Genomic DNA, 72089 nt, shown 5'->3' with positions numbered 1-72089 from the left:
CACAAAATCAAGACAAAATGGTGACTCAAAACAGAGGCAAAATACATTCAATGAATACTGAAGTAAAATTTGTGTTATTGTCTTTTAAGTTAGGATTTCAATGTGTCTCTGGTAGCTCCGATATCTGTTACAAGAAGCCTGATTTACATGGACATTATGTAATTTTGTACTCATTTGCCTCTTGAAATATTAGATTTTGAAAACAAATATAATTGTTAGAATTTTTACTGAAGTTTTAAAATAATTCATTATAAATTTAAATTGAAAACAAAGGATTTATAATTTATAGTGCATACCATAATTATCATATGACCATCATAATTAATCTGAAATGCTCAGTTCATCAAATTTGTATTGTCCTGGAACTCACATTTAAATTGTACAATTTTTTTAGAACTGTATCTCTTATCTATGAATATATTACGTTGCCACCTAAAATTGTCTATTAATTGACTTTTATTTCCTGAGGTAATAAAATTCCTTGACATTTACCTATGAATAATCAATATGTAAAATTACACTACTTGTAGACATAACTTATATTGCACATTTTTGTAAAGTATTCAGAGAAACTCTACAATGTTACTCAAATTACATCATTTAATTACATTTATTTAGAAGAATTATATTCTAAATTACTTTAACTAGTACAAGTATCCATAGTTGTTATTTTCATTGTTAAAACAACTGAGCCCTCAAAATTCCTAAATTACAACAAATATGAAAAGAGAAGTGTGTTTTTAATTTTTTTGAATAGCAATGTTAATGTTTTTTAACATTACCTATGGAATGTGTCGAAATCCTCATGAGTGTCATCAATAATTATTTTAATAATTGACTATGATTATATTCTTTTATCTTTGATGAAAATACATCTGAAAATTTTCATATTTTCAAATAGAATTATAGACTATTACTAGAAGAATTCAATTTCTCCATTTCTGAGTTTATTTTAGTATTCTATTGGATGATTTATTAATGAAAAACTGTGTTTAATTTTATTTAGTTGAATCTTTTTTTAACTCATGTTATCATAATTCTGGCTTCAGTTTAAGACTCAGCAGCTCAGATTTGTGTCAGTAGTATGGCAAAAAAAAATCTATTGTTCTTGAATTAGATATACTAAAAAAAATAGGGCTGGAGATATAGGTCAGTTTGTAGAGTGCTTGCCTTGCATGTACAAGGCTCTGGGTTCAATCTCCAAAACCACACACACAAAAATAGATATACTAAAAAAATTATAACTTTTCCACAACTTATCAGGCAGCTAAGGTCACTGAGAAGTCATATAACAAAGCTTTAAGTAACAAGTAACAGATTTCACAGCTGGTAGGGGACAATCCAGAGAGATCTTATTCTAAGAAAAGATACAAAGGAAAAAATCTAAACTTAAATTAGATGAGCCACCAAAATTGTTGGCAACAAAACCCCACCATAAATACAAAGAAAGACAAGAATAATTTGTAGCACATTGACATATGAGAAAAACTGAAGATGCAGAGAGACTAAAGAGGCAAACAAATGCAGGACATCATGGAGTGCAATTTATTAGGGGCTTAGAGAGAGAAGCAACATGTCTTTGGCAGCAGAAAGACAGTAGGATCCCTGTAACTGTGCAGGAGAAAAGGGGTTAATATGCTAAAGTAAACAAGGAGACCTGAGGCCAATTGGAGTATACTTAAGCTCCCACCCAACAAAAAGCTATTAATAAATCAAGTATCAACTAAGAAATAGTCCAATAATCTGCCTCAGTGGCTAACATGAAATACTAGCTATCCTATAGGAATCTATTGGATTACCAAATAGGTAAGATACCACTTATCAAGATGGCTATTGTCATATGAGTGAGGATCCTTACATTCCACTTCTTATAATTTCTCTTAAAATCCTACAGTCCTCCTGTATACAATGTGCCCTGAGCCCCTAAGAGTTTATCATTTTGTTGGTGGTATTCTACAAAACCGTCCATCTATTCTGTTGACAGATTCAAAAGCAGCAGTTGAGGCACATGCAGGAAAAGAAAGAACATTAAGCAAATGAGGGTAACAATCAAAGTTTTTCTACCAAGCCATCCAGGATCAGATCAAGAAATCAGTCCTAAAGAAGATGCAGAGACAGAAATGGTGGTAATTTGGGCCTTTATGTCATATGAAGTTGGCATATTGTTGCTATAAGGGACTTATACACAACATTTTGTTTTGATAATAGCATTCCTTCCCCAAATTCTGTTAGTAAATCAAGGGTAATGTGATTTTGGAGCACTGTTTCTTTATTTAAAAACCAGGATAAACAGCAAATGTATGTAGACATAGGTAAAAAAAAAAAAAAGAAAAAAGAAGAAAAATTAATGTAGACTAGCAATGGCTAATCATCCAGCAACACAATAAATATAGTGGCATCATGATTGATAGAGAAAACTGCACATGTTGATCAATGGGACAGTGTCCATTAACAATTTCTAAAACTAGGAATAAAACAGCATGCTACATTAAGAAGCTGACAGCAGCACCCCAAACTTGTTTAGACCACTCAGGTATAAGCCTTGACCAGGGATCCAGAATCCAACAGATGAACATGGACAATTCAGATGGGCCAGAAACACCTCACACTGAGACAAGTAATATCCAATCCACTGTGGAAGAACAGACTATCTGAGTTCTCACCTAACAGTCTCCTCCCTTGGGCTTAGCATAAAATTATCACTATGTGTCTATCACCTTGGGAAGAATCTGGATGAATAGACTGGACACCTGTGGTATTTGTGGCAGGTACCAATGCCCCCAGATACTCATGGTGGTGGAAGGGGGCATACCTGCCTTATGTATGTTAAAATTTTCTTTTTTGCTTTTTTTTTTTGGAGGAAAGGGGGGTTGGTACTGAGCATTCTTTACTGAGCCACATCCCCAAACTTTTTAAATCAGTATTATTATTATTATTATTATTATTATTATTTTATCTTGATAGAGGGTCTCACTGAGTTGCCTAGGTCCTTGCTAAGTTGCTCAGACTGGTTTCAAATTTGTGATCTTCCTGACTCAGCCTCGTGAGTCACTGGGAATACAGGCATGTGCTACTATGTCTGGATGGGAAGGCAAAATTATCTGAGAACTTCGGACAACCAAGGTGTGTACCTACTAAAGCCCATATATGTAGCTAAGGCATATATTCTCCTCACTAATCTTGTTGTCTGGCAGTTATATTTTAGATATAAGTAATTTAATCATCATTCATTTGAGCCCAATCATGAACAACACATCTTGTAAAATGGGTGCCTCAGTTGTTATCCACAGGATGAGTATACACATTTATCACATTTAAATTCAAGACTTTGTGGCAGTTTGGTTACCTTTCTATCTAGAAAAGGGTTTTATGAGGCCAGTATACACACACACACACACACACACACACACACACACACACACACATACAAGTTATAGTGTACTGATGTCCTTTAATGCGAAACACCAGTGTAATATATCTGGAGTCCTATGCAGGTTGAACAGCTCTGTTTACTTTTTCTTGCATGTGGGTCAAGTGGTGGGGTGGTGGGATGAACACATCTAACATAAGGTCTAAATTGCCACCAAGTCACTATATTTCAGTTGTGGTCCTGCCTTCTCAGCTATGTTCCACTCTACATAAGTCACTCTTTCTTTGTGCCCACAAGGCCAGTTCAGTTACCTGGGTTATACCAGGACCTACACCTAGTGAAAATATTTGGCTCCATATTTCCAAGGGTAGAACACTTAACATGATGGGAACCAGATATGCTGTCAATTATGTCTCCCTGGTTCATGCAGCCATCCCACATATGCTGCTACACCATGACTCTACAGCGATGCTTTCCCAGTATAAATCATTGTTCCATCTGTGATTGTGCCATGTACATTTTAAGGATTGGCACACTGCACAATAGTTCACCCCAAACAATCAAGGTTCGTGGCTCTGAGTTTCTGCCAGTCATACTGCCCATAGGTCTGCCCATTCATTGCTCTGACTTTTCTCTGTCTGAAACTAGAAAAAATCTTGGTTGGGTTCTAATTCTGCTGCAATACAGACTCATAGGATCCACCTGCTACACCCATCTGTATACCAAGCCCTTTTTAGTATGGGAGCTAACCCCTTCAGCACTTGTCACATTATAGGCATGGGTGCAATAGCCTGGGGGATGAGTTGATTGTTATGATTAACCAGACTCAACAAAGTCTGCCACTTGGAGGTTTATAAGTTGTTTAAATGCTTAGCTGTTGTAAACATGTGTCCTGTTGATTCAAGGTAGACGTCAGTGTTACGGAGGACTGAGATGGTTAAAAATAGATCATCTACCTGCCTTTGTAGAAGGGAGGCCAAAGTGTACTGTGGCTACCAGTGTCAGGGTCAGTGTTTTCACCAATACTAGGGCATTGTGCACTGCAAGGACTGTCACTCTAAAGGGGTTTCATTTCAGCTTCCTTTCATAAGTGCAACAAAATGTATACATATAACTTTTGTCCTTGTGGCTCTTGTAAGACATTTGGCTTCAGATCACCTTTTATATTGGCATCTAGTTGCATTGGCATACCTGGTACACGGGTTCCTTAGGTTTATACTTTTGTTTTCAAGATTTTTTTTTTGCCTTTTTAAATTCTGGACAACAATTCAGGCCTATAAAACCCCCTATACTGAACTAACATAGTGTGTACAGTCATTGAGATAAATAGGGAATGAAAGTGTGCCAGTAATACAGAGCCCTAGGGATCCTTAGTTGCATGACTTACAGGAAAAAAATCTGATTTTTTTAACAGTATCCCAGGCATTAAATTAGCTTTATATCCCCAGATTACCCAAATTTAACATTACAATGGTATAACATCCTGAAATTTGGAAGAATAATAGTTCAACCTCTTCCCTTGACCTTGGTACAAATATGGTGTACTCTCTTCAATAAGAGAGAATGATCTCAGAAAAATATCATCAATATAATGAAAGTAGACAAGATCAGTAGAAAACAACAGTGAGGGCAAGACTGTGGATTGAATTGAGGGACACTAACACAAAGCTGCATTCTCAACTCTTTTTATTTTGAGACAGTCTCTCTATGTCACCAAGCCTGGACTTGAACTTGAAATTCTCCTCCTTGAGTCTCCCAAGTACAATTACAAACAGAGACCACTGAACCTGGCATTCAAAGTGAGGTCTTGAGCCAAGATACAATGTTATTCTCCATAGAAACAGAAAAAAAATCATGAATTTATTTGGAAAAACAAGAGGTCTTGAATAGCCAAAGCAATCGTTAGTGAGAAAAGTGAAGCAGGAGGCATCTAAATACCAGATCATAAGTTGTTCTAAAGAACTATAATAACAAAAGCATCATGGTATTGGTATCAAAGCAGACTTAAAGAACAATGGAATGGAATAAAAATCACAGAGACAAACCCAAATAAATATAGTTATCTCATACTAGAAAAGAGCAGCACAAACATACATTGGACAAAAGATAGCCTCTTCAATAAATGGATCTGGGAAAACTGGAAATCCATGTGTAGCAAATGAAATTTAATTTTGTTGTATTCTCTGGACAGTTTGGACTACCTAGTACACACTTCCCAACTAGGGCAAGGCATTGATAGGACCCCACTTTCCTTCTATCTTTAACACAACCTGTATCACTCTGATATAAACCCAAATCTCCCACATATTTTTTTTTTCGATGTCTTTCCAAGCAAGATATCAATCCTAGGGATATTTTCTAGGATTTTCTAGGATTAACATATGAAAACATGATATGGTGACAAGGGTGCTTAATGCAGTGATATTTGCTTCAAAGCCAAGTATAGGGACAAAGCAAAGAAAAACTTCCTGGAGGAACTGATGGGAATCTGATTGTTGACAATTTTAGCACACATGTGCTTTTACATATCAAGCAGTTTTTACTTTTTTTTTTTTAAACATCCCAAATTGTTTGGATTCTCCAATGATATAGACTCACATACCTCAAAACTTCTCTATAGTCAAATCCTTCATTAGAAAACCGTCCACTCCCCAACATCTTTTTGATCTAAGACTTCTTCCTGCACCCTGAATTTACCTATTCCCCTGTGGATTATATTTCATTGTATTTTTATATAATGTCTTAAGGTCATTGGGAATTTTTTTTTCTGTTCTCAGTTAATTAATGTCTGTTACTTCCACTAGAATATGAGAGTCACCTGTAAATAAACTAATGCATTTGCAGTAGAATGCAAAGTGCTTAAGTGTAAAAAAAAAGGCAATTATCAATAGCATTTTCTATATCTTTGTGAAATTGAATGAAAAATTGAATATATGAAATGTTGGAATGTAAAAGGCTCAGAAACATTGTCTACAAACATGGGAAATCATTTAGTCATTCAAGAGAAATAATGAAACATGACACATGGACATCAGATACATGTTCTTATAATAATTCCTTAATACAAATGCACATTTTATTAAATTAAATGATGTAATATAATTTTGTTTCTTGCATATCATGAAATGAAATTTTGGAAAAACAATCACTCTAAATAAATATACATATGTATAAATAGTAACTTTATTTAAAACCACCTTTTGCTTTTAAGTTTTTGCAGGGCCTCTTTCACATCCTTGTTTCGTAAACTATAAATGATAGGGTTCAACATGGGAATGACAAGCATGTAGAGCAGTGAGCTCATTTTATCTTGATCTAAAGAGTAGGAAGAAAGAGCATGGTGCCCTGGAAAACTGCAACTGCAGTTAAGTGGGAGGCGCAGGTGGAGAAAGCTTTGAGCCTCCCTTCAGCAGAGTGAATCTTTAAGACAGATGAGATGATGTAGCCATAAGATACCAGGACTCCAGAAATGGTACTCAGTTCAATGAATCCAAAAATTGTGAATAATACCAGCTATTAACTTGTATATCAGAACAGGAAAGGAGGAAAAGTGGAGGTAAATCACAGAAGAAATTATTAATCTCCTTAGTCCCACAGAAACATAAGCGGAATGTTAATGTCCTGTGTATCAAAGCATCTGCCAGGCCTATGAGGTAAACCCCAGCCATGAACAGTGAACACACCATAGTGGACATGTCTACTGCATAGTGCAAGGGGTTGCTGATGGCTTTGTACCTATCAAAGGCCATCACTGCCAGCAGCAGACACTCAAAATCAGCAAAGATACAGAAGGTCAAGAACTGTAGAGCACATGCAAAGAACAGAATTGATTTGTTCTTGGCAAATATGTCCACCAGCATCTTGGGCCCAACTGCTGTGGAATAGCAGAGGTCACAGAAAGAGAGGTGGCTGAGGAAAAAGTACATTGGTGTATGAAGCTGGGGGTCCACTCTTATTAAGAAGATTATCCCAAGGTTTGCCAGAAGATTAATGAGGTAAACCACAAGAAGCATGATGAAAAGAGCCACTTTGAGGTCAGCATTACTAGTAATTCCCAAGAAAATGAAGTAATTCAAGGATGAACAATTTTTCTTGTCTATTCTTCTCTCTTGTCTAGACATTCAAAACATGATAAATATTTATTCACTTACCAGCACTATATAAATAGGAGAGAACACAATTTGTATCTGTAAATTTTTATCCTAAGGGAAAAAAAAGACCTTTGTTCTACTCTACAAAAAAATATTGCATGCTTTTGACAGTAAGACTTAAATAGATAGCAGAAGAGAAATTTTGTAATTCATTATGTATATGACTTTCTACATCTTTAATATCTTTGAATCTTATTTTTATTTTTTTGTGAAATAAATTTGATACACTCAAATTTCAATAAATCTTTAAAACAATACTTCATAAACATAATCTTAGATTTTCTATGAAGATTAGGCATTGATACAAAGAATCTAAATATTTGCTATCTAGATGTAAAAGAAATTTCGATTTTTACAAGATCAAATCTAGTAATTGGTTTTAAAGACCATTGTGTGAGTTCTAGAAACAATGAGTACTATGCTTGGTCTATGTGCTCTTTAATATTTGATGAGACACAATATAAGTGCTCTTTACTTTTATTTCCTAGGATTGACATAGGCTCACTACCCAATTTTAGATATGATTAAAAGAGAAAGGGGAATTCCTCCTGATCACTGGAAACATAATGCTCAAACAGAAATGATGGAAGCCTCATAATTTAAAACATAAACTTGCATTATATGAGATTATAAAATACAAATTTATGTAAAAATTGAAAACAGGATGAGGGAGGATTAATGGTTTGTATATACATAGAATTCTTAAAAATATATGTGCATTGATGAATATGTAATCTTTGTGCATTTGGGTATGATTCTTAATTGTACTAAGATAAGTGGACAGTGAAGAATGGATATATGTATATTTTGTATTTATATGCTTTCTTTTTACTGTGGGGCTTCTATGATCAATTAATTAAGTGATCAAACAAATTTTTAATAACCTTACACTCCTATATGTTCCTACTCATTGATAAAATAAAGGTTTGCTTATCACCCTATGTATAAATAAAATAAATGTAATATTATTTTGTCAATGCTATCAAGTTCACTTAGAGTTATCTAGTTCTTAGATTATTTTTAATCATTAGACTTGAGAATTCATGAAACTACATAAGTCATAAAGTGATTAATTTACAAAACTCGCATTTTTTTTTTCCAAAGAGGTCAAATTTTTAACCTACGGTTTTAAGTTTAGAAACTCAGGAGCTTACCTCAGATGAGCTGTTCTTTGATAATTGAGTATTGAGCAGATACCATTGTATTATAACAGGCAGCATTTGGGACTTAAAAACTCTGAAGCTATTTCCCTCAGGTTTTGAAAATATGCAACCATGTGATTATGTTTTTGGTTCTGTGTTGTCCCCTGTGAATACATGAACATCTTTAGTAAATGTTGAAATGAAATCTTGAAAATAGTCACAGAATGGTTTATGTCAAATGATAACTGCAAATGAATTTGTCCTTTGGAATGTATAGAATGTGCATATTTTACATTATAAAATATAATCTGCATTATCCTTGTTCAGCTGAAGCAAAATCAGCAAAACTAATATCACTTTGTTTAATAATTTCCAGTTTCTTTCTGTTGTTCATCTTTTCTTTCATTTTTGCAGCACTGTCCTTTACCATCTGAATGCTTTTTATTGAGATATAATTCATATACTATACCATTCACACTTTAAAGCAAGCACATCTGTGAATTTGGCTATATTTGTAAGGCTGTGTACTCTTTACCTTCCACATGCAGAACATTTTTTTGTATCCCCCTGGAAAGGAAATACAATTACTGTTTTCTTTTGAATAACAGCACAAATACCAAAGCTACTACTCAGTATCATTGGACTGTCCTTCCTCGGGGTTTTCAGAACTCTCCCACTTTGTTTAATGAGATTCTGGCAAAAGACTTGAGAGTATTACAGCTGGATCAAGGAACACTTTGACAATATGTGGATGGCCTGCTTATAGTTAATCCAGACTATGAACATTGTCTTTCAAATACTATTACACTACAGAACCTATTAGTCTCATGTGGATATAAGGTGTCCACTAAAAATGCTCAAATTTGAACATTACAATTCACCTATCTGGCATTACCAAGTAGCCAAGAATCTTGAAGTTGATGTCAGATGGAAAATTGACTATAATGAACCTGAGAGAACACCAGAACCAGAGGCAATTACATGGATCCTGGGAATGTCTGGATTCAGCCATATTTGGACCCCTAATTTTGGACTAATAGCAAATTCTTGTGGGAGGATTGAAAGGGGAAGAATAGAACCTTTTCTGGACTGTAGAATGTCAAGCTGATTTTGAAAAGTTAAAACACAGCCTTATAACAACCCCTGCTCTGAGCCTACCTGACTTAAAAAAGGATTTCATATTATGTGCACATGAGAAACAAGGCACCTGAAATTGGATATTCAATGGAAACTGCATGAATCCTGGTGAACCGAATCTACAGGAAAAACAGAAAAAAATAAACCACACCTTTAAAAAAAAGTGGCTAAATTATGCCAACAAACCCATCTGCAGTGGGGTATGGTGTTACCAATTGCTCTCCTCCAAACATGGGTGGTCTCAGTAATGGGCTCAAATTAAACCCCTAAGAAATACTGTATGGGAGATCCTTCCTGGCACCCCAGGGAAAAGGGAGAATACAAGTAACAATAAATGGTGGTGACTATATGGGGAAAAGGGCACACTCATACATTGCTGGTGGGACTGCTAATTGGTGGAACCACTCTGAAAAGCACTGTGGAGATTCTTCAGAAATCTAGAAATGAAATCACCATTTGACCTAGTTATACAATTCCTTGGTATATATCCAAAGCCATTAAAATCAGCATACTACAGAGATGCAGCCACATCAATGTTTACAGGAGCTCAACTCACAATAGCTAAGCTGGGGAGCCAATCAAGGTGCCCTTCAACAGATAAATGGATAAAAATGTGATATATATATATATATGACTATTATTATTCAGCCATTACAGGAATGACTTTATGACAGTTGCCAGTGCATGGATGGATCTGAAGTCTATCATGCTAAGTGAAATAAGCCAATCCCCCAAAAAACAAAGGTTGAATGTTTTTGCTGCTATGTGGTAGATAATCCACAACAAGTGGGGTTAGGGCATATTTAGAAGTTTTGTGGAAAAAAAGAATAAAATCATGAGAGGGTGATAGAATAAAGAAAGACGGTGGAATGATTCTCTGACATAATAATACTATGTACACATGTGTATACATCACAATCAATCCCACCATCATGTACATCCATAAGAATAGGATTCTAATTAGAATAAGATGCATTCCATACTTATATAATTATATCAGAATGGATTCTGCTGTTACATATAACTAAAAGGAGATAATAATAATAATAATAATAATAATAATAATAATAATAATAAATTTACTAATTAATTTTAAAAACAACATAGGTATTACATCTCATTCCAAGTCCTCCAGAAAACCCTGGTCCTTGTTGTTCTCCAACAGGGTGTCTGCCCTGTCAAATATGCCTCATTTGTATATGACTTCTTTACTGCCATGTGACCCAGCCTATAAGGCAAAGAGTTCCCTGCAGGGAACTCAGGAAATGTGTAACCTTCCCTAAGTGCCAAGTGGATTTTTATTAACCCATATTTTTTTCAAGTATTATTTTATGTTCTTGCAAAGAAAATCTCCCTTATCATGGAGACTCATCACTCAGGTGGACTTTCATAGGAGGATGTCACATGTTTTTGCAGGGTCTAACAATTCTGCTGATGATTACTACTAGATGAGTAAGGTTTCCTGCGTAGTGGTTGTTCCAGGCTGAGCAGGCTGCTGTCTGAGTTTTTGTCTTCCTTTGCAATCATTGTTGGGATGAAAAGTTTGGTTCATAAGACAGAATCTTCTCAGTCCACAGTTCTCTGCTGCTACAAATTCCTTTATTTTTTTTTTTTGCATCTCACTCAAGTCAGGAGATAGCCGCTCTCACTTATTATTTTATTGTTTCTCCTCCCAGCCTGACAAATACACAGGTGGTCATCTCCTACCCAGAATTCTGTTCTACTTTTCCTGTCAATTTGGAGGCCAGAAAGAAAATGGAACAATGCACCTCTCTTGTGGCTGAAATACCTCCTTCACCCATTTTATTTTGCCTCTGTAGCCAGTTTTGTATCAGTAGCAAACTGTATAGCCTGCAACAATGGCTGTTCAATAATGACAGCAAATTACAGTCTTTACTTACTCCCAAACATGTCCCCTACAGGCGGTTGAAATGGGATTCCCCTCAGTGAAATGGGGTGAATGCAAAAATAAAACTAAGAAAAGTAGAACGACAAAAAAAAAGACAAAGAAAATATTTTTTAAAGCAGGGGTGGGACAGGCTAGCTGATCATATGGATGGAGCTTCCACACTAAAAAGAGGCAAAATGGAGCTCACACTTGCTTTATTTATATCAGGGAATACCAAAGGCCTTCCATAGAATATTCTTCACCAAAAAAGGTAATAGGTGGGCTGTTCAGTTCCCCAATGGGTTATGCCCATCTCAGGAGCTACTGTGAGGGATATTCCTAGTAAAGTTCAGATAAAGTTCATGTTCACTGGGCAATCTATTGCATGGGGGAGCCACTGATAGTTGACAATGCCAAACCTAAAATATACCTGGCTGCCATATCAAGTGAAGGCCCTCATGTTATTCACAGGTGGATCCCTGCATCTTACTACACTGGTGTCAACAAATTTCTGTCAACAATTGCTCCAAACACAGCACCACTTGGAAAAGCATTTGGTCCTCACCCTCCACATACACATAAATAGATGCTCAGGATTTTCCCTACAGAATGCTTCTTCTCCTTCATCAACTTCCTAAGCTCCTGGCTGTATCATCAAGTATTACAAAAATATGTGGTGTGTGAGAACCAGTCACAAAAGATGGAAGGTGCAGAGAGATTAATGAAAGAGGCAGTTAAACATGGAATCATCTAGTCCAATCCAATTCATTTGTTGATTATGGACAGAGCATATCTTGAGTGGCAGCAAATCACTCTCCATGGCAGGACAAATTGGTTCTTACACTAAAATAGACAAATGTGATCCACTGCCAACCAGAATGTAGCTGGAATTCTTCAAAACAAAATAAATATGTTAGTATGTTAAATGTCTGTTAAGAAAAATCTAACACTTCCACGGTGTTAATGAATGTTCTGCTGACTATCTTAATCATTTTTCTTATCCTATACAGTTTGAAATGTATGCCAGGGTGAGATGGAAGTTCCAAGCAAGATGACTATACCTGTGTCAAGGTGGATACCTACGTCTGAAGCAATCACAGTGTCAACCAAGCTGAAACCCAGCTCAATTCCCACACTTAACACTGAGCAAAAGAAAGGAGTAAATTACCAGGCAGAAATACCAAATACCTTAATATCTGCAAAATAATATCTATTTTTTAAATTATTTTCATCCTTTCTTCTTTTCCTTCTATTTTTGCTTTTAATTTTCTTTTATTTTCTTTCTTTTTTTTACCCTCTTGTTTGACCTACACATTTTTGCTTAAGAGATCATAATTTACCATGCTCTGGGTTGATAAAAGCTTTCCTTATGAAAAAAAATAGGTGTTTTGAGTAGAGGAACAAACTGTCTTCTCAGTTTTGTGTGCAACCTTTGGCAGATCAACTTTAGAAATATAATGTTTAGGAGTTGAAAATACCACAATATATTTACATGAAACAGCTTTTGTACCATGCACACCTTGAAAACCACCCTCCATTCCTGACATGCAGTGATATACAAACACAAGTAGAACAGAAGCCTTACTTGTCTTTCTCAAGTGTGAAGGGCAGCACACCTAGCAGAGTTTACCAAGTGATTCCCTTGGATGCCTTCCAGTATTGGAGATTCCCTAGGTAAAATGCGATCTCTATATTGACTTTGGTCCTGTGCTTCCTTATATATAGCCACGAAGTACAAAATTAGAAGCCAGAATGGTAATACTTGTATCTCATGACTTAGAATAGCTTTAGACATATAAGGGGTACTGCAAAGTGTGATTTTTAATTAAAAATTTCGTAATGGTAGGTAAATTATCTTTATGATATTTCTAACAAGTTTGGGGTGGCTTAAGTCACTCCACCCACTGGAAAGTAAGGGATTTGTATAATATTATGAGAAAGTGGATGTTTATAAGAAATATACTTGTTAGCTCAGAATGAAAGCATATAATGGGATGTACATATTTGATATGAGGTTATAGAATTCCAAAAAGAACCATGAATTCTGAAAGGAGGCATATTTGGTTTTAGAGAGTCATTTCTATACTTAGTATAGTTTGATAAAATACCCAGTCTATGCTGCCGTGATTAATTATATTTTCTAGATTATATCACATGCCTTTTGTGCCATTTGTATTTTGTTAAACCATAGGCATTAATAACAAGTTTACTTAAGGGATCAATTTCCCAGGAGTTCAAAGTATAGTGTAAATCTTTACCATTTTCAGTACCAGGGAGGAAATTCTGGTACCTCAAGCATGCTAGCTAAAACTAGATTCTGGTTATTTGAAGAAGGAAATTAGAATATTTTCTGATTAAGAAAAAAATTAAATATGTCAAACTCATCTCTATTATGTGCATAGAATGTTTATGAGAATGATTTTCCTGTGCAGAAAATTTATAGGATGTGTTTGCCATTTAGTTTTGAGAGGTAGTTGATGGGCAACTGTGTAACTTCAAGCATTGAAAGTATAAAAGATAGAGTAGTGAATGGAAGACTTTGTCTTACCTCTGTCTATGTCTCTCTCTGTGCCTCTCCTTTTAATTTACCTAAACAATTTCTAAGAATAATAATACTCCTAAACAAAAGGATGACTTATCTTTTATTATTTTCTGCGTTAAGACTTCAGATGCATATTGCCTAGTTACTTCCAGATAAGTTTACTAGGAATTCACCTTTATGAGTCATCAGCAATATTGAACCTTAATTAATGAAATAACTGTCAATTTTATAAATAAAGTTCCTATGATTTTCAGGATTTCTTTTAACATTTATTCATTCTACATATTTCTGTACTTAAATGACCTATCTTCCTATAATCCCCCAAATTCTTAATGTTTTTAAATAGTAGCTGTAAAGTTATTTACTTAAGGTAAATTAATGTTATGAAAAATCAAACCAAGAAATAATGTATATTACACAAGATCATGGTATCTGTGACTCTGTTTAGATGCAACTTACCAAGTATTACAGGGAACAGGGTTTAATTTCTATGTAGCTTTAAAATGAAACATGGAATCTATTTCAAAGTCCATGGAGTGACATAACTTAGCAGATAACCTGAACCTACTCTGGTAGAAAAAAGTGGAAATAAATATCAAGGGCTCCTGATGAATAAATTAATTTAGATCAGTAGTATGCACTAAGATATTTAACTTTTAAATTGCTTGATAGTTATGTTTTGTTACCTTCATAAATACTCTGAGATCAATTATATATATTTTTATTGACATTAATTTTTTCTGATGTTAATATAGACTTCTTTTCTCTTTTATTCTCCCTCCAGTAAAAAGTTCAAAAACAGAATATCTTCCCAACATGACTCAGGGAGCAATAATGGGGAAAACTGCAACACCATGACAAAATTTTTCTTTTGTACATGTGTGGTCCCTGAGCTCTTCCTCTTGGCAGTTATGGCTTATGACCACTTCTTGGCCATCTTCAACTCTTTATATGGTTACCATGTCTCAGAAGCTTCGTATGGAGCTGGTTTCCAGTTGCTACCTCTGTGGTATGATGTGTTCTCTGATTCACTTATGTTTAGCTCTTGAAATCCAATTCTACAAATCAAATGTGGTTGATAATTTCTTTTGTGATCTACCACCTATTCTTTCTCTTGCTTGCTCTGATGTGTCTGTGAATAAACTCATGGTATTCATTGTACCCACTGTAAATGAGGTCATTACCATCATGATAATTCTCAATTTTTCAAATTCCTGCAGGAAGGAACAATTCCTGGGACAGGGTACCTCAGAAACAGGTTGGAGCAGAAGCAGATTATCTTGGGAAGGGTGGAGGAAGGAATCTTTAAGGATTTTTTTTTCCTATGAAAAGGGCTGATTTATGTCTTAACATGGACCTACTCTATCTAATGTTTATCATTGATTTCATTGTGAACAGGAGGATAAGAAAAGGAACCTACCACACAATGTGAGAATGGGGAAGTAGAAAAAGAGAGTTAAGGCACATTATAAATGAAGGCCCTAAAGTTTTTCTGCCATTTTACCCCACCCCATCCCATCAGGTCCTGTCTCATTCCTGTCAAGATCTTTCATCTAATCACATCTGCAAATAATCTTCCTTCAAACAAGGTAGTAATTATAGGTTCCAGGATTCTAACCTGGTATCTCCGACAGTTTTCTTCAAGGTTAACATATACTTCTTTGAAAGGCTAAGTCATAATTTAATTTTCCTTGTTTCTACACTAATAATTAAATTGTTTTCTTATTCTATTAAGATTGCATTACTACTTCTTTTTGTCTCTTTTTGATGAGTCACTCATTTAAATGGAACATAGATCTTTGTTACTTTAATGAATTGGGAAGAGCACTTGACATGAGGTTGAACACCTGTGGCTGGGGTTGTAGCTCAGTGGAAGAGTGCTTGCCTAGAATGTGTGAGGCACTGGGTTTGATTCTTAGCACTACATATAAATAAATGAATAAAATAATGATCCATCATCAACAACTAAAGAAAAAAAATATTAAAAACAAAACAAAAAAAACCCTGTATCCATGTTCTGACTCCTGATGAATGACTTAAGCAAGATGCTTAAACTAAACCTAAATTTTCTCACATACGAACTGCAAATAAGCTGCTATCTTTAGACAGCAGTTTTGGACTTAATAATAATAATAATAATAATAATAATAATAAAAACAACAATAATGCCTGCAAAGACTTGGCTCAAAAAGTACACTCTAACTTATAATTATTTATAAGAAATATTTGAGGTTGAGGGTCGTTTGTTAGCTATTTAAAAGTTTTCAGTATCCCTGGAAAAGACAGCTACTCATTTTTTCTTAATAATTTATTAAGGTAAAATTGACAATTAATTATTGTGTATCTTTAAGGTGTATAACTTGACAGTGTGATGTACATACAGAAAGTAAAGTAATGACATACTGGAGATAATTACCTTACATATTTACCTTTTTTCCTTTTTTTTTCTCTTTTCTCTTCTTTCTTTTTCTGTGGTGAAACCACTGTGTGCCCATTAAGCAAATTCCAAGTATATAATGCAATGCTATTTACTATCTGACTGTATTATATGTCTACACACAGACTGAAAGAATGAGTTAGGTAATGAACACAGCCTAATTCCATTTTAAGATTGGGAGCCATCTCATCACAAGGTCATGAAGAGTTCATTCCTATTTTACTATAAAATATTAAGATTTCTATTTGACCTGATGTTTAAACTTGTTTGAAATTCCTCCCCATGCTCTGAACTCACCCATGCCTGGATCTCCTTGACCAGATAGCAACTCTCTCTGAAACCTCAGCTGCGTGTCATAAATTCTAATGCTGGAATATGAATTTATTCCTACCTTGAAATATTAAGCCATGTATATCACTAACTTACTGTCAGCTCTTTGTATTAGGCTTGCCAGAACCCTGTTAGCTATAAGTTCTCAATACACCTGACTTTGTAATTTTCTGTGCTATGAAAACCTCGCTCTGCTTAGACTTAGATGCTATCCTCTGGCCTGGCTTTGGGTGAGGCAGTTGCTGATCAGCTCTCTTGTGTGCACAATATAAGCTTGCTTTGATTTGGTTTAAAATTGGAGTTGGTAGTCTTTTCTTGGTGTGGAAGGTTCAATATAGGCTCCACTTATGATGAAAATTTAGCACTCAATTGATTTTCAAATGTTTAAAATGGGATAATATTTTATATATCTTTTGTGAGACTTTGCATGTGAACATTAATGAAAGAGAAGATTCTTTCACATTTTCTCCTCCAAAGAGAGCAGCATTTTTCTACCCTGATATTACTGACATTTTGCATCAGACCACTCCATGTGGTGGGAATTGGTCCTATGCTTTATGGGATCTTTAGCAGAATCTCTGGCTCCTACTCATCAGATGCCAGGACACAGCAGCACACACATTTATGACAAGCAAGGAATCTCTGCAGACATTGCCACATCTCTTCTGCAGCACAAGTTCCCTGGCCCCAGTGGAGTGCCATTAGTCTAGAAAGCATCTGAGTGAGTCACAGAAAGCTCAGTGCTTGTCCTGGATGCCAATTCATGCCAATTTGATAATGAGGACACAATTCTGAGAAAAAGGGAAAAGAAGTTTTATTGTGTTGCTAGCAAAAGAGAAACACAGGGGTCTGCCGTTCCAGGGAGAAAGAGGGGATTTTAAAGAAACTCTTCAAGGTTTGTTTTCCAGGTGTGCTCTGGTAGGCTGTCCCTGGGCACCCCGATCCTGTGTTAGATATTCACTTCTTAGATCCTGTAGCAGATAGGTCTTTCCTATAGTGGGTATGCTGAAGGAAAATTAATTAAGGGAAGAAAAGATAAAACTGTGTTCCTAATCAATGAGGGAAAAATGTCATTTTAAAAATAAGCCTCAAAGCAATGAGGGCTGTATTCAAAAGGTAAAGTGGACAACAGTATCAATAGGAAGAACTTCACAGACTCTTCAGGGGAAGCTTCAGCATTGAAATTTCCTGTGCTTAAGAAGCCTTGCAGCTACCCAGTCACTCTCATTTTAGCTGTTAGAATTTAGACACAAAAATTTGTAGATTCTCTCTCCTAAATCTACAATGCTAGTATGAGACAGAGATCATGGATTTTAGTGAAACTGGACTTTTGACATGAGACTAGACTCCATGCTTCACCAATTTCCTCTACGTTCTTGTCTCATAAATTTTAAAGGAATATTAATTCATGGATAATCATGGAAGGGAAAAGTAAACAAAGCAGAATTTATTTAATCAAGAAGAGATAAAACTCTGGCCATGCAGAAAGGAACCTGAGCAGTAAAAATCATTATTATGTGTGACAGCTTATGAGTTTATATATGGTTCTAGCTAGAGCATAGAGCAAAATATGTATTGAACAGGCATTAGAAAGTTGAAAAACAATTAAAAATATTCTCTGAAATGCATGGATTTATTACAACAGATATATATTGATTCCTTTTAACCTGCCATTCAAACCATGGCCCTTGAGATTGGATCCCACGGGGTAATATAAAAAAAGTGCTCTGGGATTAATTAATGAACTCACTTTTTAAGAATGTGGGAATAAAGTTTCTAGTGTATTTTGGTGCAAGCAGCTTAAGCAGGTGATGATATGATTTGGGGGGGGGTGGTCTTGGAGAAGCCTCTACTAAGCTCTAAACAAGAAGGAAGGCAGAGTCAGGAGTACTAACTCCTAGGCTGACTGAACAGAGATACATAAGCATGACCTGAGGCTAGAATCTTCAACTGGATTTTGACTAGCTAGGTGAATAGTCCTTTACCTGTAATCCCAGTGACCTGGGAGTCTGAGACAAGAGAATCATAAGTTCAAGACCAACCTATGCAACTTACTTACAGCTTGCATCAGTATTGGCTGGGGATGTCATTCAGAGGTAGAACACCTCTGGTTTTACTCCCTAGTACCACAACAAACAGACAGGAGTTACAGCTTGAAGACTATTTCATGATCTGATGCTATGAACAATATCATTTATCTGTCTTTTATCATCAGGAGGTTAGCCCTTTATGGTTGACCTAGTATGAGCTTTAGCTTTTTTGTCACTATAAGAAAAAAGACCTGGCAACTACAATGTAGAGGAGGAAAAGTGTTTATTTTGTCTTGTGTTTTCAGAGGTCTCAGTCAAGAAAGATTTGACTCCATAGCTCTGGGCCTAAGTTGAGGGAGAGCATTAGGATGGAACATTATGGCAGAAGGCTGGGCAGAAGAAAGCAGCTCAGGACATGGCAAGTAGGAAGCAGAGAAAGCTCTCTTCTCACCAGCAACAACATACACACCCCAAAGCATACCTTCAGTGAACCATCTCCTCCAACCATAACCTACCTGCCTATATTGAATTCCAGTGAATCCTTGACAGTGGATTAATCCACTGTTTGCATTACAACTATCATAATCTAACTATTTCACCTCTGAATATACTTGCCTATCTCACACATTAACTTTAGAAGGAATTCTCATATCAAAACCAAAATGGTATCATTATAGAAACTCTATTGAGCAATATCAGATATATCTCTATATAACTGACAGATTATATATATATATATATATATATATATATATATATATATATATACTAAAGCCCTATTTAAGAGATGAAAAAATGAAGGTCTCATTATTGTCATAAAATTAATAAGTAATCACTGCATACAAACTAAAAACATATCTGTCTTCCTTCAAAATTCAAAGTCTTTCAATAAGGTCACTTTCTTCTTTATTCCTTTCTTAAACGAAAATCAAACCAAAAAAATAAAAAAAAGAAGCAACTATCTGGATTAAGGTTGTATAGAACAAGTACTTAAGAGACACAATAATATTATTCATTTATTTTCAGCTCTGTTAGTCATTAATGCAAGACAAATATCCTGTCAAAATTGCATATTTTTATAAATTACTCTATTACTATGATGTTTTGGGATAGATAATATTCAGTAAATCTTTTTTTCTTTCCATATTTTTATTGGTTCATCATAGTTGTACATAATTATGGGCTTTGTTGTTACACATTAGTATATGTGTTGAGCCCCAACACATAGAAAAGAACACCAACTCCAATTTTAAATCAAATTATAGCAAGCTTGTATTTGTGTACACAAAGAGCTGATCAGCAGTTGTCTTTCTCAAGAGGGGCTAGCGATCAGCATCCTAGCTCTCCAGGAAAGAGGCTTTATAGTGCAAAAAGTTGCAAAATGGGTGTTTTGAGAACTTACAGCTAACAGGATTTTGACAAGCATAATATAAAATCAGATAGTAGGTTAATGATCTACATGGCTCAACATTTCAAGTTGGGGAATAAATTCAGATCCCAACACCAGAATTTATGAGGCACTGCTGGGGTTTCAGTGATGGTTGTTATCTGGTCAGGGAAAGCCAGGCATGAATGAGTTCAAGGCACTAGCAGGCTTTCCAAGCAAGTTTAAAACATCAAACTATGGCCAGGCCAAGTAGTAATCCTAGCATTTTACAGAAAACAGAAATGGGCTTTCTGTAATGTTTGACAAGATGGCTCCCAATCTTAAGAGAGAATTAGGCTGGCTTTATCTCATGGACCCAATATAATCACATAATAGAACACAGCACTTTCCAGCACTTCCCCCAGCATATTCAGTCCATTTTATAACTGAAAGTTTACATAAAATCAGGGAAGAGGACTTGAATGGTAAACCCTGTATCACCCTCTATGCTCCTTTTATGACAACAAGGTAAAATAAGTTTAATATTTTTGAGTGTAGAAAACCAGAACACTTATCAGCAGGAAGTTCAATGGCATTAATATATATATATATATATATATATATATATATATATATATATATATATATTTATTTATTTATTTTTGGAAAAGTGTGTGTGTGTGTGCTTGTGTGTATGTGTGTGTGTTTTCTATTTGGTACTGGGAATTGAACTCAGAGGTGCTTTACTACTATGCTGCATACCTAGTCCTATATATATATATATATACATATATATACGTATATGTATACATATACATATACATACATATACACACACATACACTTTGGGACAAGATTTCACTAAGGTGCCAAGAATGTCTTCAAACTCGAAACTCTCCTATCTCATCCTCCTGAGTCTCTGAGATTATAAGCATGCACCACTTTTCCTGCTGGTAAAATATTATTATTGACAATTTTTAATGTCTCTTGGTGTTTCATTTTCATTTGTTGGACACTACCAAATCTACTTTTGTGGAAGATATTAGAGAAGCAAAGGTCTGTTCTATTTAATTGTCAATAACTTTCAACAGGTTTACTTAAGGACCTAAAGGAGAAGTTCTATTAATTCTCAGGTGCACATGTGAGAAAGATGGAATCATCCTCGGGTATGCTCTAGTTGCTCTCCTGATTTTCTCCTCAATTGCACCCCTGTCCCCAGGGATGCCTCATTCCCTCAGGCTACACTCTGCACATTCGAGCTCTAAACACCAACTTCATAAACAGAGCTACTCCTGAAGGCCATGAAACCCAGCCCCCAGCCCCATTAATATGACAGCAAAGGTTGGACTATGTTATGAAATATTGCATCATCTGAATTACTTCCCAAATGAATTTGTTTTTTTTTAAAGAAAACATCTATTTTTAAATATTTTTTTCAAGGGTCAAGAGACTTAGGGTAGAATTTAAAACATCAGAAACAAGTGAGAATGACACATAAAGAAAATACCTGTACAAAAACAGCTTTCCTGGGGTCACTGTTGCCCTTAAATATAACTATGGGCACCCCACTCCTTCCTTCAGAAGACAGCTACCAAGTCCTGTGAAGAGCCATTATCACATATTCAAATTTGACCACATATCATATTTGACCACATGATCTTGGTCAAAAGGAAAACCAGTTTCACGGATCTCTGCTGCTCAAAGCCAGAAAATCAGTGCCTGAGAATGCTAGCATTAATAAATGCAGATTTTTGTAAATATAAAGAATATTATGTGAAGGTTTTGTGCTTTATTAATTTCCCAAGTGTAGCTTCAATATGCTTTGTTTACAAAAACTGCTAGACATTTAGAAGGGATAATATAATCATAAAAATCTAACAATATATAGTGTTTGATTTCTGACAACCTTCCAGGACATGTGTACATAAAAAATTTTAACTGTATATGTTTAAAAGTAATATATGTATTTTTTACAAATAGTGAAGAGATCAAAGGGATATTCAGAAATGTAAACACTTCTATATTTTAAAGCTGAACCAAAAAAACTCAGAACAGAACAAGCATTTCAGAGAATTGTTGTGGGCCCTAACTAAATTGGATAGACAAATTGAAATGCAACCCTTCATATTGTTTCTTTTGCATCTGTTTTCTTTAGCTTTATTTTTAGATTCCTCTATATATTTGGTTATATGTAGTAATAGTTTATTTTCATTAATATGCAGCATTCTGATAAACATAGATTTGTTTAAGAGAAGGCATAGCACTTTGGAGACACAAGTTATGTGTATATCCAGTTATAGAACATATTGCCAAAGAGTCTTTCAGTCAAAACCCAATTCTGACTCTTACTACGAGTGTGTAAGATGGGAAGTTATTATATATCCACACTAATATAAATTGATATAATAATAATGTTAACCATTTTTATTTTAGTCTTTCTTTAGATCATTTAACTTCATTTTTTATTGAACTGTATACTGACAGTTTTACAACCAATTCTGTGCTGGGTCTATTAAAATAAAATGGAGAATGGCAGGCCAGTTAAAAATTCTGTGTTTAAAAGTATCTGGTCTTTTGCAACACAAGTCCTCTAGCTGACATCACTGTCAGTGCCATTTCAGACCAAATCAATCCAGAGAATGAACAAAGGGTTTTTTGTTTTTTTTTTTTTTTTTACAAAGATCAAGTCCTTCATTCTTTTATTTATTTAATACCTCCCATAGTGGGAATAGAAATACTTGATAGTGGAATCATAGGTATAATAATGCAGAATGTTACAATTGAAAAGACTTTCACAGATAATCTGCTCTTAGCTCTTTTACACAAGGGCAGTTATGTCAAGTGAGGAAGAGTGACTTCCTACATATCACTGTGGTGTTTATCACCTAGCATCCTTCTGGAGAGAGAGATGTGCCAGGAGTTAAAGCTGCTGTCTCTGACATTAACACATTACTTCTCCTTTCCTTGGTTACTGATCATGATTACTGCAATTTTCTAACAAATATATTTATACACCCAATCCCCGGTCGGTTCTCTGCTTTCACTAGGTTATACAGACATCAAACCTTCATAAATGTTTACACATCTCAGTTCATGAATCTTCAAATTTATATGGCTTGACACAGTGTTATGTTCAGGTATTGTCCTGTTAAGGCTGAAGAAAATAAATCAAGATAGAAAAACATTCTTGTTGTCTAAACTCCTGTAACAAAGTCATTGGCAATATCATATGTAACAATTACAATTTTCCATTAGTTTTCCCTGATCTATGAGGAAGATGTGATGTGGAGGGATAGGCAGTGAAGGGACTGGTGGGGATTGAAGTGGACAGGCCAGAATGGATCAAAGACCTTTGACATAGGTTTGCCTATCAGTGTAGAAACCCAAGATGGATGGATCACTCAAGACTATCTGCCTAAATTCTTACTGAAGTCACACATATTCTAAGCAATATTTAGAGTGTTTTTTTTAAATATTAGTTTAACAAATTCACAGAGATGAAGACTATAACTTATGAACTGGTTTTCTTATACTTTTATACATGTATCTTTGAGCATAATATATACTCTTATGATTAGAATTTCCTTCTGTTTATATTATGCTTACTGCATATGATTAAACGAATAAATAAGCAGATTAAGTTCATCCTTCCATGATCTAAATGTAGTATGTCATATAGAGGAAAATTAAATGTGTTTACACATTTCAGTACATGTACCTTTAAATTTATTTGAATTGTCACAGTGTTTCAAGTAGAGTTTTCTCCATGCTGCTATTCATAAGAGAGATGTACAAAAACATATGGGTAAACTCGGCATTTGTGGCACAGGCAGAATCCTTTAAGTCTGTGTTTGAAAAAGGAACACTCCCCCTGTTCTTCCCCATGTGTTTTATCTATAACTACACGTTGATATAAACTGGCACAGGGTCCTACTGTTGCCACTTTGGAAAGCGTAGATGTCTCCTGTGCTTTATGTATATTTTGAGAGTTGTCATGCAGGATATTTAATAATGACATCTAGAAAAGGATACAATGTTTAAAATCTTTAAACTTGTACAATTTTAATGGATAATTAAGAATTTCACAAAGTTGAACAATCCATCTAACAAATGGCCATGTCTGCATTTTCTCAACAATATTCTCTTCATGTTTGGACATCATAAACTTGAGCAGAGCCAGATGCAGCAGCTGAGCTGTCTTCTAAGTATTTAGAAGAATGTTCTCTACTTAATTTACACACTTTTGTTTATTCACTAACTTAGAATACACAGTTTTTTTTTTGTTTTTGAAAACTATAAAATATTTATTCAAAATACATGGCATATCATCTATCAATTCACTATAATTTTATAACAAATGAGCCCTCAAATGTTAGTCCATGGAGAGATCTTTATTTCTTATTGTTTTTCCATTCTGTATCTCAGTCACAATACTGTGAAAGAAAGAGAAGTGTAAGACATGCTGTCCTTCAGCAAAGAAGGTGAGTACACACTCTTTCACTGAAGTTGAAGATTTAATAAACTGAGCAATGGGAAGAATAATTCCTTTAGGAGAGTAAGATATATGAATCACAAAGGTACCCTCTTAACCACAACTGAAAAAGGGAGGAATGCAAGAAAAGCTGAGTGGAAGTGACAGAGTTGAGAATTTCAGTACAAGGTTGACTTTATTGATGTTCTTCATTTACAATTTTTCTTCATTTTATTGTTAATTGACACAAACTTGACAAATTAAAAGGGTACATTTTGACATAAAGTCTTATATAAAAATTAATAATGAAACATTGAAAACATAACTCTAGTGAAATCATTGATAGAACATTGATAGATAATGGTCTTTCATAAAGTCAGTGTTAAACTTTATAAACAATAACATACAGAATTTCTTTTTAGTTATTCAGACTATAATCTTTGTAGTCCTAAATCATGTCAAAAGCTTCTTATTCTCAAAGGCATACACTTATCTTTATGCCTAATATTGTTTTCTTGGATAACTGAGATAGAATGTGGATTTACCTTGTATTTAGTATGTACTATTGTATAGGTCATAAAATGTGAAACTAAAAAGAAGTATAGCCACTTACACTTTTAAAATCTTTATATAGTGGTCTGGGATCATGGGAATTTTTCTCAACAGACTGAACACGGGAAAATAAATCTTCACTCTGAGATATAAAATATTTCTCTTACAACATCTGAATTTTATAATAGTAGGAGCCCATCCTGTGACAACTTAGAAATACCATATCTTCTTTATACTTAAAAGATTTTTACAAAAATAAAAATTGCATTATTTAAAAAGTGTCATATATACATTACATAATAACAAAAAGCAAGGTGATTATTATATCCATTATATCAAATAATGTGTTTATAATATGCATTATCTCAAAGACTTATGATTTGTTTATGACATAATATTCAGTCTCTTCTTCTACATGCATTATCATTGACTATTGTGATCCTACATTGAGTAGAATGTAAAAAACAGTAATAAGAAACAAGCAAAGAAAAAAAAAGGAAAAAAGAAAACTTGAATAAAAAATTCTAGAGAAGATTGAATTGACAATTATTTAGAGAAGGCATACAAATTACCAAGTGTGTGAAAAAAATATATTCAACTTTTCTTTTCATTAGGGGAAAGCAAATTAAAATCACTTTGCTTCATGTTCCTTAAATGATGCACTTTATTTTATCTACAGTCATTTTCCTGTTGACTTCTAGATTTCTAATTCTCATCTCCATCTGGAATCCTTTCTTCTCCCCACCACTCCACTGTATCTCTTTCTATTCATTACTTAGATCTGAAACTCATCATCTCCATTCCAAGGAATCATTTCTTCACAGAAGTCTGGATTTAGACATTTGCTTTTAAATAGAATAGCTAACCATTTGACTTCTTGGCATGCTACAGTTCAATGTGAATTACTTGTAAGTTAAGTTAATTACTGTTTCTAATTTCCAATACAAAATATAGCTCATTTGCATTGAGATTATTTTGCCATGAAAATCAAGGCAAAAGGCTCACTGAAAACTCAATAACTCTTAGAATAATTATCAATGCATAAATCTATGCAAAACGAATGAAACTTTAGTACACTGAAACACAGACTGAAAAGTTTTCCAAATCTAAAGAGTATAATATTTAAGTTGAAGACACATAATGAAGTATAGGATATTTAATTATCTAGAAACTATTGGCAGGTGAAAATTCAATAAAATTAATATTATGATAAGATATTAGTGATGACTTCACATGATATGTGTTTTGAAGAAAATATGATTATAAATTTCTGTATAGTATGTATTTGTAGGATGTTTATTAAAAGAAAATTTTATTTTTCAGTTTTTTTATGCTATCTTTCACATCTTTGTTCCATAGGCTATAAATCAGAGGATTCAGCATGGGAGTCACAAGGGTGTAGAACAGTGAGGTCATTTTGTCTTCATCTAGAGAGTAGGCAGAACTTGGTTGAAAATTCGTGAAAAGCATAGTGCCCTGGAAAATTACAACTACAGTTAAGTGGGAGTCACAGGTAGAGAAAGCTTTGAGCCTCCCTTCAGCAGAGTGGATCTTTAAGACTGATGAGATGATGTAGCCATAAGAGACCAGGACTCCACAAATGGTACTCAGTTCAATGAAACCAAAAATGGTGAATATCACTAACTCATTGACTTGTGTGTCAGAGCAAGAGAGTAACAGGAGAGGCTGGACATCACAGAAGAAGTGATTAATCTCCTTAGACCCACAGAAACATAAGTGGAATGTTAATGTTGTATGTATCAAAGCATCTGCCAGGCCTATAAAGTACACCCCAGCCATGAGCAGTGAACACACCTTAGTGGACATTTCTACTGCATAGTGCAAGGGGTTGCTGATGGCCTTATACCTATCAAAGGCCATCACTGCCAGCAGCACACACTCAGAATCTTCAAAGGTACAGTAGGTCAAGAACTGCAGAGCACAACCAAGGAAAGAAATTGATTTGTTCTTGGCAAATATGTCAACCAGCATCTTGGGTCCAACTGCTGTGGAATAGCAGAGGTCACAGAAAGAGAGGTGGCTGAGGAAAAAGTACATTGGTGTGTGAAGCTGGGGGTCCACTCTAATTAAAATGATCATTCCAAGATTTGCAAGGAGAATAATGAGATAAACAATTAGAAACGCAGGGAATAGGATCACTTTCATCTGAGGGTTATTGGTGATTCCCAAAAGAGAAAAATAACTTAATGTTGAACAATTTCCACTGTCCATTCTTCTTGGTTCTTGTAATAATCTTTTATAAAAGTCAATAAGGGAATGATAAATTAGGGATTCCTTTTTATGCATACATGAAAATGTTATTATAAGGCATAACCTAATTTATTTTCGAACATTGTGTTCCTTGACCTCAGAAAATAGCCTACACAAACACAAGTGTCACTGATAGGAAGCGTTAACATATTAAAAAAAAAAAACTTTAAAAGGGCTAACAGAAGAACTTGATTGTCTTTGCTTCCAAATTTATATATAATTTCTGAGTCTTTGACTTTAGACTTAGCATAATGACTGGTAGTTGGCATACACTGGCATTTGCAATGTGTTGCTTCTATTAATATTTGAATAAAAGTAGAAGAAACTATGTACCACATTCCTTGAAGAATGATTTTGTAAATGAGAGGACTTCTAAAATATGAACAAGTGAAAGTTCTATAGCCCTTATTCAAATAACAAATGAAGTCAGTCAAACTTACACAGGTCTATCAGGAAAATCATCATTGGTCTTTACACTGAGGGGTTTACTTACTTGAGAATGAAAGTATGAAACTAGTCACTTACACATCTGTCAAGACATGATTCCTCATTGAAAAATCAAGTCATATTTTTCTATTACTCTTAAGCATATCCACTCAGAGACTTACCCAAGGTGAAAAAGTCTGTCTGTACTTATCTCTGTTGCCTGAATGATAAGTGGATTACATTTTATTTCCACATAGTGACTGTAGGGAGTTAAATCTCCTAAGCCACTGCCATCACTTCTTTGTTTTATTCAAACATGATTAATTAGATTAATTACTTCTTCCTATAACCGCTTATTACAAATACTCTTGTGTGAGTATTTTCTCCTGAGAATACCGAAACAAATTCAGCAAAGACTGAACTTTTAATTCTTTTCCCTTGTCACAAATTTACTGTGTCAGAAATGGACAAGGACTTATTTAACAGTCTCCTTCATGGCTCTCATAACCATACTGGCTGTTGGTGAAACCAGACATGTACTGAAACTGAAATGCATTCCCTACTTGGTGGCTTCTGGGTCCCTTTCATTGTCCTCTTGCTTCTTCATTTCTCAGACCACCTCCTGAACTACAGTTTAGACATATGGTAATCCACAGGCTCCTTCTTTCATTAATCATTGTCTGATTCCTCCTCACGTCCACACCAACTGCCCTCATTTCAATGCATGGTCTCCACTGCACACTGGTCCTTTCTCATGTTTGTATATCTCATTTCATTAGCACAGTCATTAGCACAGATATTTGCATGAGTAATGAATCAGTACATGTGTGTTTTAAAACATTTTAATGTTAGGCTCTAGATATTCAACAACCAGCCATGAGTATGTTTCAAGGTTTATTTCTGCTAACTTAGTTCACAGGTGCAATAATACTCTTTTTTAAATAATACATGGTGGTATGATGTTTTCATAAAAAACCACCAAGATTTATTATTTTTTCAAAATAAGTTTTGCATACTATTATTTAGTATACGTACTGACAGTATATTTTTTGTGCACACTAATCTATCCTGTACAGCCACCAATGAATGTTCTCCCTCTTTCAATCTGTTTAAGATCCTTGTCTTTAACTTCATTTGATTACTTCGTATGTCAGGCTGCATGTAAGGCTATTCTCATTATTGTCAAATATTCCTTTACACAAATATACTATTTTTTTTAAACGCTGCATTCTTGGTAGGAATTGAATTGTTTTCTTTTTTACTATAACCATAAATGTTATTGTGAATATTCTTATGTATGTCTTTGGGTAGAGACATACATTTATTTATTTTTTTGTACGGAAATCGGAGGTATAAATGTGTGTTTATGTCTGTACAGAAAGATTTTACTTTCTCTCTCTCTCTCTCTCTCTCTCTCTCTCTCTTTCTCTCTCTCTTTCTCTCTCTTTCTCTTTTCCCATTAGACAGAAGAGTAGTGATTATGCCAAGTAGATAGTATGAATTTCAGAAGGTCAAACACTTTGAAACATTTTCAGATTAACTGACTTCTTACTCAAATTCAGAATTTCATAGGCATGTAATATTAGTGGATATTCAATTTTATTGGTGCTTTTGGTGGCTGGGGTAAGCATCCTCCAAGGCCCATGTGCAAAGACTTGGTCTTCAGTCCATGGTGCTATTGGGAAGTACTGGATCCTTTAAGAGCTGGGGCCTCCTTCCAGTAATATAAGAAGAGCAATTTATTGGGACATTGGGACCCTAGCTCTTCTTTTTTCTTGACTTTATGGCTTCTTATCTGCCATGAGGTGAGCAGATTCCTTTGACTCTCATTCCCACCACAAAATGTTGCTTCTCCACAGGCCCAAAACAAAGGGGCCAATTGACTATGGAATTAAAAACTCCAAACCATGAGCTAAAGTAAAATCTTCCCCTTAATGTTAATTACCTCTGCTGTGTAATTACCATAACAAAAAGCTGAGTAAGCCAGCCATTTTCTGAAAATAAAGAATATCACATAATGAAATAGTTTTGCAATTATCAAGAAAATTTAAAACTTCAGTATAGAAATTTGTAGATCATGTCTTTAGAGTTTCAGAGGAATAAGTAAAAATGAAGGGGAATTTGGTTTTCCATGAGTAAATTCCTCTTCTTGGGAATTCTCAAGAAACCTGGGATTAAAAAGACTCTATGTGGCACATTTCTCATTGTTGATCTCCTTTATCTTACTGCAAACCAAGTAATGGTAATTTTATTGGACTGGATTCTCAATTTCACACATTACTATGTTTTCTCAGTCACCTGTCCTCTCCTGATCTCAGATACTATACAACAATTGGAGCCAGGATACTGGTAGGCTAGATTGTCAAGAACTTGTCTACCCCCTTATTTTGATGTGCTCTGCAGTTCTTGATCTTTCTGTAAAACAATGAAGTGACCAATTGTTTTTAAACACCACATGGGATTACATGGAATAGAATCATAATTCATAGTGACAGAATGTGGTATGTGGAAAGAACATTATAAATAATCTAGATTATCTTTCTTTTTTGTAAAAGAAGATTGAAATAGATTATGTATTAGATTATGCCATATCTTTTGCATTCTTATTTAACAGTTACAGCATTAAGGGTGAGCACAGAAAAAAATTATACCATTAACCCTGTCAACCCAATAACCAATACTGTACTTGTTTCAACAATATTTGCCATCAGTCATTGATTGACATGAAAGAAGGATGTGCTTAAGAGAGGTCAAGAAAAGAAGAGAAGAATGAGGACTGGACTAGACAGACTGTAATGGATCCATGCCTTTGATACAGTGTTCCACAGATTCTTAGAATCCCAAGTTTGAAAGTATTGGGCATTATTAACTTATGTAAATATGTGATTTCATGACTTCATGACCCATAACTCTACAGCATGTACAACCAGAAGAATGAGAAATTATACTCCATCTTTGTGTGATGTGTCAAAATGCATTCTACTCTCATGAGTAACTAATTAAAACAAATTAAAAAGAATAAAATGGATAAAAATGAGCCAATGTGAACCATCTGCTCAAACTTCTGTTTTGGTTATGAATCCAATAATAATAGTTTCACATAATACATTTTGAAACTCATCAATTTCAGGGAGGTGAATTTCAATATCAAACCAGTTTATGATACTTTTGGTCATCCTTTCATAAGTCTTTAATTTCTCTTATTTCACAGTCACTGTATCTAATGATAGGAGCTGATATGAAGCTTGAATTGATCTTTAAAGATGACAATTAAAGTGAATGTCTGAGAAAGAGATGGGTTAGTTGGATAGAAAAATTTTACCATCAGGTTACTGGCAAGCCACATTCATCCCTTTTGCCTAAATTTCAGAATATTTCAAATAATGTTTTCACCATTTTATTGTTCAACTTGAGCTGGTATAACCAAATACCATAGAACTGTTGTTATGTAAACTACAAAAATTTATTTTTTAGAGTTCTAGAGGATAGAAGTCTGCTGAGAGCCATAGCGAAGTAGGAATGACGCATGGCAATTTCCTTGTCAGCCTATCCCATGTTGCTTAGAGGGAGGACTCTCCATTGTGAAAATGGGCTTGCCTTGGACCCAGGTCATTTGCAGTGACATTGCATGAATGTTTGAGAAAGGTGACCCTGCTCAAGGACCAGGGTGGATCTGGGTTTAGGGGGTTCCAGGTTTAAGGTGGATCTTCCTGGGAATAGGGCGTATCCTGCTGCCTCAGGCACCTGCTCCTTGAGTTCCCTTTGAGTTCTCCCAGGATTCAGAGAGTATTTTGGGATGCAGAGCCCAGTGGAGGTGTAGGATTTTCCCAGAACATGCGTGTAAAGTGCCGGTGAGAGTTCGGGAATAAAGAGTTGCTGTTGGAATCTACGAGTTTTTGTGGTGGCTTGGTTATTTTGTGCCCAGCCAGACTGCAGCAGAAGTCTAAGATAGAAGTCTAAGATTCAGTGTCTGGGGACACCCCTTTTCTGTTCAGATATAACTGTTTTCTGTGTCTTCGCATGGCAGAATGGTCCAGGGAGATCTCTAGGCTTGTTTGATGAAGGCACTACTCCCATTGTGGAGTACCCTGTACTCATGAATTTATCACCCTGGAGGGTGATAGTACCATCATTTGGGAATTTAGGGTCACAATGCATAGTTGAAAGAAAAACAAAATACAATAACCATGTACAGAATGCACTATTTCAAAACATTAGGAGATAAATCACAAATTGTTATAGAGATGGAAACACATAGGCTTTTTTAATAAAGCAAGAATCATTCATAGATATTTTCCCTCATGATATCTTCTCCTGACTTGTGATTGTACTTACTATTCAGGCAGGCAGACTCTCATTAGTAAGATATTGCACAATTTTGCAGAGTCTAACAATTCTATGGATGATTGCTACTGAAGGAGTAAGGTTTCTTACATGGTGGTTGTTGCAGGCTGTGACCTCTCTTCTGTCTGAGCTTTTGTCTTCCATTACAACCACTGTTGAGATGAAAAGTTTGGTTCATAAGACAGACAATCTTCCCAGTCCACACTTTCCTGCTCCTAAGAATTCCATTTCTTTCCATCTCACTCAGGTCACTAGACACTTGCTTTCACTTGTTACTTCTATCATTTTCCCTCCTAGCCTGACAAATCCACAGGTTAACATCTCCAAACTAGAATTCTGTTCTTTCAACTTGGAGGCCAGAAGGAATGTGGAACAATGTACATCTGTTTGTAGCTGTAATTTCTCCTCCATCCATTTTGTTCTTGCCTCTGTAATCAGTTTTGCATCAGTAATGAAATGTACAGACTTCAACAATGGCCATTCAATAATGGCAGCAAATTACAGCCCTTCCTTACCACATTAGTTTAGACAAATTTCTGTCAACAATGACAGAGTATCATCCCTGCTGCTCTCCAAACATAGAGTGTTCCTGTACTACTATGGCAGGCTTCCTGGATCAGGCATTTAATTCTCCCACTCCACATATACATAAGTGGATGCTCAGGATTTCCCCTATGGAAGGTTCCTTCTCTTTCATCAGTTTTTTAAGCTCCGTGCTAGCTCATTCATTATTTCATAAAAATTAAATCTGGTGTGTAAGAACCAGCCATAAATGGTGGAAGGTGCAGAAAGATTGATGAAAGAGGCAGTTAAACATAAAATTGCACAGAGTCCAATCCAACTTATTAGGTACTTAAAGACAGAGCATGTCTTGGGTGGCAGAAGTCACTCTCCATGGTAGGACAAAAAGGTTCATATGCTAAACTAGACAAATGTGATCTACTGCCAACCAGAGTGTAGCTGGGCTTCCTCAAAAAAAAATCAAAAATTACTATTAATATATTAAACATAAGTTAAGGAAAGTCCAAGACTTCAGTGATTATCACTGAATGTTCTGCTGAATATCTCAATCATTTTTTATTGTTAAAATGCATGCCAGGGTTACCTGATGAACAAGTCAGCAGTTCCAAGCAAGATGCCTATACTCATGTCAAATTGATACATACAACTGAGAGAATCACCGTGTCAACTAAGAAGAGGCCCAGCTCAATCCTGATACTTAACACTGGGAAAAAGAAGGAATAAATCATCAGACAGAAATAACAACTTAGTATCCCCAAAACAGTATCTATTCTTCCTTCTTTCTAGCCTTTCTTTCTTCTTTCCTTTCTTTCAGTTTTTTCTTTTTTTTAAATTTTTTTATTTGTTTTAATTGGGCTCTCATTATGTTGTCAAGGTTGGTCTCAAACTGTTGGGCTCAAGAGACACTCCCACCTCAGCATCCCAAGTAGATAGGGCATCAAGTACATACTTTTATATTGAGCTACCAGTATCTGTTCTTAATCAAAATTATAAGGTATACAAGAAATTAAGAAATAATAATTTATTGTAAAAATGTTAAAAGACCCAGATTTACATACAACATAGATATTAGAGCTATATGACAAACAATCTAAAATAGTCATGATTTCTATATGCAATAATGAAACAGGTGAGCAATGAAACATGTATGCAGGCGTATATAGTGAACTTCAAAAAAGTCATGAAAACTATAGCTAGAAATTAAACTTAAAAAAAGTAAGAAAAAATATATTAAAGAAGAACAATAGTAGGTCCAACATAACTGAGCAGAATTTTAATGAAATTAAAGGCATATCAACATAGTATACCCCAAATGAAAAAGAGTAAACACCACACCTGAAGACAGTGCAGTAAGTAACACCAAGAAATCAAAATAACTATAATTAGAAATAATGGGGTTTTCCTTCAAGATAAAGAGGTCAGGGCAGAGGAAATATATGTAGGAATGCGGCTAATTTTTTTTTCTGAAATTATTCAAAAACAAAAAGGAATAAAAAAAACAAAAGTGTCCAAAATGAACAATAACAGGTCAGAGACAAGCAGAAAGAAAACACACACACACACACACACACACACACACACACACACTCACACACACACTTCTCATCCAGGAAAAGTTTTAAAAAAGTAAAATAGAAAATATTAAAAGAAAGAATCATGACACAGATAGTAGGGCTTGTCGTTCTTAAAGCTATTGATGTTTTACATGAGACAGTTTTTCTTGGGGGCCACTACTTCCTGTAAATTGAATTAGAGGATGCTGAGCTGCACCCCTAGCTTCTGAACACTAGATGCCAGTAGTAAGAAATGTAATAACTGGAAAAAGGTAAAAAAATTATTAGATGAGTTTATGGTATATACAAAGAAGGTGTAAAAATTAGCCCTGATATAATATTTCAGGTTATCGCCTGCGCATTTTATTTTGGCCTTCAGAATTTTAGTCAAGGTGATAATTTACCCTACTCTGAGTTGATGTAAACTTTCCTTTTTTAAAATGTGAAAAGTAAAATAGGTGCTTGAGTAGAGAAACAAACTGTCTCCATAGTTTTGTGTGCAATCTTCAGCAGATCAAGTTTAGAAATATACTGTACAGGAGTTGAAAATATCTCAATATATTTATCTGAAACAGCTTTTGCATCATGTACACCTTGAAAACCCAAATGGACATCCAGTGATACACAAAGACAAGTAGAACAGGTGCCTTGCTTGTCCTTATCATGGGTGAAGGGCAGCACACCTCGCAGCATTCACTTGGATGCCTTCCAGCATTGGACAGCCACTAGGGAGAATGCAGTCTCTACACTGGCTCTGGTCTTGTGCTTTCTTCATGCACAGCTATGAAGTGCAAAACCAGACACCAGAATGGTAATACTTGTATCTCCTGACTTAGAATAGCTTCAGATACATGGTGTGATTGTCAATTAGAATTTTCTTATTAGTAGGTTCATTATCTTTCTACTGTTTTGAAGGAAATTTTGTATGACTTAAAGCACTCCACCCACTGGAAAGTATGGGATTTGTATAATATTATGAGAAAGCGGATGTTTATAAGAAATATACCTGTGCCTTCAGAATGGAAGCATAAACTCTAGTCATATATTTGATATGCAGTTATACAATTCCACATAGAACTATGAATTCTGAAAAGAGACATGTTTGGTATTAAACAGTTACATCTTCATTTAAAGTAGTTTAATGAAATACTCAGCCAATTCCACAGAGATTAATTATATTTCATAGCTTACATCACATGACTTTTATGCCATTTGTATTTTGTTAAAGCATAGGCATTAATAACTGTTTTACTTAAGAGACCCATTTCCCAGAGGGTTAAGTATAGTATAAATCTCTAACCTTATACTATTCACTTACCATCCTCAGTATCAAGGAAGAAAAGCTGGTACTTCAAGTGTGCTAGTCAAAACTAGATTCTGGTTATTTGAAGAAGGAAATTAGAATATTTTCTGATAAAAGATAATTTAAATATGTCAACCTCATCTCTCTTATATTTATAGACTGTTTATGTGAACTGTTTCTCTGTGCATTAATTTATACAATGTGTTTGGCTTTTAGTTTTGAGAGGCAGTTGATGGGAATGATTTCCTGTGTAGCATCAAGCATCAAAAGTATAAAAGATAGAATAGGGAATGGTAGACTTTGTCTTATCTCTGTCTGTGTCTCTCTCTGTGTCTCTCCTTTTAATAGACCTAAATAATTTCTAATAATAATAGTACTTCTAAATAAAACAATGACTTATCTTTTCTTATTTTCTGGATTAAGACTTCAGATGCATATTGCCTAGTTATTTCCAGGTAAGTTCACATAGGTATTCATCTTTAGGAGTCATCAGCAATATTGAACCTTAATTAATGAAATAATTGTCAATTTTGTAAGTAAAGTTCCTATGATTTTCAGGGTTCCTTTTATTGTTTATTCATTCTACATTTCTGTACTTAAATGACCTATCTTCCTGTAATTCATCAAATTTGTCATGTTTTTATATAGTAGCTGTAAATCACCTCACTTAAAAAAGTAATGTTATGACAAATCAAACCAAAAAAGAGTGTATTTTACACAAGGTCATGTTGTCTGTGATTCTGCTTAGATGCAACTAACCAAGTATTATAGGGAACAGGGTTTAATTTCTATGTAGTTTAAAGATGAAACATAAAATATATTTCAAAGTCCATGAAGTTACATAACTTAATAGATCACCTGAACCTACTCTGGTAGAAAAAGGTGTAAATAAATATCAAGTGTTCCTGATGAATAAATTAATTTAAATCAGTAATATTCACTAAGATACTTAACTTTTAAATTACTTGGTAGTTAAGTTTTGTTTTCTTCATAAATGTTCTGAGATCAATGATATATATATATATATATATATATATATATATATATATATATGAATGTATATGTATGTGTGTGTGTGTTTGTGTATATATACATTAAATTTTTCTGATGATAATATAGACTTTTTTTTCCCTTTTATTCTCTCTCCAGAAAAAAATACAAAACAGAATATCTTCCCAACCCCACTCAGGGAGCGATGGTGGGGAAAAACTGCTCCATCATGACAGAATTCATTCTCCTTGGATTATCAGATGTCCCGGAGTTGAGAGTCCTTCTCCCTCTGATGTTCCTTCTCATCTATGGAGTCACCGTGTTGGCCAACCTGGGCATGATTGCCCTGATTCAGCTGAGCTCCCGACTTGACACGCCCATGTACTTTTTCCTCAGCCACTTGTCCTTTGTAGATTTTTGCTATTCCACAACAATCGTGCCAAAGATGTTGGCCAACATCTTCAGCCAGGACAAAGCCATCTCTTTCCTAGGGTGCTTCGTGCAATTCTACTTCTTTTGTACATGTGTGGTCACTGAGGTCTTTCTCTTGGCAGTTATGGCTTATGACCGCTTTTTGGCCATCTGCAACCCTCTCCTTTATATGGTTACCATGTCTCAGAAGCTTCGTATGGGCCTTGTTTCCAGTTGCTACCTCTGTGGAATGGTATGTTCTCTGATTCACTTGAGTTTAGCTCTTGAAATCCCAACCTATACATCAAATGTGGTTGATCATTTCTTTTGTGATCTACCACCTATCCTTTCTCTTGCTTGCTCTGATGTGTCTGTTAATGAACTCATGGCATTAATTGTGCCCACTGTGAATGAGGTCATTACCATCGTGATCATCCTCACCTCCTACCTGTTCATTCTCATCACCATCCTGAAGATGCGCTCTGCAGAAGGGAGGCACAAAGCCTTTTCCACCTGTGCCTCCCACCTCACAGTCTTAGTTGTCTTCCATGGAACAATCCTGTTCATTTATTGCCAGCCCAGTCTAGGCCACAGTCGGGATGCTGACAAAGTGGCCACAGTGTTCTACACTGTAGTGATCCCCATGCTGAATCCCCTGATCTACAGCCTGAGGAACAAGGATGTGAAAGAAGCTCTCAAAAAGGTAATAGGATCTGGGCTGGGGTTATAGCTCAGTGGTGGTGTGCTTGCCTAGCATGTGTGAGGCACTGTGTTTGATTCTCAGTACCACACATAAGTAAGTAAAAATGAAGTTCTATCAACAACTAAAAATAATATTTTTAAAAAAGGTGATGGGATTCAATTACTTTTGAAGAATTATTTCCTTATATAGATTTCAGGGTTGCATAAGGAAACTTCAAGGGGAGTTATGTGTGAATGAATGTGGGGAAATGTCAAACAGGGAAATATTTTAGGCACCAGGGGATTATATGTGCTTTCAGGTGGACCACTTGTCTGTATGTTAAGTCATGTGCTATACTATTTAATTATTGTTTACCTGAATCTTCTACCTTCACTTCTCTTCTTCAATCTCCAACTGGTTTAATTGGGTTTGTAAGGTACTATAATTATTCCCAATTTTAGCGTCTGAGATAGGTACAATGTTTTTCCAACAAAGTGCATATAGAAATGTTTTTTCATCATCCTTGATACATATAAACATTTTCACTAAATTTACTTCACTTTTACTAGAGGGAAAAATACATTTATTTAATCATCTATGCTTTTTTTCATAATATGCTATTAGTTTCCACTGTGCTGTTATGTATTTCTGGATAATATTTTCAGTAATTTTCATTTTATTACTTTTTATATGGAGAGATTATAATTTTGGAACCTTTGTAAACTTTCTCATCTGCAAACGAGACATGAGATTCTCTACATTTATGACAAAATATTCATGAAAATTAAATATTCTCTTAAATTCTTACCATTATACATAATATAACATGAATAAACTAGTATATTATTATCTTATCATATTTTATTGCTTCATTTTTACTTTCATGTTTTTATTTTCATGTAATTATTCCTGATTAAACAATTTAGTTATGTGTTTGATGCCCTACTTTCTTAAGATCTCCACATCCATGTTAATGTTTTTATTATTTATATCTGCAGGAAATGATGCCTTTCATTCATTACCTTTTCTAAATATAAACACTATCTTAAGCCCATTGTGTTAATTTCCTATGGATTCTGAAAATAATGACCACAAACTTGATGGTTTAAAACTGTGGATTTTTATTTTATAACAATTCTGTAAGTCAGAAATCTGAAATTTGTATTCTATGCCAAAATCAAAGTGTATCAAGAAGTTCTAGAAGAGAATCTACACCTTGCTCTTTCAGCTTCTGGTGGCAGCAGACATTCCATGAGAGTTCATTCAACCATGCAAACACCTTCAAACGTCTCTCAGCTCCATCATCATTGTATCTTCTCCCGTGTGTGTGTGTGTGTGTGTGTGTGTGTGTGTGTGTGTTGCTTCTCTCTTAACCGCAAGATTAAGATTGAGTGAGATTGCATTTACAGTACCCCCCCAAACCTGAAAGTAATCCAGGATAGACTCCCTGATAACAGAGACAGAGATGGGAACATTTGAGAAAATGTTGTTGAATATGAAAACCAGGTCAAGTGAGCATGAATATATAGACAAAGCTCTAATCTAGAAAAGAAAAAAAAAAAAAAAAAGAAGAAGATAAGGGGCTTCACTTCCAGATGAACCAGACAGCCCTTATTGAGAGAGTCATCAACATTGCCCACAAACCAAAAGATGGACTAGCATTTTATTCAGTTTCTGGGTCAGGAAGAGTCTAGTATTTTTATGATAATTCCTTTAAGGAATTTCTTTCCTGTGGAAAAGACTCCTGGATATCTTAGCATGGTCCTACTCTATCTGATGTTTATGGTTATTTTCATTATGAACAGGGGGATAAGAAAAGAAAACTTCCACATAGTGTGAGTGGGGAAGTAGAAAAAGATGGTTAAAACAAATTATAAATGAAGGCCCGAGAGTTTGTCTGCCATTTTACCCCCTGATCAGTCCCAGTCTCATTCCTGTCAGGATCCTTCATCTAATCACTTCTGCAAATAACCTTTCTCCAAACAAGGTAGCATCAGCTGCATGACCAGCATGCTGGCTTCATACAAGAGGTTCGTAGCATAGAAGTTAACTAGTGAGATCAAAATAAACACACAAGACTCAATTACCTTTTTCTTTGACCAGGTCTGAGACGGCGCTCCCTCTGGCTCTTGCCTGGAACCACCCGGTGGGGCAGCAAGGCTTACTCAGGACTAGCAGGAGAGAGAGAGGTAGGACACGCCAGGGAGTGGCCTTTTATTGGGGAACAAGAAATTCTGGGGAAAATTCCATCCAATGAAGGTCGAGGGGGACAGCATTCCAAGGTCAGGGTCAGTGTTGGTCTCAGGGTCAATGGTCAGTCACACCCCCACAAGGACAGGTTCTCGCACCTGGAGAGGGTGGGGATTAGTTCCGCCACAGAACGCCTCACACCCAATCAGGGAGGTGCCCAATCAAGTGCGAGAATGCCTTCCCACAGTAGCAATTATAGGTTCCAGGATTATATAACCTGATATCTCCGACAGTTGTCTTCAAGGTTAACATGTACATCTTTTAAAGGCTAAGTCATAATTAACTTTCCTTGTTTCTACACTAATACTTCATTTGTTTTCTTATTCTCTTAAGATTGCATTGCTACTTCTTTTTGTCTCTATTTACATAAGTCACTCATTTAAATGGAACATGGATCTTTGTTACTTTAGTGAATTGAGAGGAACACTTGACATAAGATCAAACACCTGTGACGATGTTATGATTCCTAGTGAATGATTTTGAGCAAGATGCTTAAACTCAACCTAACTTCTCTCACATATAACCTGCAAATAAGCTGGTAGCTTCAGACTGCTATTTTGGACTTAAATACTACAATAATAACAATGATAACGATTATAATAAGAATAATAATAGCAACCACAACATTGACAACAATAATGCCTGCAAAGAACTCGCCCCCAAAATGCACTCTAACTGATTCTTGACAAAAAAAAAAAAAAATGTTTGAGTTTGAGGGTCATTTGTTATCTATTTAAAAATTTTTAGTATCCCTGGAAAAGACAGCTACATTTTTTTTGGTTTGTTTTGTCTTTTCTGAAAAAAATTATTTATGGAGATCAAGGTAAAATTGACAATTAAAGATTCTTTAAGGCATATAACTTGATAATGTGATGTATACACAGAAAACAAAGTAATCACTATAGTGGAGATAATTCATAATTCTTTACCTCACAGTTACCAATATTTTTCTTTTCCTTTTTTCTTTTTCTTTTTCTCTTCTTTCTTTTTCTATGGTGAAAAGAGTACATGCACATTAAACAAATTCCAAGTATACAATGCAATGGTATTTACTATATGATTGTGTCATATATAAATACACACTGACTGAAAGAATGACTTATGTTCTGCTTGTGATGGACAGTTAGCACTCAGTGGATTTTCAAATGTTTAAACTGGAATGAGATTTTATTTATCTCTTGTGAGACTTTGAATGTGAAGACTAATGAAAGAGAAATTTCTTTCACAAAATTTTCTTCTCCAAAGAGAATAGTGATTCTCTATATCGATACTACTGACATTTTGGACCAGATCATTTCATGCTGTGGGAATTGGTCCTATGTTTGATGGGATGATTAGCAGAATCCCTGACCCCTACTTATCAGATGCAAGGACTTAGCAGTGCACACATTTATGACAAGCAAGGAATCTTTGCAGACATTGCCACATTTCCTACCACATTTCCTACAGTTCCCTTGCCCCAGTGGAGTGCCACTGGTCTAGAGAGTATATGAGTGTGTTACCAAAAGCTCAGTGCTTGTCCCAAATGCCAATTCATGCCAACTTAATAATGAAGACATGATTTTGAGAAAAAGAGAAAAGGAGTTTTATTGCTTTGCTAACAAAGGAAAAACACAGGGGACTCCCATATCAGAGGCTGAGATTCTGCCCATCAGGAGAAATAGGGGGATTTAAAAGAAAAATTTTCAAGGTTTGCATTCCAGGTGTGCTCTGGTAGGCGATTCCTCGGCACCCAGATGGTGTGTTAGATATTCATTTCTTAGATGCTGTTGTGATGTGAACTGATCAATATAATCAATAAGTCATAGACATAGGTTGAAGATTATAGGAATTGGGCTGGGATTGTGGCTCAGCAGTAGAGCGCTCGCTTAGCACAGGCGGGACCCAGGTTCGATTTTCAGCACCACACAAAAATAAAGGCATTGTGTTGTGTCCATCTACAAAAAAAAAAAAAAAAAGATTCATATTCTCTCTCTCTCTCTCCTTAAAAAAAATCAAACCTATAAAAAAATTATAGGAATAAGATAAGATAGAATAGGATAATAAAAATAAGTACTATGAGATGAATAATGTTAAACTTTCCTAATAATAAGTTAGAAATAAGCATAGAGCATAAGTTCATCAGGCGTAAGCATAAGTAATAGCAGGATAATCATGTAACTGTAAGACATAGGATTTAAGCTACAGGAAATAAGATATAGCACAGTGTAAGGTGATAAGTATAAGTCAGTAGGCCAGTATAGTTATAAATATAGGCTGGTAGGTTAATATAGATATAGACAAGGTTAAATCAATGTAGTTGTGAACAATTGTAGTAGCTTGATCATGTAGACATAAGGCTTATAGAGATCAGTAGTGAGATGATGAGTAATTGAGACAACTGAAGCATCAACTAAGTTACCAGTACTGGGATAGCAGGAATGGAGTCACTGTGGGTATATGAAAAAAAAGTGTGGCCATAGGGACTCCATCTTAGCTGTTCTAGACTGCATCTTAGTTTTTCTGTTACTGCTTCTGTGAAGAGAGAACTGCATGACCCACTTCTGAGAAACAGAAATGAAAGCTGTCTTCTTAAAAAAATGTTTTACTGTACTTTGTACCCCACAGAATGTACCCAACTCAGGATACAGTGGTGGTCATGGTGAGCTACATCCTGGGTTTGAGTACATTTATGGGTCTACATAATTTTAAAATAGATTATCCCCCCTGCTCAGCTGAAACTCAGGATATGGTGGTCTAACACTTGTTCAGAATGGAAATGCGATAAAGCTAACTGCCTTTTTTTTTTTTAGCTTTTGTAACTTGCTTGTTTTCATGATGCTGAAAAAAGCCCCTGAGTTGTATTTTTTTTTTTTTCATCCTTAAATTCCCAAGGCACAGGCCAGGAAACTGCTGTTCTACCACAGAGCACCAGTCTGTATGTGTGAGAGACAGTCCCTGGCCAGGTAAATAAAGCTCTCTCTTGTTTGAATTCAGACTTAGAATGTTTTCTGAGGTGGCTCCCCATAATAATCCTCTAGCAGATAGATCCTTCCTGCAGTGGGTGTGTTGAAGAATAATTAAATAAGGGAAGAAATGTCTCTTGGGCAGTAGTCAGTCCCCAGTGCTAGCAAAACAATAAACCTTATTCCTTTTTCTCAGCAAAGTCCTCAGTATCAAATTGGCATCAGAGACAAGAAGTGAGTTTTTAGTAACAATAGTGCTCACTGTTCCCAAAGTATTCAAAGTCAAATTGGTAGAATAAGAAGTTTTAATCCAAGTTAGATTTGAAGGAAAACAGAAAAAACTTCATGTTAGGGTAGCTGGCACAAACACCCACAAGAGACATAATGCTGAGTCAAGCAATGGTTTATTGTCAGAGAATAACCCATCTGGTCCTGTTGAAGCCAGATTTAAAGTTAGGTAGTCAGTGTAGTTAGGTAAATCGGGTCTAATACCGAGTGAAATCTAAAATGGAGGCCATGCTGGGAATGACTCAGGGAAAACAGGACAACTCATGGAATGTTAATGAAGTTCCGAAAAGGCCCTAGGCCAAAGTCCACCTGGAAGAAGTATTAACCAACAGCCCCAACAGATCTGGAGATAGCCCATCTCAGAGAAGTGATAATCCCATCCCAAAAGATGATAATTATGTCCACCTGTGTCCCACCCCTCGGGCCTTCCAACCTACATTCCATCACTGAAAGAACTATAAAAAGGGGAGACAACTGCACTTCCACGGATTCCACCTTCTGGGTCCCCTTCTTCCTCCGGAAGAAGTCTTTTCTTCTGTCCTTTAATAAATTTCTAATCTCTACTCTGACCTTGCCTCGGCGTGCTTCTTTGGTGTTATTCTTCAACATCGGGGAGCAAGAACTCGTCACCGGTCAACAGCGGTAACACTGTGATTATTACTTCAGGTCTTTGTTGTTGTTTTAGTAGTTAGGGACTCTTGAGGGGAAGAGTGACAGGAAGGTCAAGCCTGGGTGGGCAGGTGGTGATTTACAAAATGGGATTACTTTGGTCTAAGGACTTAATACTTCATTGTTTCAAAAGCTCTATCTTTGAAATCCTTGAAATTGAACAGAATTTTTAAAGACAAGGCAGAAAAATAAAGCAAAAAGCCAGGTGACACACAAATGTTAGCAGTCTGAGGCAATCCTCCTGATACTGGTGCTGCAAATCTGATTGTGGTCCCATTTCCCAGGTGCCAAAGAATGCACACTTGAGAAACTCTGAGGTCAGTACGGAAAAGAAATTTTATTAAATGGATAGGGCAAGGACAGGTTTCTCCAAGAGGAAGACAAGGATCCAGAGCTCGTATCTGTGGGAGGAGGGTGCTATCCCCTTTTTTTCTTTCTTTTCATGCTCCCTCCTTTTGTTATCTTGTTTATGTTGCCAAAAGGTAGGAAAGAAGCCTTCCAGGGGAGCCTTTTCTGGTCTGCCCAAACAGGCAGGAAAGGAAATGCTCAGGAAGTACTTCATTAACATCTTCTTAGGCAGGACAGTTCCCTGTAAGTAGGTAACTTTGACAACAGATTGACAGGGAGGGGGAAGTGATTGAAGGCATTTGCATTTTATTTCCTTTTTTTTTTTTCAAACCAGCCTCCATCTTCCTGATCTGACCTGATCACTATCTACCTATATGTCCATTCTTTGTACTTACTTCACTGTTGTTAGTCAAAGATCAAGAGATGGACCTTGGTCAGACTTTTTAAAACTTCCCTGGGAAATCAAATAACACAGAAAAGAGCATGGTCTTTTCCCTCTCCTAGAGGACTCACTCTTCCCCCTTGAGATCATACCTTTGATATGCTCTAGTTCAGGACCCCCAAAACACCACCAGAGACTAAGATCGATGTAAGCAGCAAGCTAGCTCAGTCCTCTGTGCACACAGCAACTGGTGAAGCTGAGAGGCCTGGAGCCCAAGGTTTGCAGTAGTTTTGGGGAAGGCAGGGACTTTACATACATCATAGCATCTCTTAGCAAATCATCACACACCACGGGAAAATCATAAAACACCTCTTAACGTTGATTAGCACATTCACTGGCGGGAACAAGTTGGGTAGGGGTGATTGATTACTACAAGAGGGAGATTCCTTTGAACTGATTGGTTTAAGCCATAAGGGGAGTATGTGCTGAACTACATGGTTTCCCAACAAGTTATCAACCACCATAAACTACTGGGAGGATCATCTGGCATCCCAGGTATTTTCCCTGTCTCATGCTGATTGGTGGTTGCTAGGGGGTTGCTATGGGTCCTCACCTAGCCTGACTGAGTCAGGGACACCTGGCGCCCAGATTTCTCCTGTTATTTGTAGATAAACAACTCATCAGGATAGGTATGTGCCTAGGAGTGCTCTGAGGGTCTTTCCAAGGACAAGGGTCACGCCCCCTTCCTTGGACAGGCTTTGCTCTGAAATAGAGGCTGGTTTCTTCAAAAATGGAATCACATCAGTTTCTCACCTTTTACCCTTTGAGTGATGTCTGAAAACTTTCCCGTGTTGTAATGAGTGACGAACTCAAGCCTGAAAATCAAAAGACTATCTTGAGAATTAGTGTCTGGGAAAGGGAGAGCTCTCCTCCCCTTTCTAGTGAGCCCTCCTCAGGTCTTCAGGGAACCAGATTAACACCATCCACCCCTATCTTTTGGGTTGCAGATGTCTTCCCTTGGAATCTAATGACTCCTTTGACATGTACATGCCCCTGTGGAGAATTAGGCCCAAAGTCAGAGATTAATTTAAGGCCTTGTAAGAAGATGGACAAAGGTGCAATTTATACAGTCCAGTGGGAGAAATAAAAAATGTCCACACTCAAATGCCTTTTTCAATGTTTTATTCACTCAAATCACTCAATACAATTTCACTCTATAGTTCTTAATCACGAAATAACAATCCTTAATGCTGGGCACTACAAACACAATAATTGAGACTGAAATAACAATCCTTAATGCTGGGCACTACAAACACAATAATTGAGACTGATAAAAGCAATAAGCACAACTAATTCAAAGTAAACAAATTCTAAGTTAACTCTAAGCACTGGAAACACTCTTAATCATGACAGACCTATTACAGACATTCCCTCAGTGTGCTAAGCTTAAGTGCTAGTGTCAAAGTCCTTGCTTAGCATCTGAATGGACTATATTTATGACTCTACTGGATGGACATTTTAAGTGACAGCCACCATTTTAAGGAAAAAGTTTCACTTTCCCACCCAAGGGTGTTTTTGAGAAAGACTCACCACTGGATCACACCAACCCAACCCTTAACCACCTGCATTAGCACCCACCCTGCCTATTAGAGCCTGCCCTATAAAAGTCCTGGAACCCAAGCCTGTTCTGCCTCTTTCCGCTATAGAGAGATGGTTTTTATTTGTTAGCTCTGACAAATAAACTGTCATGTGGATCTCTGCCTGATTTCTGTCTTTCATTTCTTGCTTATCAGTCTCTTGTTCCTACCTTTCCCTTCACTCTCCTCCCCCCCCCCTTATCTTGCCTACAAGATAGTGACCAAAATGTGGAGTGATCCAAGAATGAGAATAAAACCTCCCAGGGGAACAGACAGGAAGGGAGCAGCCCAGCAGATATTCATTAACAACTGCTTTCAGGGAGGAAAAATTCCCTGGAGGGAGGTAACCTTGAAAAGCAGAAGGGCTCTGGAGGTATGAGCATTTTATTTCCTTTCCAACCAGCCCCCATCTTCCCAATATGACCCAATCATTCATTATCTACACTGTCTTTTTCCCCCACCTGCTCCTCAATGCTATGTACCTACTGGTTCACTATTTTTCATTAAAAGAAGACTCTTAAACCTCCAAAATGTGTCTATAATGCTATGTACCTACTGGTTCACTATTTTTCATTAAAAGAAGATTCTTAAACCTCCAAAATGTGTCTATAATTCATGAGATGGCCTGTATTCTCCTTGGAATATGTATTCCTTGTTTTAACCCTAAGGACATTTCTCTCTTGATATTAGCCACATTCTACTTTTCATATACACCTACTTTCTTAAATAAAATTCTATCAGTGTCTGTGACTGGTGCAAGTTGATGTCCTTACCATGTAAGCCAACTATACCACTGGCGCTGTCACAGGAAAGCAGGGAGCTGAAATTAGAAATCTGGGTTTTTGTGTTCTGATAAAAGAAAAATCATGCAAGAGATCTTTATTATAGGAGAAAGTTAAATGAAAGTGAGATGAAAGTTAAGTAAAAATAAATTAAGGCTTAAGCAGAGAGCATTCTCAAGAGAGAGTGAATCATCTCCCAGTAGAAAATGACAAAGAAAAGGCTTTAATTTTTTTTTTTTAATTGTTTGGTGTTTACCAAAAGAGCTGGGGACCACTTTCTGTACTCTTCGCCAATCCTCCTTCACATCAGGATGTGGAGCTTTTGATCTTAGTTGGTCCTCTCTGGAACTGTCATGGTGGCCATCCATTTAGGGAGGCTTCATCTACAAGTCAATTCCATGTTAATGTTGGCATTGGTGTCAATAGCTGGTCAGAAGTTACCTTAGAGAACCTGCACTACTAAAAGAATCTTTCTTCCCAGACAATTTGAGACATATAGTCATAATTCCTAGCTTTATATCAACATCAATGGAACCTGTCATGAGTTAGTCTCATTAATCCTTTTTTTAATGTGTTCTACAAAAAGCTCTCTTATTTTTTGTTTGTTTTGTACAGATTAACTGCCACCATTTGATTTCATAAGACAGATTAAAGAAGGACATTGAAGTAATTTAAAGAATACTTTGTGACCTTACCATGCATTTCACTGCTCATTGCTAGCTACTACATAACAGTGCTGCCTGGAGTTTCCCCATCTCTTCTAGAACTTTCAAAACACTTTAAGATACCTCTTCTCCTGTTGCAGTAATTAGAGAAGTGGTTTATGATCAGTCATCTGGAGACACAGGGATTAGTTTCTGGGTAACAGAAGAGAGATAATGAATTGATTGTAGGATTTTGCTGGGATCACTGGAAGAAGGAAGAGATACTTCCTGCCTAGGTAATCCTCTGAGCAGTCAGAAACTCAAATGCTCATTGTTCTCTTTCCTAAGAATAGAGAAGCTACTTGAGATTTAAGTCAACAGTGGAAAGCCTAAGAGAGAAATAGAGAAAAATAAATAATCAATGGGACTTATTTTGAGCCCTTTGATCCTCTGTCTACTGCTCCATGTCCAGAGTGTTCAATTATATCATTGACATAATCTGTTCACTTTAAGTTTAATACAAATTTTAAGAACTTACATTCTACTACATTCAGCCAAAAGATATATAACATACCTACTCTTCTGGTCTGTATATGACATATTTCCTTTTTACATTAATGCAGAAATGTTCACAGGTGAAACGCTGAAATGTGAAGACTGTCAATTCATTAGTCCATCTTAATTTGAATGAACTGACCTGGTGATAACTCTATTCAGGCTGCCCTTTTTGGAAGAGGTAGGTTTTTGGGGGTATGTCCTGGAAGCATTCGTTTTCCCTGTAACTTGTTTCCCCTCTCATTGCTTCCTGATCTCCATGAAAAGGACTCCATTTCTCCACCACCTTCTTCCACCTTGATATGCTGCCTCATCTTGGGCTCAGAGTAATGGAGTTAGCCACCTATGGACAGAAAACTCTGGAACCATGTGCCAAAATAAACTTGCTTCTCTAGTTGTCAGGTATTTTGTTCATAGTAACATAAAGATAACTAAAACACCTACTACTCAGTATCCTTTTGATTAATTAAAATATATTTGATTTCCTTGAAGTGAATTTTAAGACAAAATATGTTTAACTACTTGTGCATGTATATTTGTGTGTTTTCCCAGTCTTACTTTATTAGGCAATATACTCTTTACTGATCTCATTTTCAATTCTCTGATCATGATGATATGGGGAGAATCACAAGTACCTGATTATCAAAAAAAAAAAAAAAAAAAGAAAGAAAGAAATGGGTAGATAGCACTTCCCCATCACCTGGTTGCCAACACTTCTGTGGGAGAAGAATCAGCAGAAGCAATCATCGCTGAAAGACTCTTTCTGCCTTTTGGTCACATAGGCATGAGAACAAAGGTCACATAGGCATGAGAACAAAGGAAGCATGAAATTGGTAAAAGAGAAGACACCCCCACTCCCATGAACATCAGCTTTGTGTCCCCTCCTCTCTGGATGAATCTCTTTCTTTCTTTCTCTCTCTCTCTTTCTGTTTCTTAAAATTTACTATTTGCTCTTGCCTCCATGTTTCTCAGGTGTTTAAATCTTCAATACCGTGTTTCTCAGGTATTAAATCTTCAATCAGATCTTAATTTTTTTTAAGACTGGTATCAATGCCATGGAGTTTCCAATCACTATGTAATTCTTTATGTTATTCCATCCATCTCACATAAATGTTCTATACTTGATAAAATTAGTAAAGCATGTTTAAGTTACTCTTTATTTTTTAATTTAAACTTTGTTTCTGAAACAAATCATTCATGGAGTAAATGTATTTGTTAAATGAAGACATTATGGCATAATTTGGCTTAAAATTTAACTTTAATACTCATACAAATATATCATAGTACATATCAAATTTATTAAATCCATTCATAATTGATGTTCTTTTGATATTTTGGTTTTTAATATCCTATACCTCTAAATTGATAGTCACTTTTGTGACCTTCACATTGCATAGAATATTCTGCTAGTATTTTGGTAAATTAATTTGTTATTTAAAATAAGTGAAATAACAAATATCTTAATCCAATTTTCCATATATGCTGAAATTTTGAAAGCCAAGTATTTCCCTGAGGCATTTTCAAGCCATAGACAAACACATTATATCACTTGGTTTGGGGTTTAATCAGTTCCTTGGTGGAAATATTTAATTGCTCATGTATGTTTTCCTATGGGAAATTTGGATGTCAGAATTAGAATTCTTAGGATCTAATATGAGATTAAAAGCTGACTTGAAAAACCTCACAGCAAACTATAAAAGGTCTTACTTACTTCTCCACAGAAACAGCCTTCCTAAAGAAGGCACAGATTTCTTCTATGAACCCAGAAGTCCTGCCCTAAATGGATTATGACAGATACTACAATGGACAATGTTGTTGTTTCTCTTTAATTGTTGACCTTAATTTTTTCCAGGAGAGAATTAACTGGGAGTCACAACAGTGAAGTCAGAAGCTGGAAGAAATAAAGGCAGTGATCTGGTGAGTGTTCTTGTCATATACCTGGGAGATCTTAGACACTTCCCTCTTTGTAGCCACTGACTTTGCATCTTTATAAGCCCATCTCTTCCTTGTAAACCTGCCTAGAACCATTTGAAAACCTAGGTTTTCAATCACTTAGGGGCTTCCAATAAAATTGACAGTAACATATTAGCACCTTGAACACATAATATTCTGAAGACAATTCTCAAAATTATTAGACTCTGACTAGACTTGACCAGAAATCTAAATGTAAACCCAGCATTTAGAATCCTCCATTATTACCTGCCCATTGCATAGGACAAGTTTCCTGGCTTCAAGTATTTTTCACTATTGAAGCATATAACATCCTTGCAAGATTATTGCAACCAATATTCTCTTTATGAATTAATTTCTTTATCATCTTTAATTTTATGTTCAGAAATAAGGGTTCTTAATAAAAAGCATTTTCAGAAGAGAAGTGGCTGTTTTCTAATAGTCCATACCAGAAGTTCATTTAAGAATTGTCCCTAATGATGAACCAGTGTTTTTAAGGATCATTCTTTGGAGTTGTCCAAATAGAGGATGGTATAACACAGAAGCACTTCCACCTGAGACTCACTTTCTAACCACTGGAGATAATCATATCTTATATTTTCTGTGAAGGAAATACTTTGCATTATAGGCAAGGAAGAATCCAAAGAGTTGACCAGTCAATTAAAGATTTTTTTTCCCAATTAACTCACCTTTTAATTTTTCTCTTTACTTTTTCTTTCTTTTAAATTTATTTTTTTATAATGTCTGAAAATTGCACAGATTTATGGAGCTCTGGCTTCATAATAAGATAACATATTAATGTTTAGTGAAACTCAAACTCATCCCACTAGTTTTATAGTAGTAGCTTATATTTATATTTTGAATGTTTGAGATATGAAATATATATTTCAAAGCACTTTATATGAGTTAACTCATTTAATCCTCATAACCCTGTAGACAAGTCTCACTATATGATATGACTTACATATCAGAGTGAAACCATAGAGTATAACAAATGTGCCTAAAGTCTTATAAACATAAATGCTAGAGGTGGGATGTAAGCCCAGGCAATCTGACCCCAATATGCATCCTACTGTCTGTTCCTGGATGAAAGAAGCAAAACTGACAGCTGCAGGAAAGCCTTAAATGGACATTCAAGTTTGTTTAATACTCTCATATCAAATTTAGCACATTGCTTTTTCAGGAAACAATGCAAGTATTTAATCATTTTTCCAACTTGAGCATCTTTGTGTCATCCCCTGTCTTGGGAAGTGGTGCTTATTGGAGAGTGCTCTAGCCCAGTGATACAGAACTGCTAATCTCTGGCCTGGTTCTTTTATAATTAAACTCCACAACCATGGACTGATTAATTTGCCTACAATAATTAATTCCTTTTTTTAAAAATGAGCAATAATTAGAAAATTTAATGATCAGACTTTAATCAGATTTAACAGTCCTTTGAAAATTATAAAATGAAAACAACAATCCTCGGTATATCAAACTTACCCATGAATCATTTGATTTAAGTAGACCTTTTTGGAAAAAGAACAAATGTAAGAAAAAGCAACTTTGAAAATAATCATCACCATGTCTTATTACACTGTTTGCACCCAGAGAATAATGTTTCAAGTAGTTGCAGTTAGCTTATTTACTCTTAATTGAATCCAGGGTTTTAAAGAAGAAATTTAGATTTATTAAATAGATGCACCAATGTAATAAAAATCAAGTAAGAAAGCCAGGGTGAGGGTTATCAAATAAACAGTAATGGGGGGGGGGGTGTTAGGCTTTTATGCTGATTGTAAGGGGATTTTTTTTTAAATAAACTATTACAATTTATTTTACAGAACTTAGTATGACAACATCATTTTATGGAACTCATTTGGAAGCATATTTATAATGTTGTTAGATTAGGCCATGGTATAGAATGAAGCATATGAGATAAATGGAATAAATGCAAATATGAAGCTATTCCAATGTTGGGGAATTGGAGACATAGAATGTTTTCAGTAGTAAAGATACCTACAAGATCAGGATGACAGCACAGGCTTATGTAGTGGGAAGTGGTATTAGTGAAATTCAGTTTTAGACTTATTATGTACATGTGCATGGTCTACAGCCATGTAATGAGGGACATCTGACTTTGAAATGAATACAGGAAAGCTGTCGTGTGGATGTGGTGCCTCAGTAAAGGTGCAATATTGCCTAGAAAGAGTGTACTGAAAGGAGAGAAAGAGTTCGAGAATGAAGTCACCACCTGCAATGGTTGAGGGGGGTGGGGGAATTTGGAATTTGGAAGCAACCAATAGGTAACAGGAGGTGGGGGTTTTAAGGACAGAGTTCTATTATATTAGTACGTAAAACCAAAACATACTGAAAAATCTTTGAATTTGGCAGTGAAGATGTATTTTATAATGTTGAAGAAATAAACTTTCTTTAAATTATTGGAAAGAAAAATTGCCAGAACTGTGAGTGGGGACTTCACTGTAAATACCCCTAATGCAACATTTAGAGGAAATGAAATGGTACATGAGTAAATATATGCAGGGCTGCATTTTGAAAGAAGAAATTGACAAACATTATCATGTGCTAAAAGTTTATGAGAGATGATTAGTAGAAGTAACTTAAGTGAAACAACATGGTTGGTAGGATCAACTTCACAGAGAAGGGGCACATTTTCCCTAGGGAAGTAAAGAGAAAGATAGTGTGATCATTGATATATTCAAAAGCTGATTAGATGACTTGAACAGAAAGATCAGGATAAACTTATTTTCTATTTAATATTTTCCCTATAAATTAGAAAGCATTTTCAGGAGGAAGAATAAGGTGGCAAAGTAGGATCATAAATAGAATAATAAAGGTTTAAGATTGCTATCCATAGGGAAAGAGCTGTGTGTAATATGAGTCATGAAAGGACCTGTCTTTATATACATGGGTAAACACACACATAACCTAAAATTATGACCATACAAGTATAAAATGTGTATGTTCAATGATTTTTCTTATCTTATTCATTAGTTAAACTTCTATAATTGGCACAAAAGAGAAGAAAAAAAAGTAATTTGAAAGATCAGTCATTCTGAAATAAATTATACATACATAAAAATCTGGGCTTTTCCATGGAAGAGAGAAAAGTCAGTTTTCTCTATGCTGGACAAAATACACACAGACAAGGATAATTTTAATGCAAATATTGATATACAACTTAGAGAGTTATAGATAAGAGCAATAAAAAGCAGAAACAATTTAGAGAGAAAGTAGGTAAGATTATTTCAAAACTTATACAGTTATTCCCTGAAAAGGTAATGAAAACCTTTCTATTTTTCATTTACTATAACTTCCTGAATTAAACAGAGTAAATTTGTAAGTATGACAAATCATTGTTCCATATTTAGATTCCAGACTTGAACAAAAATTAGATGTCTGGATTCACCCAGAATTGTTATAGTGACACTTGATAACAGGGAAAGAACAAGAGGGGGAGTATACTGAAGATGTGGAAGCCAATTAATTCAGCATGTGCATTTGGCGAAAGGTGCTGTCTTTCTCATATTGCACATGAAGAAACTGAACTTGGTACATAGTTTTGCCGCCAAGATCTTGCAACTACTGAGGAGCAGTCGATATGGAAGTAACTATACAGAATCCTTGTTCTTTCTGTGTTATCAGTGGAGTTCAGACATGAAGGAGGAGGTCCTTGGTTCCTCCAAGGTGGAAGCCACATCTCAAAGTGAGAAATACAGACCTACTGCTCCAACCACATGACTGCACTTAGAACAGCAGCACTTTTATCTGTTATAGCAATAAACAAGACAACACAAAAGGGAAATAGTCAGTTTACTCACTTTGCCCACATGAGGTGCTTAGCCATGATCACTCTACACTGATGATAGAAGAAAAAAAAAAAAAAGAAAGGAAAGAAAAATCTAAAGTCCAAGTGTAGAGCCCTGCAACTGGTTTGATGATGGCCCTATTTAATGTTGGAAACTGCTGAGGGCCATTGCCAAGTAGGAATGACGCATCGAAATTTCCTTGCCAGCGTACCCCATGTTAAATGGACTTGCCTTGGACATTCGCTGTGACATTGCATATGTTTGAGAAGGTGACCCTGCTCAAGGACCAGGGTGGATCCAGGTTTAGGGTGTATCCTGCAGGTTTTAGGAAGTATCCTGCTCCTTGTAGTTAGGGCGTTCCCAGTTTAGAACAATCCGGGTTTAAGGCAGTTCCAGGTTTAAGGTTATTTCTGCTGGGGTTAGGGGATATCCTGCTGCCTCTGGCATGCCCCGTCCTTGAGTTCCCCTTGAGTTCTCCTGGGAATTGAGAAAGTAATTTGGGAGGTGAATTTGGCCGAGAACTGGGATTTCCCCAGAACGTGTTTGTACAGGGCTGGTGTGAGTTCGGGAATAAAGAATTGCTGTTTGATTCTACAAAGCTGTGAGTGGCTCGTGATTCTGTGCCCAGCCAAGACTGCGGCAGGAAACAGTACCTTTAAACAATACCGTAAAATGACATGAACCAAATTAATTTTAAATGTATGTAATAAACTAATTGTGGACATACCTGGTTTCTATCAGTATACTCAAGTGGATTAGCAATCATTATTGCAATTATTTTGACCTTTTATCCTTTTTAAAAAAATTATTTTCCTTTGACAGTGTTGGGGTTGTTATTAACACTTCTATCTTTACTCTGTCAGGACTCCAGAAGCCAGATGCACCCCAGATAATGAGGTTGGAGAATGATACTGTGAAGGCAGACTTTCTTCTCCTGGGATTCAGTGACCATCCAGAACTTCAGAGTCTTCTTTTTGCTGTGTTCTTTTCCATCTACTCTGTTACCCTGATGGGGAATCTTGGGATGATTTTACTAATCACCACCAATTCCCACTTGCACAACCCAATGTACTTTTTCATAGGCATTCTGTCCCTCATAGATTCCTGCTACTCCTCTGTCATTGCCCCTAAGTTACTTATGGACTTGATTTCTGATGAGAAGACCATTTCTTACAATGGTTGTGCTGCACAGTTATATTTTTTCTGCTCTTTGGTTGACACAGAATCCTTCCTCTTGGCCGCCATGGCTTATGACAGGTACATTGCAATCTGTAACCCACTCCTTTATACTGTTATTATGTCAAAGAGGGCATGTTGTCAGCTTGCACTTGGAGCATTTGTGGGGGGAACGTTGAGCTCAATTATTCACACCACCAATACTTTCCATCTGTCATTCTGCTCCAAAGAAATTAACCATTTCTTCTGTGATATCTCCCCGCTCTTCTCTCTGTCCTGCACTGACACTCACGTGCATGACATCGTTCTGGTGGTCTTTGCTAGCTTGGTGGAAGGTATTTGTCTTATAACAGTTCTCCTCTCCTATGTCTGCATTTTGGCAGCCATCCTTAGAACAGGTTCAGCAGAGGCCAGAAGGAAAGGCTTCTCCACCTGTGCTTCCCACCTGGTAGTGGTCACTATCTACCATGGCACCCTGATCTTCATTTATTTGCGCCCAAGCACAGATCATTCCCTGGATATTGACAAGGTGACCTCTGTGTTCTATACATTGATTATCCCTATGTTGAACCCCCTAATTTACAGTCTAAGGAACAAAGATGTCAAAAATGCCTTTAGAAAAATGATTTGCCAAAAATGGATTCTTAAGATGACATGAAAATCACCAGACAACTTTAATAACATCTGTTTCTTTACCTTTGGTTCTAACTGTTGGAAATGTCAACTTAACATGGATATTCCTCAGATCTGTGAATAATAAAATCTCAAACACAGAATAAGGTTGAAGGTTAACCTTGGAGCTGGGATCTCTTACATTATCAATATAACATCTGTCTATTGTTTTAAAGCTGAAATAGTAAACATCAATCTAAGGGAATATTTGCTCACCAATTTCTTTGTGTCCTATTATACATTTTCTCCTCTTTCTCTAAACCTTTTTCCCCACAATTTCTTTAAAAAATTGGTAAATCAATGGTATTTCATCATCCTGTTTTTGTGTTTGTGTGAATGTGTGTGAAAGAAGACAAATTCAATTCATGAAGATTATTTATCATTAATCTTGATTCCTATGGAAAAATGTGCTCATCTGTTTAAACAGTTCACCTATCTAAATCCTACCTAATCTAAAATATATTATTAAATTTCAATTCTCACTTATTTGTTTTCTGAATACCCTTTCAATTTCAGATAAAAACTAAATTTGTATACATTATTCACAGGAATCCTTGGTGTGATTCTTTCAAGATCATCATTTTGTTTGTCTGTTTTCTTATTTTGTAGTTGTCTATATTCTAATCATATTTCAGATTCATTAATTAAATCTTATTCATTATTTAATCTCTTGCCTCTTTAACATAGTATCTTCTCTAGTGTTCATATTGGGAGAATTTTAACAGGTTAATGTAAGTTGACCATTGATTGTTTTTAGTTTAGGTCTCATTTCTCCAATCTTCAGTTATTTCTAGTGCAGTATTTTTGATTCATTCTTCAGAGTGGTATAGTATATACAAGTGGTGGCCATTAAAAAATATCACAATGCTCTGAGAGCCAGGAATATGAACTGTTACCTCTGAATGGTGGGATGATGGGCTAACTTACTACCATACCATGACATATAAAGCATGCCTAGAAAATAAAAAGAAAATTAAAGTTGAGGTTGAAGAATGAGAAAGAGGATAAACTAATGAGGGAAGTCTTCTGACAGTGGAAAATATATTCTGGGCCCTAAATCTAGACCACTGTGCTCTTCCTTAGAGTGGGAAATGTATGCATAGAAAGTAATTTGTCCTTCCACACCAGTAGTGAAATAGGGCTCTGACCCATATGGATTTTCAATAGTGAAGACAGAAATGGCATCGCGAGATTGAAGAGAACTAAGTTTTTCAAGCTAAAAAATCAATAGAAGATGTTCTCTGAAATGCATGGATTCATCACAACAGATATATATTGATTCTTTATACCTGCCATTCTAGTTATGGCCCTTGGGATGGATCCCACAGACTAATATAAAATAAAATGCTCTAAGATGAATTAATGAATTCAGTTTTTGAGAATGTGAGGTCTTGGATTGAAGTTACTACTGTATTTTGGGGCAAATGGCTTAAGCAGGTGATGATATGATTGGCAGGGGGAGTCATGGAGAAGCCTTATAAGGGACCAGCGAAGGACAGAGGAAGAGACCATCAAGAGACTGACTCGTTTTGATAAAGGGGCTAAAAGCATGCAATGGAGGAAGGATAGCATCTTCAACAAATGGTGCTGGGAAAACTGGAAATCCATTTGCACCAAAATGAATCTGAATCCCTATCTCTCGCCGTGCACAAAAGTTAACTCAAAATGGATCAAGGAGCTTGATATTAAATCAGAGACACGGCATCTGATAGAAGAAAAAGTTGGTTATGATCTACACGCTGTGGGATCGGGCTCCAAATTCCTCAATAGGACACCCATAGCGCTAGAGTTAACAAATAGAATCAACAAATGGGACTTACTCAAACTAAAAAGTTTTTTCTCAGCAAAAGAAACAATAAGAGAGATAAATAGGGAGCCTACATCCTGGGAACAAATCTTTACTCCACACACTTCAGATAGAGCCCTAATAACCAGAATATACAAAGAACTCAGAAAATTAGACAATAAGATAACAAATAACCCAATCAATAAATGGGCCAAGGACCTGAACAGACACTTCTCAGAGGAGGACATACAATCAATCAACAAGTACATGAAAAAATGCTCACCATCACTAGCAGTCAGAGAAATGCAAATCAAAACTACCCTAAGATACCATCTCACTCCAGTAAGACTGGCAGCCATTAGGAAGTCAAACAACAATAAGTGCTGGAGAGGATGCGGGGAAAAGGGCACTCTTGTTCATTGCTGGTGGGACTGCAAATTGGTGCAGCCAATTTGGAAAGCAGTATGGAGATTTCTCGGAAAGCTGGGAATGGAACCACCATTTGACCCAGCTATTCCCCTTCTCGGTCTATTCCCTAAAGCCCTAACAAGAGCATGCTACAGGGACACTGCTACATCGATGTTCATAGCAGCTCAATTCACGATAGCAAGACTGTGGAACCAGCCTAGATGGCCTTCAATAGATGAATGGATAAAAAAAAATGTGGCATTTATACACTATGGAGTATTACTCTGCATTAAAAAATGACAAAATTATAGAATTTGGAGGGAAATGGATGGCATTAGAGCAGATTATGCTAAGTGAAGCTAGTCAATCTTTAAAAAACAAATACCAAATGACTCCTTTGATATAAGGGGTGTAAACAAGGACAGGGTAGGGACGAAGAGCTTGAGAAGAATATGTACAGTAAACAGGGATGAGAGGTGGGAGGGAAAGGGAGTGAGAAGGGAAATTGCATGGAAATGGAAGGCGATCCTCAGGGTTATACAAAATGTCATATAAGAGGTAAGGAGGGGTAAGTCAAGAGAATACAAATGGAAGACATGATTTACAGTAGAAGGGGTAGAGAGAGAAAAGGGGAGGGGAGGGGAGGGGAGGGGAGGGGGGATAGTAGACAATAGGACAGACAGCAGATTACATCAGACACTAGAAAGGCAATATGTCAATCAATGGAAGGGTAACTGATGTGATACAGCAATTTGTATACGGGGTAAAAGCGGGAGTTCATAATCCACTTGAATCAAACCGTGTAATATGATGTACTAAGAACTATGTAATGTTATGAACGACCAATAAAAAAAAAAAATAAATAAATAAATAAATAAATTAAAATAAATAGAATAAAGGCATACATATTAAAAAAAAAAAAAAGAGACTGACTCGTGCAACAGCAAAAGGGGGTTTATTGCAGATCCAGCGCGCTAGGGCTCTGTGCTCACTCAAGAAGGGAGAGTGGCCCAGAGCCCCAAGCAGGGGTTAAGCAGGGGTTAAGCAGTGCTTAAGTACACTTTTTGGGGAGGGCGGGGGCTTTGCATACATCAGAGCAAATCATCATGAGGCTAGGGAAAATCAAACAACAACTCTCAAACATGATTAATACATTCATTGGCGGGAACAGGTCGGGCGGGGGTGATAGGTCAGTCCTAAAGCGGGGTATACATTCAAACTGATTGGTTTAGGCCCTAGAGTGTGTACCTGCTGAGCTGCTCAGAGTACTGGTTATTAAGCAACTAGGTAGTCAAGGGGGGAATCCGACACACATCTAATGGGCAGTTCCGGGAATTGTCTTAACTGCCACAGGAATTTCAGGCTTTGAGTATACCTTAAAAACATTACAATACCTGGTCCTTTACATTTTAACTCAGGCTTTGCAGCTTAGAAGCAGCTTTACAATGCCTGGTCCTTTACATTGTAACTTCAGTTTTTTTTATCCTTTCAGCCTCTGCTAAGCTCTAACCAGGAAGGAAGGCAGAGTCAGGAGTACTAACTCCTAGAGTCATTGGGCAGAGATACACAAACATGAACTGAGCCTGCCATCTGCAACTGTATTTTGACTAGCTAGGTGAACAGGCCTTTACCTGTAATCCTAGTGTACACAATATAATCACATAATTTGGTCATCACCACTTCCCAGAATAACCCACAACACACTTAGAATATTTTATAAGCATGCACCACCTTTCCTGTTGGTAAAATATGATTACTGACAATTTCTAATATCTCTAGCTGTTTCATTTTCATTTTTGTTTGATGACTGTGATACTAAAATACCGAATCTAATTTTGTGAGAGATATTATAGAGGCAGAGCTCTATTCTAGGTAATCACCAATAACTTTCCCAGAGGTTCACTCAAGGACCTAAAGGAGCTTTATTAATTTTCAGGTGCACATTTGGAGGAGGTGGAAATATCCTTTGGAACCTTCTATTGCACTGTATTTTTCCCTCTCACAAGTTCCCTTGTCTCCAGGGATGCCTCATTTCCTCAGGCTACACTCTGCTCATTCAGGATCCAAACACCAACTTCATAAACAGAATCATCCCTGCAGGCCATGTGGCACAAACCCTACTCCCCATCAATACATACTTCCCAAAGGAATTTGTGTTTTAAAAGACAACAGCCTTTCAAAAAATATTTTATTCAGGGTTAGGAGGTGTCACGAGGGGGTAAAATTATAACATATGCAGTCCACGTGCTTCTTCCCCTTTCAATGTTTTATTCACTCAAATTACTCAATACAATTTCGCTCTATAGATTCTTAATCAAGAAATCGACAATCCTTAATGCTAGACACTGCAATAGACATAATCAATTCACAGCAAACAATTCTAGATTAATTCTAAGCATTGCAAAACACACTTAATCATGATAGGCTGATGACAAACATTTCCTCTGTGTGCTAAGTTCAAAAGTCTTAAGTCTTAGACTTTAAATCCAAGGAAGATCACACTCACTCATACCACAGTGATCAGGTCCTGAACCAAAGCAGGCTCTTCCTGGCGTGGAGTGGACAACCTGTTGAGGAGAGGGTCCTAGGGAGGAGTTGAGGCTCTCACCAAGGTCCAGAGGAGGCAGTAGAGTTTGAGAGCTGTGAGGATCACACAGAGGCTCAGGGAACAATGACAAGTGATGAAATGTCAGCTCCTCATCAGGCTCTCCAGCTCGAGTGCATCCTTGTTTTGGCTGGCTGAATCCCTGTTCATTTGCTCTATCATTTATACTAAATTTTGAGGTTTTTTGACCCTCCTTTCAATCCTTATCAGCTACCACTGGATTTCTCAGTGACATCATTTACCTTGGGGTCAGAAACATCTGGTCTGGTGGTCTCCACCCTTATCTCCTTGCCTTTCCCTCTTATCAGACAGGGACAGCCTGCCAGGGGCTTCACTCTCTTTATCAGGGTGAGGAGAAATAACTTATTTGAGGCCATACTGGGAGGGATCTCTGGGTGTGCCTGGTGAAACTGCAGGTTTCATTGTTCCCTGAGCCTCTGTGTGATACTCACTGCTCTCAAACTCTACTGCCTTGTCTGTACCTTGGTGAGAGCCTCAACTCCGCCCTAGGAACCTCTCCTCAACCTGTCATCCACTCCATGCCAGGAAGAGCCTGCTTTGGTTCCAGACCTGGTCACCAAGGTTTGAGTGAGTTTGCATTTGCTGGACATAAAGCCTAAGGCTTAAGACTTTTGAACTTAGCATGCAGAGGGAATGTCTGTTATTAGCCTGTCATTATTAAGTGTATTTTACAGTGCTTAGTATTAATCTAGAATTGTTTCCTGTGAATTTATTATGTCTATTGCAGTGCGTAGCATTAAGGATTGTCATTTTCTTGATTAAGAGCCTGTAGAGGGCTGGGGCTGTGATTTAGTGGCAGTGCACTTAACTGGCATGTGTGAGGCACTGAGTTCAATTCTCACCATTACATATAAATAAATAAATAAAAGCCTATCAACAACTGAAAAAAAAATATATATAAGAAGAACCTATAGGGTGAAATTGCATTGAGTGATTTAAGTGAATAAAGCAATGGCAGAGGCAGAAGCACATGGACATTCTCTGTTTCTCCCCCTGGACTGCATAAGTCGCACCTTTTGCCATCGCAACAGGGCCCTGACTAAAGCTGGTACAAAAATTGATGATTAATTTTACATGATTTAAAAATTGATATTGAAGTGGAATCATTCACATTGTGTTCCTTATGCCTGTGTTCTTTAACTTTCCTACTAGATTCCTCCATATATTTGGTTATGTGTAGTGCTGGTACATTTTCATTAATATGCAGCATCCTAATAAACAGGAGATAACCTGTTATTTGTCAAAGGGCAAATAATAAGACTGATCATTCTGCCTAAATTTTGGGTATATCTATATATATGTATGTATATACACACAAACACACATATACATATCTCCATTAAGTTCAATTTTTACAAAAGAAAGTGTAATACCAGATTCTGGGGACCTCAATAGACCTCCAGGAGCCAAATCTGATGCAATCACATAAGAGTCTTTATTGCAAGTGAGCCTGGACTCACAACTGTTTCCAATGCAGCAGTCCTGAGGACTGAGTCGTGTCCTTTGTTTAGTGAGATTTTATAGGTTTTGGGGGATACTCTATGTGACACAACATCATTTCATACTGTGGGAAAATCAAACAACAACTCTTAACATTGATTAGCACATTGACTGGTGGGAACAAGTTGGGTAGGGGTGATTGATTAGTTCAAGAGGTGGATACATTTGAACTGATTGGTTTAGGCCATGAGGGGTTGCAAGAGTGTATATGCTAAACTGCAGGGTTTTCTAATCATGTTATCAATCATGAAACTACTGGGAACTTCTCCTGGCATTTCAGGTATTTTCCTTGTCTCATGTTGATTGGTGGTTGCTAGGGGGTTGCTATGGGTCTTCATGCTCTTTCCAGGAACTAGCATAACTGAGTCTGGGACACCTGGTGCCAGCAGATCTCTGCTGTTATTTACAGACAAACAACTCAGCAGGGTGGCTATGTGGGTTTTTCCAAAGACAAGTGTCATGCCCCCACCCTTTGGACAGGCCTTGAGGTAAAAGCTGATTTTTCAAAAATGGAGTCACATCAGTTTCTCAAAGGAATAGTACTTTGGGGACATAAGGTATGTATATGTCCAGCTATAGAAGAGATTGCCAAATAGTCTTCCAGTGAAAACCCAATTCTGACTCCTACTTCCAGTGTGTAAGATTTGAAGTTGTTACATATCCACACTAGTATATTGATATACTTAACAATGTTAACATTTTTTACTTAATAATGTTAACAATTTTTCTTTAGGTCATTTTACTGTACGAGGTTTTAACTTTTACTGAACTGAATACTCATAGTTTTATAACCAGTTCTTTGCTGTGTCTATTAAAGTCCAAATGTAGAATGACAGGCCAGTTAGACGTTATGCTTAAAAGTATGTGGTCTTTCACAACACAAGTGGCCTACCTGACACCACTGTCAATGTCATTTCAGACCAAATCAATTCAAAGACACAATACAATTCTTTTGTACAATGATTAAGATCTTCATTGTTTTATTATTTATGTCTTCAATATCTCCAATAGTGGGAACAGGAAGCATTGATAGTAGAATTATATGTATAATAATGGAGAAAATGCCAACTGGAAAGAACCTTACAGATAATCTAATTTGAGCTCTTTTACAGAGGAGGACTTATGTCAAATGAGGAAGAGTGATGACGTCCTACATAGCACTGACTTAGAGTTTCTTTGGGTGTTTATTCCCTAGCATGCTTCTAGAGAGAGAGATGTTCCAGGATTTAAAAGCTGCTGTCTTTAACAGGTGACTTCTCATTTCCTCCGTTACTGATCACAGTTACTGCTATTTTCTAACAAATGCAGTTATACAGCCAATCCCCAGTACCAATCTGTGCTTTCACTAGGTTATACAGACATCAAACCTACCATTAGGTGCTATTGTTATGTTCACATATTTTTGTGTTAAGGCTGAAGGAAATAAAGGGAGATAGAGAAACATTCCTGTACTTTGAACTCCAGTGACACAGTTATTGGCAATATCATATGTGACAATACAATTTTCCATTAGTCACTGCTGATCTATGAGGAAGATGTGATGTGGAGGGATGGGCAGTGAAGGGCCTGTTAGGGATTGAAGTGGACAGTCCAGAATGAATTAAAGACCTTCAATACAGGTTCCCCCATTAGCGTAGAATCCCAAGATGTATCAATCACTCAAGGCTATGTGCCTAAATTCTTATTGAATTCATGCATATTCTAAGAAATATTCAGAGTAAGTGATTGTTTAAAATATTAGTTTAACAAATTCAGGGAGATGAAAATGATAACTTATGAACTGGTTTTCTTATACCTTTAGACATGTATCTTTGAGTATAAGATGCACACTTGTTGCAGTTAGACTTTTCTTCTGGTTATTTCATGCTTTGTACTTATGATTAAAGGAACCAACTAGCAGATCAAATCAATCCTTCCATGATCTAACTGCAGAATGTCATACAGAGGAAAATGAAATGTGTTTACACACTTCAGTTCATGAATCTTCTAATTTATTTGAACTGTCACAGTGTTTCAAGCAGAGTTTTCTCAGTGCTGCTGCTCATAATTAAGATGTATAAGAGACTATGTGTAAACTGAGAATATATGGCACAAGCAGAAACCCTTAAGCCTGTTTTTGGAAAGCAACACTGCCTACATTCTTTCCTGTGTGTTTTTTCCATTACTATACTTTAATATAAACTATCATAGGGTCCCACTAACGCCACTTTGAAAAGCATAGGTGCCTTCTGAGCTCTACTTATTTTTTTGGGAATTCTCATACAGGACATTTATAATGACAGCTACAAAAGCTACAATTTTTTAATTCTTTAGGCTTGTACTGTTTCAATAGATAATTTAGAATTTCATAGAGTTGTAAAATCCTTCTAACAGATGACCATGTTTGCATTTTCTCAACAAGATTCTTTTAGTGTTTGGACATCATAAACTTGAGCAGAGCCAGATGCAGCAGCTGAGTTGTCTTCTAATTACTTGGAGGAATGCTCTCACTTAATTTGCACACTTTTGTTTATTCACTTAGAATATACAACCATTTTATATGTTTTTGAAAGCTGTAAAACATTCCAAATACATTGCATTTCCTCAATTTACTATAATTTTATATCTAATGAGCACTCAAATGTTATTCTATGGAGGGACTAGGGATATAGATCAGTTGGTAGAGTGCTTGCCTCACATACATAAGGCCCTGGGTTCAATCCCCAGCAACACACACACACACACACACACACAGACACACACATACACACACACAAATGTTACTCTTTGGATTGATTTTTGTTATTTTTTGATTTTTCCATTTTGTTTCTCAGTCCCAATATTGTGAAAGAATCAAAAGCATAAGACATGCTTTCTTCAGCAAAGAATGCCACAGTTTCTCATTGAAGTTGACGATTTATTAAACTGAACAATTGAAAGAATAATGCCTTCAGATGAGTATTATTTGTGAATCACAAATGTACCCACTTAACCAGAACTGATAATGGGAAGAATGCAAGACAAGCTGAGTGGAAGTGACAGAGTTGAGAATTTCATTACAAGGTTGACTTCATTTATGTCCTTCATTTACAATTTTTTTTCATTTCATTGTATTGTTAATTTGTAGTGGTACCTCGTCCTCCACAGAAAATCTTAACTAAACTTTTCCAGAAATTCACACTATAATTAATCTTAGGACCATCAGCAAAAAAAAAAAAAAAAAAAAAAAAAAAAAAAAAAAAAATCTCTGTAAAAGAAGTTTAACATAGTTAAGTTTCCTATTTCCTGTTGCTCTCCCTTACTTGTCCATGAGCCTGAAAGAGATCAGCACTCCAGGAGCTGAACGCCCCTTTATTAGCTTTTCACAACATTTATGGACTATGTAGTATTGTAAAGGTGTATAATAATTTGTAAAATTTTTCAAGTGGGAAGAGTGTTTGCAAATGCAGACTGTGATAAGGAAGACCAAATGTTTTACCAAGTTCTCTGACATTGGGGCAGGGAGATTCAAAGAGACATTTACTTTCCAAAGATAAGAGAAGGTGTTGCAATTGGGCTCCATAGTAATAGCTGGCAGGGGGAGGGAAGAAAGTGGAGAAGCAACTCTCCGTTTCTCAGGGAGAGACTTCATTAATACCTTGGTACTCAATCAACTCAGTAGAAAAAAAAAATGAAAACAAACAAGAACTTGAATAAAAAGTTTTAGAGAAGATTAAGTAGATATTTATTTAAAGAAGACATACAAATTACCAAGCATATTATAAAACTTCAACTTCACTTATCATTACTGGAATGCTAATCAAAAGCACTTGGCTCCATATTCCCTACATTTGCACTTCATTTTATCTACAGACATTTTCTTGCCCTTTTCTGGATCACTAATTCCCATCTCTATCTGGAATTCTTTATTCTCCCAACCAACTTCCACTGTATCTCTACTCATTGCATTAATCTAAAACTAAAAACCTCCATTACAAGAAATCATTTCTTCACTGAAGTCTATATTTAGAAACTTGCTTTTAAATAGAATACCTAGCTTTTTGAGTTCATGGTGTGCTAAAGTTCAATGTGATTTACTTTTAAGTTAAATTAATTACTGTTTCTAATTTCCCATAAAAAAATATAGCTTATTTACATTGAAATTATTTTGCTAGGAAAATCACGGCACACACTAATGCAAAGGGCCCACACTAAAAAACCAAGAACTCTTAAGATAATTGAATGAATAAATCTACACAAAATGAATGACACTTTACTACACTGAGATACAAAATTAAGAGTTTTCCAAAACTAAAGAGTATCACATTTAAATTGAAGAGAAATAGTGAAGTATAGAATGTTGAATCATCTAAAATATTTGACATGTGAAAATTCAATAAAATCAAAATTATGTTAAGATATTAGTGATGATTTAATATTATAATATGTGTTTTGAAGAGAACAACATGATTATGAATTTATTTTATAATATGTATTTGCAGGAAATTTATTAGAATAAAACTTTATTTTTCAGTTTTTTTATGCTCACTTTCACATCTTTGTTCCATAGGCTATAAATCAGAGGATTCAGCATGGGAGTCACAAGGGTGTAGAACAGTGTCTTCATCTAGAGAGTAGGAAGAACTTGGTTCATGAAGAGCAAAGTGCCCTGGAAAATTATAACTACAGTTAAGTGGGAGGCACAGGTGGAGAAAGCTTTGAGCATCCCCTCGACAGAGCAGATCTTTAAGACTGATGAGATGATGTAGCAATAAGAGACAAGGACTATGGAAATGGTACTCAGTTCAATGAATCCAAAAATGGTGAACAGTACCAGCTCATTGACTTGTATATCAGAACAGGAAAGGAGGAAAAGTGGAGGTAAGTCACAGAAGAAATGATTAATCTCATTAGACCCACAGAAACATAAGCGGAATGTTAAAGTCGTGTGTATCAAAGCATCTGCCAGGCTTGTGAGGTAAACACCAGCCATGAACAGTGAACACACCTTAGTGGACATTTCTACTGCATCGTGCAAGGGGTTGCTGATGGCCTTATGCCTATCAAAGGCCATCACTGCCAGCAGCACACACTCAGAATCTGCAAAGCTACAGAAGGTCAAGAACTGCAGAGCACAGCCCAGGAAAGAAATTGATTTGTTCTTGGCGAATATGTCGACTAGCATCTTGGGTCCTACTGCTGTGGAATAGCAGAGGTCACAGAAAGAGAGGTGGCTGAGGAAAAAGTACATGGGTGTGTGAAGCTGGGGATCCACTCTGATTAAGAAGATCATTCCAAGGTTTGCCAGAAGATTAATGAGGTAAACCATGAGGAACATGATGAAAAGGGTCACTTTGAGGTCAGCATTACTAGTAATTCCCAAGAAAATGAATTCATTCAAGGATGAACAATTTTTCCGGTCCATTCTTCTCCTCTCTTGTCTAAATGCTCAAAACATAATAAACATATATTTGATTCATTTTTTTCCAGAATATAAATAGGACAGAACATATTTTATAACTGTAATTTTTTATCCTAAAAAGTCAAGTCATGTGTTCTCCTCTACAAAAAGACATTGTATTCTTTTTTCTTATTTTTTAAAAATTTTTGATTGTTGATGAACCTTTATTTTATTCATTTATTTATATGCAGTGCTGAGAATAAAACTCAGTGCCTCACAAATGCTAGGCAAGTGCTCTACCACTGAGCCACAGCCCCAACCCCTATTGTGTGCTTTTGACAAAATACATGAATAGATATTTGGAGAGAAATTGTGTAATTCATAAGGTAAATGACTTTCTGCATCATTTATATCTCAGGAACTTTCACTTTTTTATAAAATAATATTTGATACACTCACGTTTCAGTAAGTCTTCAAAATAATATTTAATAAACATAGTTTTAGATTTCTTAGGCAGTGATATAAATAATTAAATATTTGCTATGTTTGAAAACATCCATCTAGATGCAAAAAATAAAATGCATTTTTTTCAAGATCAATACTCGTGATTGGTTTTAAAGACCACTGTGTGAGTTGTAGAAACCATGAGTACTATGCTTGTTTGTTGTGGTCTTTTATATTTGATGACACACAATATAAGTTTTCTTTTTTCTCTTTCCAAAAAATATATTGGATTGACATAAGGCTCATTGGCTATTTATAAATAACGTCTTAACAGAGAGGATTAGTTTTCCTGATCATTTAAAAAATAATGGTCAAACAGAAATTATAAACCCCTCATAATTTGACACACAATCTTTCATTATATCATATAATACATATACTATACATATTTTTAGAAGTACATATTTATTTAGAAAGTGAAAACAGATGAGGGCCAATTATTTGTCCATACATATATAAATTTCCTTTCTTTAAGTGTATTATATTGATTAATATGTAATCTTTGTGCATGTGTGTAGGATTCTTAATTGTACTAAGATACAGTGAGAATGTATATGTGTATATTTTTAATTTGTATGCTTTCTTATTACTGTGTGCTTCTACAATCAATTAAATCATCCTTCAAATTTTAACAAACCTTAAATTCCTATATATCCCTAGTCAATGACAAAATAAGTAAAGGCTTGGTTATCATCCTAAATATAAATAAAATAATGTTATTTTATAAATACTATCATGTTCACTTAGAGTTTTCCAGTTCTGAAACGAATACAGTATTTTTGATCATTAGACTTTAGAATTCATAAAACTACATTAGAAGGTATAACTTGATTCATTTACAAAATTCCCATTTATTTTCTAAAGTGATATATATCTTTTTTAATCTTACAGTTTTAAATCTAGAAGCTCAGGAGCTTACCTGAAATGAGCCATTCATTGATAACTGAGCACTGAGCAGATACCATTGTATTTTAACAGGCAGCATTTGGGAGTTAAACTCTCTGAAGCTACTTCCCTCAGGCTTTGAAATCATGCAAACATGTAATTACATTTATGGCTCTGTGTTGTCCCCTGTGAATACATGAACATCTTTAGTAAATGTTGAACTGAAATCAGAAGTCACTGAATAGTGTCTGTAAGAATGAAAACTGCAAATTAATTTGACCTATTGAAGAAACAGACTATGTGCATTTTTTATTTTTACAACACAATGCCTTTATTTTTATGTGGTGCTGAGGATTGAACCCGGTCCCAGCCGTGCTAGGCGAGTGCTCCACTTCTGAGCCACAATCCCAGCCCAATATGTGCATATTTTACATTACAAAATGCAATCTGTATTATCCTTGTCCAGCTGAGGCAGAATCAATGAAACTCTTAGCCCCATGGTGATGTTCATAAGAAAGAGGAACAAAGGATATGGGTAGTTTGAGAATATGTGGCAGAGGCACAAACCTTTAGGCCTGTTTTGGAAAGTCACATTCCCCCAGTTCTTATCCATGTGCTTTTTTCCTTTACTACACATTGATACAACCTATCTTAGTGTACCACTTATGCCACTTTGAAAAAAATAGGTGCCCCCTGTGCTTTACTTATATTTTTAGAGTTCTCACCTGGGATATTTTATAATGACAGCTAGAAAAGTTACAATCTTTTTCGCCTTTAATCTTAAACAATTTTAATTGATAATTAAGAATTTCATAGAGTTGAACAATCCTTCTAACTTATTGCCATGTTTGAAGTTTCTCAACAAGATGCTCTTAGTGTTTGGACATCATAAACTTGAGCACAGACAGATGCAGTAGCTGAACTATCTTCTAAGTACTTAGAAGAATACTCTCTATTTAATTTTCACATTTTTGTTTAATCACTAATTTATAATATATGACCATTTTATTTGTTTTTGAAATCTTAAAATATTTATTCAAAATATATTTCATGTCCTCAATTCACTATAATTTTATATCTAATGAGCACTCAAATGTTACTCCATGAATTCATCTTCATTTCTTATTGTTTTTCCATTCTGTGACAGTCACAATGCTGTGAAAGAATCAAAATCATAAGGCATGCTGTCCTTCAGCAAAGAATGCTCACAATCTCTCATTGAAGTTGAAGATTTAATAAACAGCAATGGAAAGAATAATTATAAGGAATAATAATAAAGAGGAGACACAGACAAGGTGCAGAGGCAGGGAAATTGGCAAAGTAGCTTTTTGTCCAAGAGGCTATTTGTATTTATATCAATAGGTTACATTAGGTCATTAGTACCATAGCCACATTATTGTTTAGAGTATCAGTAAGGTTACTTATTTTGAAGTTATATTTCATAGTTACAATGTACAGTGTCAGGAGTTTGTGGCAGTTCTCAAGAAGGTCCATTGTCTAAAGTTACTGTTAGGTGGGCAGCTCCAGGAGCACCAGAGCTTGATGAAACATTGTAGTTATCTAGCAAAAAAGTTCTTCTATTCCCAGGAGTTATGTGCCTATAATCAAGGTCAAGGCTTGATGGGGCTCTAAAACAGAGGCATCTCAGGGCATTGCCATACCAGCTAGACATAGCACATATGTTAGATATATTATTAGATCCTAAGAGAGATTACAGGACATTCTAAGGGTGGGAAACATGGTGCCTGTTTCCTACCTGGGAGTTTTCTCACCAAAGGAACACTTCTCTGTACATTTTCAAAGACAGAATCCCTACAAATAATATCTTTAGGAAAGTACTATTTGGAAATCACAAATGTACCCACTTAACCAGAACTGAAAAAGGGAATAAAGGAAGAAAAACTGAATGGACATGATAGAGTTGAGAATTTCATTACAGGGTTGACTTTATTGATGTCTTTCATTAACAAGTTTTCTTCATTTCATTTTATTGTTAATTGACATAAAATTGACAAATTGTTCAGGTATGGTGTGACATCAAGTCTTAGATAAAAAATGAAAAATGAAATTTTGAAAACACATAAGTCTAGTGAAATATTTTATTTCATTGATAGATAATGGTCTTTTATAAAGTTAGTTTTAAACTTTACAATCAGTACCATATAGATTTTTTTTTAGTTATTCAGACTATAACCTTTGTAGTCCTAAGTCATGTCAAAAGATCTTTATTCTCAAATGCATACATGCATCCATATGCCTAATATTGTTTTCTTGGGTAACTGGAAAGGAGTATGGATTTATCTGTTATTTAGTACATACTATTATATAGATCAGAAAACGTGAAGATGAAAAGAAGCATTACCACTTACACTTTTATAAACTTTATATACTGGTCTGGGATCATGGGAATTTTTATCAATAGATTGAACATAGTGAAATAAATCTTGACTCTTAGATATGGAATATTGCTCTTACAGTATCCCAGTTTTACAAATATTATAATAATGGCAGCCCATCCTGTGACTACTTAGAAATAACACATTTCTTTATTCTTAAAAGTTTTTACAAAAAAGCATCAATTAAAAAAGGATCATATATACATTACCTAGTAATAAAAGAAAGGTGACTATCATTCATTATCTCAAAGAAGGTGATTATCATATGTATTATCTCAAAGACCCATGATTTATTTATTGTAAAATAGTCAAAACCTTTTATTCTGCTTATTTTGAAATGCAAATGCATTATTACTGACTATAGTAACCCTATCATTCAGTATAATACCAAATTTATTTCTCCTTTTATACTCAAACAACAACTCAGAGGAAAACAAGCAAGGAAAAAAAAGAACTTGAATAAATTGTTCTAGAGAAGATTGAATAGACATTTCTTTAAATAGGGCACACAAATAATTACTAAGTGTGTGAAAAAAATTCAACTTCACTTATCATTAGGGGAATGCAAGTCAAAAGCACTTTCCTCCATATTCCTCCATA

General features: G+C 35.8%; 3 protein-coding genes and 2 pseudogenes across 3 annotated transcripts; 2 read left to right on the top strand and 3 right to left on the bottom strand.

Moving 5' to 3' along the window:
* Positions 1-6557: 6557 nt before the first annotated feature.
* Positions 6558-7491, bottom strand: LOC113175299 (olfactory receptor 5W2-like; annotated as a pseudogene).
* Positions 7492-26715: 19224 nt separating this feature from the next.
* Positions 26716-27648, bottom strand: LOC113175333 (olfactory receptor 5W2-like). The gene has a single exon (XM_026379605.2). It carries the CDS (start codon positions 27646-27648, stop codon positions 26716-26718), a length of 933 nt encoding a protein of 310 aa, XP_026235390.2.
* A 9382-nt stretch (positions 27649-37030) lies between these two features.
* On the top strand, positions 37031-37966 carry LOC113175298 (olfactory receptor 5L1-like). Its single transcript, XM_026379573.2, has one exon. The coding sequence runs from the start codon at positions 37031-37033 to the stop codon at positions 37964-37966; it is 936 nt and encodes a 311-aa protein (XP_026235358.2).
* A 17103-nt stretch (positions 37967-55069) lies between these two features.
* LOC113175297 (olfactory receptor 5AP2-like) lies at positions 55070-56011 on the top strand. The gene has a single exon (XM_026379572.2). It carries the CDS (start codon positions 55070-55072, stop codon positions 56009-56011), a length of 942 nt encoding a protein of 313 aa, XP_026235357.2.
* Positions 56012-66813: 10802 nt separating this feature from the next.
* On the bottom strand, positions 66814-67728 carry LOC113178685 (olfactory receptor 5W2-like; annotated as a pseudogene).
* Between the last annotated feature and the right edge of the window lie 4361 nt (positions 67729-72089).

Source organism: Urocitellus parryii, chromosome 4 (genome assembly GCF_045843805.1).
Source record: "Urocitellus parryii isolate mUroPar1 chromosome 4, mUroPar1.hap1, whole genome shotgun sequence".
Lineage (NCBI taxonomy): Eukaryota > Metazoa > Chordata > Mammalia > Rodentia > Sciuridae > Urocitellus > Urocitellus parryii.
Note: the sequence above shows the minus strand (reverse complement) of the source record. Positions and strands in the feature narration are given on the sequence as shown.

Excerpts from the sequence above, each read along its gene's own strand:
- LOC113175333 (XM_026379605.2), bottom strand. The coding sequence starts at position 27,648 with ATGGACAGTGGAAATTGTTCAACATTAAGTTATTTTTCTCTTTTGGGA.
- LOC113175298 (XM_026379573.2), top strand. The coding sequence starts at position 37,031 with ATGGTGGGGAAAAACTGCTCCATCATGACAGAATTCATTCTCCTTGGA.
- LOC113175297 (XM_026379572.2), top strand. The coding sequence starts at position 55,070 with ATGAGGTTGGAGAATGATACTGTGAAGGCAGACTTTCTTCTCCTGGGA.